Source organism: Panthera leo, chromosome A2, assembly GCF_018350215.1.
Source record: "Panthera leo isolate Ple1 chromosome A2, P.leo_Ple1_pat1.1, whole genome shotgun sequence".
In the NCBI taxonomy this organism is placed as follows: domain Eukaryota; kingdom Metazoa; phylum Chordata; class Mammalia; order Carnivora; family Felidae; genus Panthera; species Panthera leo.
The window spans coordinates 157,987,330-158,059,418 of NC_056680.1; the positions used below are offsets into that span (position 1 = coordinate 157,987,330).

Genomic DNA, 72,089 nt, shown 5'->3' on the forward strand with positions numbered 1-72,089 from the left:
CAAAGCCAATGAACCAAGAAAGAAAGAGACAAACCGAAACAACAGACTCTTAACTACAGAAAACAAACTGATGGTAACCAGGGAGGCAGTGGGTGGGGGATGGGTGAAATAGGTAATGGGAATTAAGAGGACACTTATGATGAGCACTGAGTAACGTATAGAAAAATAAAATAAAATAAAATAAAATAAAATAAAATAAAATAAGGGTACTTTTAGCATGAGTATCTTATATATTATTATAAAGGAGAAAACAGATGACACTCTGTTATGGGTCACAGTCCCGGGATAAACACTAAAACATTTCACTCTATATTTTTCTTCTCCATTAAAATGCTTCATTCCTCATGTTCAATTTTTTTTCTTTTTGGATTCCCAGGTTATAATTTCAATTATAGAACATTTCTTATGGTTCCCAACTATGTGAAAAGATGAAAGTAGAAAAGAAACCGAGAACATGGAATGCTTACTTCAAAGAACAGAGTAAGAAAGAGAAATACACCAGAAAATTCTGAATTTGAAATCATAGTTTAAATCTCTAGGCACTAGGGGAAAAAAAATCCTTTTAAATATGTCATGATATGGCACATTAATAATTAGAATCAATAAGAAAACAAAATTTAAAATATTCAGATAAACATTCTTTTAAAACCTTTTAAATTTTACTCAAAAATTCTCCATCAGTAGGAGAAATATATATGCATGCAGGACCTTTTCTCTCTCTTAGGAAAGAAGCTTTGGTAAATCATATTCTGCCTCCTGATGTAGAATACAGACAGAGGCCTGGAATTTCATTCATTATGTATTTAATGTTATCAACACACGGTTCAGGAGTGGTCAAACTACCACCGTGGGCCGAATCTGCTCCATTGGCTCTTTTTATGAAGAAAACTCTATTGGGGCGCCTGGGTGACTCAGTTGGTTGCGTCTCAGACTTTGGTTCAGGTCACGATCTCGTGGCTCTGAGTTCGAGCCCCGCATCGGGCTCTGTGCTGACAGTTCGGAGCCTGGAGCCTGCTTCGGATTCTGGGTCTCCCTCTCTCCCAGCCCCTCTCCGGCTCGTACCCTGTCTCTCTCTGTCTCAAAAATAAATAAGTGAATAAAATTTTATTGGGACACAGCCACACCCATGTATGTATATACTATCTAGGGTTGCATTCACACTACAGCAGGTTTCGGTAGTTATGACAGAACTTCTGGCCCATGAAGCCTGAAACATTTGCGACCTGGCTGAAATAAATAAATAAACAAATAAATAAATAAAGGTCTGCTGACCCCTGGTTTATGACAACGCAGGCCAACTTACCCAAGGAGCGGATCTCTTCTTGTGTTTGTCAAGTATAGTTGAATTAATTGGAGGTTACGCTTACAGATTTGACTGGAGCTAATGCGTCCTTTCCTTCTGCCCTCAATGACATTATCCTTACAGATTCAGTCTCTCAATTCTGTAGTCGCCCTTAGATGTTTCTGAATCTCTCATTCTACAATACATGTTCTATCGCAAACTGCGTCCCTTTCAGATTGCTTCATACCACCCTTTACTTCTTGTGGCGACGTGCCCCTCTTTGGCCTCCTTGGAAATTCTGTGATTTTGAAGTCCCCGTTTGGGGATTTCGAGTGCCCTGTGGTACCAGGCCTACAAATTAGACCCAGGGTGTGTCTCTTGACATCTGGGAAAATCCAGAAGAGCCTAGCATGGCTTAACTACAAGTTCCCCGCCGTTGCCATGGATAAGGTCCCCTTGCTCCTCCTTATTGTGGGGACCGGGCAGTTTCTGACCACCCCTGAGTAGTGGGCTTCCCTCCCTGCCAGCCTGTGGGATTATTCAGCCACGCCAACTGCATCCCCAGCAGGCATCAAGAGCCAACCTTCCTCTTGATAGTCAGCTGCCTGCCTCCGTGGGCCTTATTGTCCATTCCATTCCCAAGTAGGACATGGTGTGGCCCCACAGCACGTGCGGTGTCCTCCTCTCCCAGGCTGTGGGTGTCTACAACGAATAAACCACATCTATCTCCTCCCCAGGCAACCGCACCCCTAACCCTTGGATGGGAATCCCTCTTCACCAACGAGGTGAACAGGAGTTGGTGAAACCATGTATCCCCCCACCACGGATGCTTTTGAATATTTTCAATTTTTGAAGCCTGCAGAATTGGGTAATGTATACGTAGTCTTTCACCGTTTACTACTCCGCTTTATCAAAGTGTCAGAAAAATTTCTATCATTTTGCTTAAGTCTCCGTCATGAAAGCACACTTTGTATCATTCTTTTAAAACGTTTATTTATTTCTTTTGAGAGAGAGAGAGAGAGAGAGCGCGGGCGCGAGCAGGAAAGGGGCGGAAAGAGAGACTGGATCCCAAGCAGGCGCCACACCGTCAGCGCGGAGCCTGACCCGGGGCTCGATCCCAAGAACCGTGAGACCACGCCCTGCCCTGGACTCAAGAGTGGACGCTTAACTGCCTGAGCCAGGTGCCCCCACTTTCTATCGATTTTAAGGTACTTTCCGGCCCCCAAACGCCGAGCGGACACCGGCGGAATAATCGTAAGCCAGCTCTTTTAGCATTTCTCTCCTGTCCCTTTGTAAAGTTTTATTCCAAAATGAACAATTCTCGTCTACATCCCTTTGCATCTAAGAGACCTGGTTATATTATTAGGAAATCTCCGTGGAGAAAAAAAAATAATAATAATAGCAGTATTATTTTGTTAACAGCGGTAGTTGACTTCCCATGTGTCCTCTTGGGGATCTCTGTGTACGTATGCTCCTACTTCTGACCTCTAAAAGGGCAATGTGGTCGTCTCGCTGTCCCCCGAGACCTCTGCTGCGGCCACGGCAGCTCCAAGTTCATTTCCACATCTCTGGAGCTGACTGCCACGGGGGCCGTTTTGACTCCTGACAGCAGGTGTGACGCAGGGAAAAGACGTGGAGGCCAGAGGGAGGTCTTTGCACAAGAGGCATTTTTCTTGAGTTTTCTCCTCCACACGGGGGCAACAAATCTGCAAAGAATTCCCAGACTGGGGGGACACTGCACAGTCTGAAATGATAACCTGTGGCTGCAGGTGGGAAGGACATTTGTAAAAACATGATGTCAGATTCGAATGACAACGATGTAGGCAGCCGCTGCCTTCCCAGCAAACACCAGGCAGGATTCCTGAGGCCCGGAGGTGAGGGCAACAGACCCACGGGGTGAGGAGACACCGGGTGACACATGGCTTCAGGGAAGAATGGAAAAAGCTCCAGGATTTCTTCGCCCCTGTGAGAAGCGCCTGGAGGTTAGCTGAGGGAGCAGGAGCAGAGCTGAAGGAGGGTTTTATTTGGACCAAGGAGACGAAGCAGGGGCTGTTGTGTGAACTCCACAAGAAGAGCCTGAATAAACACTGACGACCTCAGCAGACACCAGGGTTGGGAGTCGATCATCCTGAGGACTGGATGGGACGTGGCACATGAACGCAAACACGGACCCACGCAGCCCCAGGACGAAAGGCTGCTTCAACCACCCCAGCTCCCAACGTTGTGACTCCAGGAGATACACCTGGAGGAAGCTGGTACAGGTGGGACGGGGATGGGGATAGGGATAGGAATGGAGAATTCTGGAAAGACTGAGCTTCAACCTGTAATACTGAGATCACCTAGAATGGGCTAACACGTTTTGTGGTATTAGAAAGAATGACAGGTTTGAAATGAAAATGTCGGTAAGTATCCAAGAAATAGATGTCTTACCACCCGAGCGGATCTCTTGGAATATACCCCACTGTCTTTTTTTTTTTTTTTAATATAAAGTTTACTTATTTTGAGAGAGAGAGAGAGAGAGAGAGAGAGCCCATGTGTGCACTAGGGACAGAGAGAAACCCAAGCAGGCTCCATGCTGTCAGTGCAGACCCCCACGCGGGGCTCAATCCCACGAACTATAAGATCATGACCTGAGCTGAGAAAGAGTAGGATGCTTAACCGACTGAGCCACCCGGGTGCCCCCCCCCCCACTATCTTTTCAATACCTGTTGCAAAATAATTGAAACTTATCAATGCCTGTCTATGAATCACTGTCTTGGCAATAACATGTGTTTTTTTTTTTGTTCTTTCCAGGTGTAGAACAATGTTAAAGAAAAACGTGCACTGAATAGGTTTACTTTTATGGTCTTAGTAATGTACACGCACATTAATAGTCATATAATAGAAATGAATCCTGTATTTTTCTCTTCTCATTTAGAAATAGCTCAAAATATTTATGCAAATTGTTTTCACTTTTGGCATGTATGCGTGTCTCATAGATTGGCAACGTAATATATACAAAAACTTTTAGTATTACATTTTCCGGACAAATAACTCGCTGCAAATGCCTCTATGCTATATTTGATGACTGCAAACTTATATACTTTCCCAACTTCTATTCCCTTAGGAAACTGAATTTATTTGTATACAATAAAAGTGTATAATGATGATCTGATTCTCTATTTTCTTTTCATAACCATCTCAAAATACTTACCTTAAATTTCCCTTTAATACTAAATTTGGAGTTATTCGGGGTTTTTTTAACTTTTATTTCTTCCAATTTCTTCCAAATGACTATAAAATAGTCTTTCTAAATGTCCACTAAATTATACAGAAAGAAGGAAACACTCTCATAATGAAAGTATCTATAACTATGTCAATGGAACTCAACCAAGAATATCCTGTGCTCACATAGAATCTAATGTGGAGGCCATGAGAGAGGCTGTCAGTTACACCCAGATCAGGGATATTTTATCTAACAGCACTGCCATTATTTTCTTAACTTGAATTTAATAAGTAAACGTAATAAATTGAACAAAGGATTAGTAGCGAATGACTGAATCCTCTGTATTGAAAAAATGACCTATGAATAACGCTTACTAAGACCTTGATTGGGATTGCATTGAATCTACAGATCTAAATAGGGAGAAGCAACATTTTCACTGTACTCAATCTTTCAAACTATATAGACATTATATCTCTTCATTTGTTTCCATGTTTGTTGATTTCTTCATCAGAAGCTTACGTTTTTCAGGGGCGCCTGGGTGGCGCAGTCGGTTAAGCGTCCGACTTCAGCCAGGTCACGATCTCGCGGTCCGTGAGTTCGAGCCCCGCGTCAGGCTCTGGGCTGATGGCTCGGAGCCTGGAGCCTGTTTCCGATTCTGTGTCTCCCTCTCTCTCTGCCCCTCCCCCGTTCATGCTCTGTCTCTCTCTGTCCCAAAAATAAATAAAAAACGTTGAAAAAAAAAAAAAAAGAAGCTTACGTTTTTCAGCATGGGTCCTGTACACATTTTATTAGATTTCTCCCTAAGTATATATATTTCTCGTGCTAATGCAAATGGCATTGTCCTTTTAAAAATTTTTTTAAATTCCAGTTTTTCATTACTGGTATATAGAAGTACAATGGCCTTTTTTATTTACAAATACCTACTTTTAAAGAATATGTTGAATTGGAAGTTTGGGCGCTATAGGGAAGATAAATTCCAACTGAGTTTAATTAATGTCACCACCTCCACTTGTGAGTGAGTAAAATAGTTTCTATCTGTCTCTTCATTTCCTGTTTTGCCAAGGAGATAAGATACATTGCACTTGGACACGGATACATTGTACATTAACAGTCGTGATTAATGGAGAGAATTAAAAGCAGTTTTAATGGAGAAAGGTAGTGAAGGTTAGTACTTTTATGAAAAATACTATTAAGCTTTTAATTGGTTGGCTGTTACCTAAAACCAAGTTGTTCATAGCAATCCTTCCCTCTCTCAATTTCCTCTCCAGATGAGAGAGAAAATAAAATCCCTGAAATTGTCTCTACCACGCCACAAAGTCCAAAAAATTATTATCTTTGTACAAACAGCTGAGGCACACAAGGGCACAAACCATTTTAATTTTATTTTAATGTCGCTCAGCTTATGATTGAAGAGCATTCCTTTAACGCAAGCTACTAATTATTCTGAATATAAATTGATCCGTCTGTAATATATAACATCCCTAAGAAATTAAAATTTGAAGCAACAATAAAGAGAAAAAGCATAAGATTGACATGAGATAAATTTAGAGGTCTCCAGACACCTGCCACTCTATCCATTAGATCAATAAGCACAACTCTTTGGGCTTTACATCAGCTGAAATGAAATAGTTCAAATCAAACAGTCCACGGCATTCGTTAGCGCTCTAGTGGTAGATGTAGCAGGATCTTGAATTTAGAAAAATAACGGTTTGGAATTGTTTGTAATCTTCATGGCGAGTATCAAGATTCTTATCTCTTGTAAGCTACTTACTTTGGATTAAAGACCTTTACATATTTAAAAACATCATGGGGCTGTAACGGAAAGCATGGCAACTATAGTTAATAATACTACATTGCAGGGGTGCCTGGGTGGCTCAGTCAGTTAAGCGTCTGACTAGCTCAGGTCATGATCTCACGGTCTGTATGTTCGAGCCCCACGTCGGGCTCTGTACTGTCAGCTCAGAGCCTGGAGCCTACTTCCAATTCTGTGTCTCCCTTTCTCTCTGCCCCTCCCCTGCTCGTGCTCTGTCCCTCTCTGTCTCTCCAAAATAAATAAAGATTTTAAAAATAATACTACATTGCATATTTGAAACTTGCTAGAAGAGCAAATCTTTAAAGTTCTCATGACAAGAAAACAATATTCGGTAACTATGTACAGTGATGGATGTGAACTCGTCTTATCATGGTGATTATTTTGCTGTATATACAAATACCGAACCATTATTAACGGTTGTGCACCTGAAATTAATATAATGTATGCTAATTATACCTTAAGAAATCTAGAAAGGAGAATGTTGGAAACATAATGGGCACAACTACAGATATATTTTTGAAATGCATAAGAGATCAGATGGGTGATATAATAGCTGTGTTGCAGGAAAGAGACCATCATGCCGTGTATTTTTAATTGCTCAAAGCACATGCATATTTATGATGGAAGCACTTTAAAAGGAGAATGGATGTCGAGGACTTGGTGAATGATTTAATAATTATGATGCCTGAAATTACGACTTTGTGAAATAAATTATGATTGTTAAATAATTATGACTGCCTCAGAGTGCAGAGTTTTTCAGGGATAATGTTCAAATGAACTATTGGAACAAACTGAAAGATCTCAAAAGATGTGAGATAAGATGCAAAAGTAACAGTTGCCTTCAGAGGAAGAACGATATTTCTACAGTAGGTAAAACGAAGAAAGCTAGCCTCATCGGAGAGTGGGGGCTGGGGTAAAAATGTTGCTAGGAGAAATGGAACCAAAATTGCATTTCAAAGGTGACTGGGTGTTCGCGAGCTGGAGAGGGGTGACCTAAGTTGTTCCACGGACAGGAAGTGGAGAACGGTCCCTCAGGTCAGTTGTCACTGAGTTATGCTGCAAGAACCAAAACTCAAGAAGCCTGCAATCTCAGGGCTTTATCACAACCAGGGAGGTTGGCAACCAGATTCGTCTTTTATAGGTCAGCGGTACCTTATTTGTGATAGGACACTCTCAGGGCGGAGGGAAAAGAACAAGAGTAGAACCACAGGTTGGCTTTTTTTTTTTAATTCATTTTTTTCAACCTTTTTTTCATTTTTGGGGAGACAGAGCACGAGGAGGGGCAGAGAGAGAGAGGGAGACACAGAATCCAGAGCAGGCTCCAGGCCCCGAGCTGTCAGCACAGAGCCCGACGTGGGGCTCGAACCCACGAACCGTGAGATCATGACCTGAGCTCAAGTCCAGTGCTTAACCGACTGAGCCACCCAGGCGCCCCACAGGTGGTGGCTCTTAAATTCTCTGTTCAGAAGCGGCACACAGCGCCCCCATGCATGTTGTCCCGCGGGGTCTTCAGTGACCCTGGCAGCTTGCCTCATTGCCCGTGCCAATCTCTATTCTTGGAGCCAGTGCTCTCAAATAGCACCAAGAACAAAGTCCTCCCGTTTTTGGACATAACTGCGTAATTCTCAGTGAGGTGAAACTGACTCTTCAGCCGCACCTCCTGTTTTGCTTACAGAAAACCTCTCAACTCTATGCCACATAAAGAAACGTAATTCTTTTGACTGGAAATCATGCCTTTCTCATGCCAGCCCTTTGGTTTCATTCCTGGGTCCCCCCCACCTTTCTTCCTCCTCTCCTCTCCTCTCCTCTCCTCTCCTCTCCTCTCCTCTGCAGACATTTCCTAGGCATCCGTGCCAGCTGGCCCGGTGCCCTCTGCCCAGCGGAAGGCATTGGCAGAGAGTAGAGGCTGGGAGACTAGAAGTAGGAAGAAATGGAGGAGCTGGTTCTCTGCTGGCTCTGCCTTCTGTAGCGTCCCCAGAAGTGGTTACATCTCCTTGTAACCCCGCTGCCTGCCAGACAAGCCAGCCCATCACAGCTCCAGTAGGCACTTCTGCCCCTGAGCCGCGGTGCTACCACTCTTTCCCTCGTGTCCTCTAGCATCCGGGGCTTGGCAGCTTCCTGCTGTTGCTAGATTCTGGGTTGTTCACCACCTTCTGTTTGGATTTTCAGCACGTTCGTCCCCTGCGTGACAATTCCCTATAGTAAACTCTCTCTATTTCAAGGAATTAGAGTGATTTCATCTCCCAGTTACATTCTGACTGATTACCTGCCCTAAATACCACCCAAGGTGTTTTTTTTTTAACAGTTTAATTTCAACATTGTTGGAAATATAGTTCCCACAATAACGAATCGACCACTGCCATCATAAAGTGCGTGGTAACTTGGTCATTGACACGATGAAAGCCGTGACCTCTTACCTACGTTCTATTCATGTCAATCGAACTTAAAACATATCACTCTGGAATCAATATAGCAACACAAAATTTCTATTTTTCCTATGTGTCATATTCTATCCTAGGTCACTGATAAATGACCTAGGATGATAGGTCACTGATAAATGACCCCTTTGTACTTACACTGCACTGATCGTTAATTGCTCTAGTCTTCAATAGCTACTGATTTAACCACTTTGCCACATAGGACTGACTACTACTTTTATAATTTAGGACTCATGTGCTTCTATTTTATTTTAAGTTTATTTACTTGTTTTGAAATAGAGAGGGGGGTGCAGCAGAGAGAGAGAGGGGGAGAGAGAGAGAGAATCCCAAACAGGCTCTGCACCGTCAGCACAGAGGTCTATGTGGGGCTCGAACTCATGAACGGTGAGATCATGTCCTGAACCAAGGTCAGAAGCTTAATCAACTGAGCCACCCAGGTGCCCCCTTGTGCTGCTCTTTTAATCCACCCTCCAAAAGACTGCCTTTACCACTAGGAGATCTCAACACCCCCCTCCTATCTTTGAGAGTCATCAAAGGTATATCAGAAGGAGCTTCAAATCATGTGCCCGAGTCTCCTAATGTTTGAATAGATTCATACAGTTCAGAGAATTTGGTGTATGCAGAGGTAACTCTGCACAGAACATTATAATCATCCCTACCTTGAAAGATAAGAAAAAAGCAAGTTTTATCTGCTTTTCTTAGTAAACAGCACTTCGGTGATGAAATAGCAAGAATAAAAATCTTATACAGGTCAAAAATTTTGAGTACTCCTATTCTTGATCGACCTTGCCTCTCTGAGCAAGATTAAAACATAATGGAGATATTTTATCATCTATTTTTCTTGAATGCGTTTGCTATCTGTTGAAGCAACCCTCACAGAGGATGGGAAGAAACAACATGGGCATGAATCTACTGGCAAATGTATGGCGAAAGGATGGGCAGGTGGTCAATATAATGGGATGAAACCTAGGCTATGGAGCGTAGGGTGTGAAAGAGATTCTGTTGTTGCACTGCCCATATCTGCTCACTCATATTCTTAGTATATATCAGCCTACCGATTGTAATCACCTACATTCCTTTGACGGAGGCATTTCTCCTGCCACCGGAGCCAATTTCTGCTGGTGTGGAAAGATGGAAGTCATGGAAAAGTCAATGGTAGTATCCCTTCACCACACACAGGGCACCAAACCGATGATTGTTAAAAGTTGGGGTATAAAATGCTTCACCTCATTCCTCCCTAAGGGGCAATGACTCCCAGGGTCCCCCAGAGGAATTAACACACTAGTTCTGCATAGACACTGCCATTTTGTATTGGCTGCCTTACCTTTCTTTTCTCACCTACCATTCCCGTACTGGTGGTTCCTTCACTTCCCAAATAAATTCTTGCCCTTGAATCCTCGTTCAGGGTTTGCTTCTGAGGCAACCTGAATTTAGACAAGTGCAGGGTTCAGACCCTCAGGATGGGATTTTAGAATTGGATTGTGTGCCGGCCAGACCATAAGAGCTCTGTTGCTCGTGATTAAGGAAGTGGAAATATTTCCTTACATGTTCTAGCATCACAATTATCTGGACTTTCACCTGTGTCAAATTGGAACAGATGAAGGCTGAAGGAGAGTGGTGGCTCATGTGATACCTTAAAAATGTGAGGGTGACAGTAGCAATGGTAACCAGAAGGCTGGTTCTTCTTAAATGAAACTGAAACTCTGAAGAAATAAAATTGCAGGTCTAGGGCAGTCAATTACCAGCCTAAGACATGATGTAAAAACCAACCAGAAAGTTTCTCTGGTAACATTTAAAGAGATTTCTAGATCCTAAAGTTACAGGGCAGATTGTACCAAAAAGTATGTCCATAACATGATTATGAGAAGGCCCAATTCTTGCCCTAGCAATCTCCTTTGGCTAAATACTCAGACCCGTCATAGAGAAGACTACTCAATTCAGGAATAGGGACATGTAGGGATGTACTATGACTTTGAATTCATACTCCCTTGAACCCACTAAGCTAACAGAGGTATTCCACTCCCACCTGCCTGTAGATGATACAGAGGCTCCATATGAGGCATACGCCTCACAAGACATTTGTCTTCCATATGATTTGTATTCACCTCCCTACACCGATAACAGAATTAAGTATCAGTTTGGCTCACCTAAGGTGGTGATGTTCCTTCTATAAGAAGGTTGAATTCTTCACCAAAGGGCTTGCAGGTGGGCATGATGGAACGGATTTATTATATAATAAAAGAGAACCCACAAACTGACCTGTTCTCTGATGGACCCAGAGGATGCTCCTTCACTAAAGCAATAAAGAATATCCCGGTGAGAACATTCCTGTTGACCGTTCTTCAAAGGCAAGTGTAGACAGTAGGGACGCTGCTACAGAAAGGGCTCCTTACTGTCAAGGGAGATGAGAGGATTCCAAAAATTTAGTTGCAAAGTATCAGCACGTAACCATCACAGGCAAGCTGGATGTAAGTTCTACAAGGATCACCGGAGCCAGAATAGCAGTCAGGGAGACTTGACTGCAAGAATCCAGGGAACTATCTAACAGCCACTGGTGTTCTTAGCAGTGGATCAAAGATGCATGGTCCACAAGGGCATTGTTTGACCTATACAAACAAAAAAACAAAAGCAAGAGCGCATGTAACTGATGTCAGTTACAGCAATGGAAAAGGCAGAATCCTCACCCTGTGCCCAGAGGTAAGCCAGTTCTCAGACCCAGAAAATATCAGTTGAGAGGAAGGACATTGCAGCATGAACGTGTATATTCCGAATGGATTCCCCAATCTTCCTTCTCCAAAAGAACCCATGGCTACTTGAATGTCAGGATATGGAAGCAAAGATAATAGCCACTCTGGGTAGACAGCCAAATAAAATGAAATCAGGATCTCAAAGACATAGCTGTACTCCCATGTTTATTTAAGCATTATTCACAAGAGCCAAGCTATAGAAATAAGAGTAAATGCCATCAGTGAATGAATAAAGAAAATATTATATTATTCAGCCTTAAAAGAGAATGAAATTCTGCCATTTGTGATAACACAGACGAACTTGGAGAGTATTATGTTAAGTAAAATAAGCCAGATGCAGAAAGACAAATACTGTGTGATCTCTCTTCTATGTGGAATCCAAAATGGTCAAATTCATAGAAGCCGGGAGTTAGACGGTGGTTACAAGGGGTGGGGAGCAGGGAAATAGGGAGGTGACGGTCAAGGGGTACAAAGTTTTAGTCGTGCAAGGGTAAGTCTTGGGTCTAATCCACAACGTGACCATAGCTGCCAATTCCTGTGCTGCATACCTGAAATTTACTAAGAAGGCAGATCTTAAGTATTCATATCACATACACAGACACAAAAGTGGTAACTATCTGGGGTGAGAGATATGTTAAATAATCCTGAATGTGACAATTTTGTTCATAATGTATACATATATCCAATCATTACATTATACACCTTAAACATGTATAATTTTTAATGGTCAAATATACCTTTATTTAAGAAAAGAAAACAGCTGGTTGTCTCAAACCCTATTGGATAGGGGCGCCTGGGTGGCCCAGCCGGTTAAGCGTCCGACTCTTGGTTTCAGCTCAGGCCCTGATCTTGTGCTTCGTGAGTTCAAGTCTCACATCGGGCCCTGAGCTGACAGTGAGGAGCTTGCTTGGGATTCTCTGTCTCCACTTTTCTCTCTGCCCCCACCCCCCACCCTCGCTCTCTATCTCTCTCAATAACAAATATATATATATAAACAAATAAATGAATAAAACCTATTGGATAAAGTGTCTGAGCTAACATGACACCAGTTGATTACGGTCCCTTATCACACTGGGGAAATATGGAAGGCAAGTTATTCTTGGAGTATTCTCACACTGACTTCCTAACAAGTATAGAGAGGTATGTAATTGGTAATACAGAACAACTAAATGACCCTGATACTGTATTCTTCCTCAGCCAATATATTAAATTAGAATTAAAACCGTATCTCAGGTAGAATGCCAGATATTAGGGCCACCGTCCAGCTTGTAAAAGAAGCAGGAGTTGTGGTCCCCATTAGGTCTGCATTGGTGTCTCCGGTCTGGCCACTGAAAGGCTCAGGTGGAGTATGTTAGACGACAGTGAGCTAGCCTGAACTTACCCAAGTGGTGGCCCCAGTCACTGCTGTTGTGCTGGATGTGGTACCTTCATTAGCTCAACACGCAAGTTGGGAGCCTGATGTTTAGCCACTGATTCGGCAAATCAGTTAGTATCAGTCCCTGTTGGAAAGACAGGGTCAGTTTGCATTCACTTTGAATGGACAGAAATTTACATTTATCGTCCTCCTCAAGGCCATATTAAACTCCCCTACTCTCAGTCACAATGCAGGCAAAGAGTTGGGAAGGACATTTAACAGATATTGGTGAATTCTTTCCGTTTTTAGAAGCTTTTACTTACAAATGTTGGATGCCGCTGCAAATATGATAAAACCAATCACCCTGTGCAAATGTGGTATATATATCAACAAGATTCCTGAAAAAAATAAAAATATCATGTTATGCAAATTATAGCTTGTTGTTTAGGCAATTAGGATAAAATTTCCAAAAACAGTATCATACTCAGATTGAAAAAGCGCAGTACTTAAAACAACTTGGATGAGAATTGAAGATAATGTGCTATTGAAAACTATGATAGATGACTCGAAATTGGCTGTAATGATGACAAAAATACTGATGTCAAAATTTAAAGAGAAGAGTTTGAATAAAATTAACTCATAAAATGTGACAGTAGAAAACTAGTTTTCTATAATACATTACTTAATATGATATTTTAAATATATATACAATTAAATTTAAATTAAACATAACAGGTAGGGATGTGACTATTTAATCAGGTTTTTTTTTAATGTGTATATTCAAATTAGCCATGGTGAGTTCTTTCCATTTATCTAGCTGGCTCCGAAATGAAACAGTACCATTTTCCCCAAGAGAGCTGCTCACAGCCAGGATGTCTGTATCAGACAAGTTCAAGTGACACTGTACTATATTTGGAACCACTACCCCCATTTGACGCATAAGCCCTGTTCTACTATTTGATTCGGAATAGCAAAAGCCTTCCTTTATCGTGATGTTTTCTTCGATTCTCTGCAAACCATCGTCGCTCTGGGTTTCTTCTGACCAGTCTTTTTTCTGCTCAGTCTACTAGGCACTTCTCCACACATAACAAAACTAATTGTAAATATGGTTTAACTTTTTCCCCAAGACGTCCCTCACATTTATATGCATCTCAGCTCTGACCCAAAGGAGACACCTGTTATTATTTTATAGCATATTATTATTTATTGAACCATTTCTTTGTTCGGGAACTCTCATTCTGTTTCCGAGTTTTTACTGTTATAAATTATGTTATAACAAATAATCCAGTGCATAAATTACCATCTTAATTCCTAATACCTTTTTTTCAGAATGGATTCTTGGAAGTGCAATTCCTGGACCTGACAATATGATTAATTTAAGTCCTCGATGCTTGTATCTATTTATACTTTTCCTACAGCCCAATATGCTTTTGTAACTTTGTCACCAGGGCTATTTTATTTTTAACGAATAAATTAGTTGATAATTTGAGATAAATTAAACTATAACAACAGGGTAAACAAATTGTTTCTTAACAATTACTTGAAATCACTGCAAAACCAATGTTAATTTTCCTCTTTTATTTAAAGTACAGTCAAGTCTTCCAAAACAAAGGAATTGCCGAAATAATAAAAGAATATCTTTATCCATCCATCTGTCGATGGGCACTTAGATTGTTTCCATATCTTGGCTATTGAATAAAAGAAGTTATAATTCTGTGACTTGATAGAGATACATAAATGAAGATGCTACAGTGGCAATCATATGGCAATATATAAATGTGTCAAATCAACATGCAGTATATGATGTTAAACTTACAGGATGTCGTATGTCGAGTAGATTTAAATAAAATCAGCAATCAAAGAACAGGCTTTTGGTGAAAATAAGAGCACGATACCAACGAAGGTTCTGAACCTCTACAAATCCCCTCATAGAAAAATACTAAGCGACTAGAAGAGGTAAAGGAAAACATACCCACAGACATCTTCCCCAAACGAGTTGCAAAGGTGCTCCCATGGTGCCTAATAAGAGTGCATGAGGCCAACCACCAAGGACAGGGCTCTAGTGTGTCCCATGCGCACTTAGGGGCAATGCTTAGGTAGCAGAGTGAAATAAAATTCTTTGATGTAAACCTAGCAAGAAATACTTCAAATGTACATGAGAAAAATTACAGAGTGCTTTTAAAAGGCACTGAGGAACTTGAACAAAGGGAAAAAACACGTCATTGTATTTCCCTCAGGCCACACCTGAAGGGAGCAGGACTTCATTCCTGCATGGACTTTACCTGAACTTCTCTCAAAGATAACCTAGCTCAAGATTTATTTCATATATATATATATATATATATACACACACACACATATGCATATATGAATTAGTGAGGGGATAAGTAGTATATTAATTAGTAAGGTAATATAAATAGGTAATATATTATAGTAAGGAAATATAATACTTGTGATATATACATTGGGGTGCATATATGTATATATATTAGGATATGTGTATTTATGGAGATATGTATGTGTATATATATATGGATATATGGATATGTATGCAAATATTCTATTCCTCTAAATTCTATAACATTTAGTGGCATCATGAATATTGTTGTCTTGCTTTCATTTATGGTCCATTGTTTTATGTCTTTTCCCCTAAATTCGATGATATGAGTGTCAAGGGCAAAGGAAGCGTCTAGTGTTTACCACTCCCTATTCCCACCTCCATGGCCACAGCCCTAGACTTAACATCATGCACACATAACCCATACAGATTCCAGAAATACATTAAACTTAACAAGCTGAGAGTCACAGACCAGAAGCGTATGGTTTATTGTTTAAACACAAGAGGCCATAATTATGTCCTGAAGTAGAAAACAGAAGGGTTTGTAAAAGACAAAGAAGGAAGAGGAGAGAGAGAGGTGACCCCGGCAGCAATCATTTCTCTTGTAAAGTGTGGTCTCGTCCGAGATGGACACGTAATCTTTACTTTAATCCTTGTGGAAGAAGTGGCCATTTTGTGTTTTCGAGAGAGTCCTCTTCCCCCCCCCCCCCCCCCCCCCCCCCCCGTTAAAGCAGTCAAAGCTACTATGGTTTGAATGGTCTTTGTAGATAGAATCGTAAGCGAAGGGGCAGAAAAAAGACTGTGGTGGAAGAATGATTGTGAATTAGAGACCCTGACTTGAGAGCAGTGGGGGTAAAAATAAACACCACACACAGACAGAAGAATACGGCGGGGATTATTACTCTAAGACAATTGTTTTCATTAAAGTCCTAATTTTTTTTAATTTAAAAAAAAATTTAATGTTTATTTATTTTTGAGACAGAGGGAGACAGAGCGCGAGTGGGGAAGGGGCAGAGAGAGAGGGGGACATAGAATCTAAAGCAGGCTCCAGGCTCCGAGCGGTCAGCACAGAGCCCGATGTGGGGCTCGAACCCACGAACCGTGAGATCATGACCTGAGCCGAAGGCAGACGCTTAACCAACTGAGCCACCTAGGTGCCCCTGAAGTCCTAATTTTTAAAAAATCTTTAAATCGCAGAAATGCCGGACTGGGTATATTCTTTATAACTATAAGGAGACATAAATAATAATATGAATTGATGCTATAAAATATGCAAAAATAAAGAGAGGTTAGTAAAAAACTGACATTCTAAAATAAACAAACACATGGAGAATTAGGTATATATGTTAGGGGGTCATTGTTTATTGAATCCACTAGAATTATCATAAATACATTTGTATAAATCTATGTCTCCTGCGTATTTTCTTGTGCATCCATTTAAAAAAAAAAAAGCCTTTAAATTAAAAAATTTTTAAATTAGGCTCATTTAATATTTATTTGGTTGACATTGTAATGTAATGGTTCAGGTTAATTAGTAATCTCTCCCGTCAAAGCTATGTGTACAAACTTTGAAGCACAATTTTTTGAAGTATACTTTTACAAATAAATTGTACTTTTCTTTTTCTTGCAAAAAGAAAAGAGAAACTGAATCTTAATAGATATGAATGGAATTGGAACTCTGAACAGATATCAGATGAATGGCTTATCAGTTTTATATTTTCCTCCAACGTTGTATATACAACTCATCATTCATCCAAATCGAAGTATCTCACAGCATAGGGTAGCACACCGTATTATGCAATGTTACAGAGAGGAACAAGTTATATAAGGCAGAAGCCAGCTGGTAACATTATAATACAGACATGATGAAAAAGGGGTTTCAAATCCTTTAGGCTTCTCATTACTCCAGTCTGCCCTCTACTCAAACAAAATAATCAAGCAGTACACAGAGACAAAAAGAGACAACTCCCAATATTCTGTGAATGCGTGATCCGCTCGTGGAACTACAATGATCTGATATTTCACTTTAAAACTATTAAAAGATGGGGCGCCTGGGTGGCTCCATCGGTTAAGCATCCGACTTTGGCTCAGGTCATCATCTGGCAGTTTTTGAGTTCGAGCCCCGAGTCAGGCTCTGTGCTGACCCCGCCCAGCACCTGGAACCTGCTTCGGATTCTGTGTCTCCCTCTCACAGGCATTCTCTCTCTCTCTCTCTCTCTCTCTCTCTCTCTCTCTCTCCCCTTCTCTTTCAAAAGTAAACAAATACACTTTAAAAACTAACTAAATAAACATAAAACTATTAAAAGTCACGAGTTCTAACGCGCCCCTAAGAATATGAAACTTCTGGTAAGTAATCAGACCACAGCAGGAAAGAAAACACTTCCTTTGGCAAAGAAGGCAGAAGAATACGTTCAAATTCTTTAGCTTCATATTATAGCATCTAAATAATCTCTCTAACCTTGGCGTCTCCCTACAGCTCTTCTCCAAAGTGTTCTCATCGTGTTTCATGAATTCATCTTTTCTACATTATTGTCAGTTTGTATTTTTTTCTTCATGCCTCTGAAGCCTAGCCTTCTCTGATATATTTCGGGAGCTTCCTTTTCCTTGAAACTTTCCAGGTAAGTGCAACTTACCACGATACCTCCTTTCCTTTATTTTTTTAATTAATTTTTTTTGCCTTATTTCCAGTATAGTTAACACACAGTATTATATTAGTTTCAGGTGTGCAATATAGTGATTCAACAATTCTATACATTGCTCAGTGCTCATCATGATAAGTGGACTCTTAATCTTCCTTTTTTGTAACGTTCATTTGAGACAGAGAGAGCGAGCGAGAGCACACAAGTGGGGGAAGGGCAGAGAGAGAGGGAGACACAGAATCTGAAGCAGGCTCCAGGTTCTGAGCTGTCAGCACAGAGCCCAGAATGGGGATCAAACTCACAAACCAGAGATCATGACCTGAGCCACCCAGGGGCCCCAGTCATTTAATTTTTTTTAAATCTTTCTATCCTCCTTCTCCACGCTATGTTACATTGTTCTTTGAGATAATGACAATGTTTACGACAGAATCTCTCATATCCTCTATACCCTATAGAACATGTTCTCAGAGCTAACAGATTTTAAACACATATTTGTCTACATACTTGTTGATTGTTAATTAGATAAGTTTCGGTCATTGACGACATGGCCAGAAAAAACTGTTAATTGGACAGGTGTGGGGGGGGGGGGTTGTTTTGTTTTTGCAGAAGCTAATATGGTTTTACAAAGTATTTAAATACAAGAAAATATATCGCGTGGTGAAAAAATTTTAAAAGGATGGAGCCCATGAAATATCCCTCTTGCGCTCTGTGTATATCAAAGGGCTTTATTGTTTCCAGGCTTTAAATATCAAATGCTTATTTCTACTCCAACTCTTTCTAAAATACTCTTGTAATTGTAACTATGTGGGATTAATCAAGAGAATAAAATGTCAACATCCTTTATACTCTAATAGAGTAAGGGAAAGGGGAATATGAAGCCATAATGAGCTGAAATATCTTAATTTGACATTTCTCAGAAGCCTGGCTCTGTGCTAAAAGTGCAAGAAATATTCCCTGACTTGACAGTGGCAAAACAAACTAGAATAGAGCAAATGAACCTTAAGTGGTAGCAAAGGAAAGAATTATGGGGATGTAGAGGAGAGCATAAGACCCCAGAACGTTCTGTGACTTAAGGGAAACCTTGATAAGAGAGCCGACTGGGCTCCCAGGTGTCAAGCTGGGATACAATCCTTATGGTCTGATGGATGTATAAACTGCATCTGTGCAATAATTAAAGAGCTACATGGTTGCAGTCACAGCTGAGGAGGGAGGGGCAAGAGACACATTTGAACTGATTGGAGCAAAGTATAACAAGGGACAGAGGGAAGGACACCCTACTGCCTGCAAGAGAGAGAACTCATGGTGTCCTGTGAGGTTGGGCGCTTGTTCGGCGGACAGAGAAGGCGGCGAACATCTGTCTTCACAAGAAGAAAACAGCCGCTAACTGCTAGGATTCCTCCCAAAAGGTATATTCTGGTAAGACTGGTGGCAACTTACCAGGCTTTGTCTCAGGACTGACTGAGAACCCACAATGGAGGCGGTCAACTGTCCTGCTCCCCTTGCATCATGGCACGTAGGAGGACAAGTTTACAGACTCAGAGGCATTACTGGACTGTAACAGAGATTAAATGATCATAGCTGGCTTGCTAATGACTTTAGTCTTTTTGAAAGCCTTTAAGTGGGCCAGCCAACAATATCATCTTTGAAAGCTTGTTATCAATAGAACTGAGTCGAGATCACTACGTTAGATTAAGGGAAATCATGGTGGAGAGGATTCCAGATCAAGGCAGCACCTGAACAAAGGTAGGAACTTCCGTTAACACTGCCAAATATGCAGATCCGCAGACTCTTTGAGGGTTAAATTTGACAGGGTGTCTGTATGATCTGACAGAAAAAAAAAAATTAAGGTTTTTATTTTCTAAGATAAAAGAAAAATTCTCATCGTTCAGTAATACCATATGTATGCAATTATGAGAAACTACCCTGCCAGTGAATAATATGATAAAAGATTGTGAACTTTTATTATATTGCACACATGGTATATATACAAGGAATCTAAGAACGTTATTTTCATGGAAATAAAATAGGCATGAAGATATTAGACCTCTGGTCCTGAAAGGCATACTGTAGCAAGAACGAGGTGACACCAAACTAGGACTGGTTTTTATCAGTGTACTTTTAACCCACCCTAGGAAATAAATAGGAGGATGGAGGGAGCAAGGACAAAATGTGGAAGTAAGCTGCAGATGTCACAAATATAAAAGCAGAGCCAGGGGCGCCTGGGTGGCTGAGTCTGTTAAGCGTTGGACTCCTGGTTTCTGCTCAGATCATGATCTCAGGGCTTCGTGGGTTCGAGCCCCACGTGGGGCTCCGCTCTGGCAGCGCAGAGCCTGCTTGGGATTCTCTCTCTCCCTCTCTCTCTGCCCCTCCCCAACTCGAGCTGTCTCTGTCTCTCTCAAAATAAAAGAATGAATTAAAAAGGAAAAAAAAAAAAAAGCAATGCCAAGTAAGCATATCATTGACGATCTGACTGTTACATCTACTTCTTAACCTGGCCAGTTAGGGGTCGTGTTGATAAACCCATGCCTTCTGGGTTTCTTGGCAGCCTCTTGCTCCTTTCCAACAACCAGCTGATTCTTACGTGGAAGACAAGAGAAGAGGGTGTACTGGTCCTGAGGAACAACAGTAAAGTACAAACTTGCCCCAGGAATCTGGGACTGTTTTTCGGATTCCCTCTACTCTCAACCTCTGCCTCATAGGTAACTTGCTCATGTCGACTCAAAGTTCACTTGCTCAGTGTGGCAACTGACTAGCTCACGGTCTCTTGAAAAGTGAACTCGAACATTCCTTTCTTTCCTCTGCATTGTGTGTTATAGTTGCAGTTATATTTCAGGCAACTATTTGACTAAGACCTTTCTGCGGCTTTAATCTACTCACTCCCTGCATGTAGGAAACATGATCTTTTTGTTTAATGTCACACGAAACACCCAACACAGAACCAGGCATATAGTATTTACACAAATCCTTTTGAATCAAAGAAAAAATGAGGAAGCAAAATTACATGAGAAATATTTGTCCTTTTTTTTAAGTCAAGTGTAATTAACGTACATTAACTTCAGGTGTACAATATAGTCTATACATTTTTCAGTGCATGTCAAGATAAGTGTACTCTTAATCCCCTTTATCTATTTCACACATCCTCCCACCCGCCTCCCCTCTGGCCCTTGGATTTTGAAAAATGTATAAACTTTTCAAATGATAAAGTAGTAAATAAAATTGGAAATATAAATCTCCCACAATCAGGATGGGAGTTGAACGTATGAGCAGAGATATCTGAGTCCCAGATTACTTTCTTTTTTATTTAAACACTGTATCTTTGAGTCAGATGCGGTTTGAGCCTTACGTTCTATTTCGTATTGTGAGCGTGGTTTCACAATAAAATATTTAGCGTCTACTCGGGAGTCTAAAACCGTGGAATAAGAAAGTAAAATGGTTATGCACACACTTTGAAAATTTCACGTCCAGATTTAAGGTAACGGAGAAAGAAAAGAGCATTAGCAAAGGAGATAGGAAGGAAGTATTCAAGCGGTTGAAACAAGAACAAAGAAAATGTGCAACGTCACTGATCAGAGAGGAAAAACCTGAGGTCCGATTAACTTCACAAAAAGGCAAAGAAAGGAAGTATGTATTGAGCACAGACTACACATTGGACACTTTGCCAGCACCCCTCACATGCGTCGTATCTCATAATCCACATAAAAACCCTAAAAACTGTGATGCTCTTTTGACTTGTTTCATATGAGGAAACCACTTCTCAGAAAAAGTAAGCGATGCGCCCGCTGCTATAAAGCAAGTAGACTATGAAATTCAAACTCAAACTCAGGTTCAACTGGAGCTCCATATTATGTTCATTCCACCGTCTCTCTTTTCGAAGAGTTTATAGTTTGAAAAGCCAACGTTGATAAAGTTCTTATCAACTGCCATAAGAACAGTATTTCCAGAAAAGAATATACTACTGCCGTACCTTTGGGAATACAAAGGAAAATGGATACATCGACTTACGGAAATTGAGTTTTTGGCAACTTGGAAAGGAGAGGACCCGTGGCTAGTTTCCTTCCTGTTGGGAAAGTTCAGGGGAATGAGAAACCCATGCAAGATCTCCTTCATATATATGCTACTGGCCTTCACTCACCCTCGCTTATTAACATGATACAATATTGATATAGAAAAGGGAAGTTCCTGGGTAGCAAATGGTCATATCAAGGTATATCTAGAGAGCCTAGATTGCAATGTTAAACATTAACAGGCAGGGTTTCTTGGAGAAATGGGGTTAGTAAGTTAGGTAATACATGGTGTATATAATAGATATTTCCCCCCAAATTTAAGTGGATCTCTCTGGGAACAAAAATGTCCTAACGAAGAAGAAATGGGACACTTCTGGATGTTGTCTGATGGCTTCTGTCTTCTGGAAAAGACTGTCTTAGCTGTACTTGATGTCTACTGGTGTCATCTGAATCATTCATTAAGATTGGTGCTGGGTCATTGTTTGATTCCCATGAATCTGCTTTGGCGATTAACCTACTGTGCCATATGGAAATCAAGAGAAACATGGAGAGGAGAGAGAATATTGGCAAGAGTGGAAGTGGCAGGGGAACTATCGTAATAGCTGGCTTCCCATTTTCAGCTAGGTACATGCAAGTAAAGTGCCTGTACGACATTTAAAGTATTTCAAGGAAATTCCTTAGGCTGACCTTTCCTCTAAATACTTTAAGTTGTTAGTCATCTCCTACTCAGCAATGTTAACCTCTGCGTATATGTGCGAGCCTCTTAAACTGGACTTACTCACTTGGTGGGCAATTGAGTTATTATCTTAAAATTAATTGTTGAGTTTGCATGTACACAGCCTTCCAGTGGGTTCCAGAAATACTTCTCTTGCTATTAATGTGTAAACTCTGGCACCGAAAATGATTTTTAGAAATAATATCCTCATATAAGTCATATTCTCTTAATACACAAGTATAGGCCCTTGAAAATGGAACTTTCAAAACCTTCAGGATAAGCTTGCTTTCATGATTAAATAGCTAACCTTTCTAGGAGACAAAATGGCATTCTTGCGGTATAAAACAGTTGCTCTCTCAAGTATCCTACGTAGTAAACAAACATCTACACGACAGGGACGTTGCCAAACTGTGGCCGCAGCAATGTGATTTTTGACCTTAAGTGGTTTATAGGAAAGTGAACTCCATTTACTCACTGCTAACTGGTCTCCTCCTCATTGTTTAGAACCATTCATCAATTTTAAATTTAAAATCCCTGTGTACTCTTTTCCTCTTCCTACTACTCCCCAGCTATGCATTATGCATAAATGTTGTCATCCGAAAAACACCTCAATGGCAAAACACTGTTCCCAATTTAGAGCGTGTGCTTTTGTGGTTGATTATTTGGGGCTAATATTTCAAACGACAATGATTTTGTGTAGTACTTTAATACATCAAATGTCTCTCCTGATGGTCAGGTAAGTGGACAGTTTTCTGAAGATCTACTTTAACTGCTGGAGAGAATGACTCCAGGGTCCCCAAAAGTGAATTTGGCACATGTCACATAGCCTGTGTGTGGTCGGAGACTGTCTTCAATGGCCCCTCTAAATTTAGTGAAAAATCCACCCAGAATCTTTGCGCGATAACAATAAACAGGATGAAATATTTTATTCTGACGATAATTCTAATTCCATTAGTACTCTTAAATATTTATTATGGCTGATTATCTTACAGAGTGTTAACTCCTAACTACAAAAGGTCTTAAACATGCCTATGTTTACTCTTAAGTTTTAAAATAAGATGGAGGTACAGTTCAATAAAATGAGATTGAGGTACAGTTCAACAAACATACTATTTGAAATTAAGAGTACTCTTATAAAAGGGATCCATACCGGTTTTCAATGCGTTTTGTCATAAGCATGGATAGCAAGTTACAATGTATTCTAATTTGTGTGTAGGAAATGCAGGAGACATTGGTCTGTAATAGCTTATCCTCAGGTCAGTTGTCATTTTTTGCACAGAGTATAGTTAATCCTATCAACTAGATCTCCATTACAAGGAAGCTAAAACTTTTATGAGCCTGAGATGGAATTCTGCTTGTATAACATTTGTGATCACAGCAAACTGATTACAGTGTCTTCACAAATCCCTGGACTCATTAATCTCAGAATCTGAGAGATTTCAGGGACTGGTCCAACCTCTCATCTACGGAAAGAATCCTTTCTGTAACAACCCAAACAAATGTCACTCGGTTTCCACGACAGGACTTTCATGTCAAAAAAATCACCAAATCCCAAGGAAATTTCATTAATTTGTGAGACAACTCTAGGGATTAAAGAGCACTGGTTCTTGGTGGCATTAAGGATTTGGATCCTGGTAATTTCGTCATTTCAATAGTTTAATGACATTGAGTAACAACACCTGAATCTAACGTCTTCATTCATAACAGACCTGTACATATCCTTATAATTAAGAGAGTGGTTCTTCCTTAACAGAGACCCTGGCTCATTTATGGTTCATTATATTGCATATTTCAAATTGTTGATTCCTTGAGAATTAACCGAATAACACTGTTGGACTATAAAAGCGGTAAGCCAGAAGGAGGGCAACGTACAAGCAAGAAACTCAGGAGACCGCTCTGGTTCAGGTTAATAATCTAACGTGTGACTTCCCAGCTACTAAGGGTATTATGGGCTCTATGGAAAAACAAAGACTTTTCAAGCTGGCCAGGGTTATTCAATATATGGCCCTTTATAGCAACAGTCCTTGGACATGATATACACTCGTTCATAGTTTTATCATTGTATTGCCAAGGAACAAATATTTACTAATGCTTGTGTAGACTTCAAATTAGCATACTGGCCTAGGGCTGGTGATTAATGAGAACTGATCTGAAAAACCCTGCCATGGATAATGAATATTGAGAAGTACGATCCACCAAATTAATAATGCATTTCTGCCAACCACTAATAATCATTTATACCAGATGTAACATCTCTGTAATAACAAACTGATGAAATGTCCTTCGCCTCTAAAGGGGTTTGTCTGCTAGAACTTAAAAAACAAATCAGCACTTGTTTAAATAAATACGATTAACAAATTTCTGAATCTCCTACCTGCGATTTTAAGTTTGTGCTTCATAAGATAATCTAGATTCCATAAAAATAATGTTGTACAAGCACACAGTCTATTACATACCAAAGTTACCATATTCTGACTCGGAGACTTTGAGTCAGTTTCATAACAGCAGATTATCAAATAACCGGAAGAAGTCTTTTAGAATGATGGTTGAGCAAAAGTTATCAAAAGTTTCAATGAAAATAAATACTTTTTTAGAAGTTATTTTTTTAGGGGTGCCTGGGTGGCTCAGTCGGTTAAGCACCTGACTTCGGCTCAGGTCATGACCTTACTGGTTGGTGAGTTCGAGCCCCACCCCCCTGGTCGGCCTCTGTGCTGACAGCTTGGAACCTGGAGGCTGCTTCAGATTCTGTGTCTCCCTCTTTCTCCGCCCCCCCCCCCCAGGCACTCTGTGTCTCTCTCTCTCAAAAATAAAAAAAGACATTAAAAAAAATTTTAAAGAGGTTATTTTTTAAATGTTTTATTTATTTTTGAGAGAAAGAGTGTGAGCAGGAGAGGGGCAGAGAGAGGGGGGGACAGAGGATCCAACATGGGCTCTGCCATGACAGCAGAGAGCCCCTCGTGGGACTCGAACTGTTGAACTGAGAGATCATGACCCGAGCCAAAGCCGGAAGTTCAACCAACTGAGCCACCCAGGGACCCCAAAATATATACTTACAGGAGATATATATAACATATCCATAAGGTTAAAGAAATACTGAAAATAGTTTTCTAAATCATTGATGCTTCTACATGTGAAGCATATCTATGTTTGTTTTTTTCAAATTGACTTCAAGGTCTTGTCTCTATCCATACATGATGCTAAAATCATATATATGTATATATATGATTTTTATATATATAAATGATTCTTACATTGAACAATATGACCTTGCCATTTTTACCTACAAAAGATGGCAACTTCGTATGGCTTAAGCCACTCTTTGTACCATTTTACATGAATGTATTTTCTTAATGTTCAGAGATACTTGTGTAGCAGCATTTTTCCCCAGAGTCACAGAGTTGTTTGGGTTTTTTCCTTGTTTTTTTTTTCTTTTTGCAAGTTTTTATTTAAATTCTAGTCAATTAACATTCAATGTAATATTAGTCTCAGGAGTAGAATTTAGTGGTTCATCACTTACATGCAACACCCAGTGCTCACCACAAGTGCCCTTTTTAATGCCCATCACCCATTTGACCCATCCCCCACCCAATCCCTCCCCTCCGGGAATCCTCAGTTCTCCATAGTTAAGAGTCTGTTTTATGGTTTGCCCCTCTCTCTTTTTCTTCCACTATTTTCACCTGTTTTGTTTCTTAAACTCCACATATGATTTCACTCTTACGGTATTTGTCTTTCTCTGTCTGACTTATATTCACTTAGCACAATACAGTCCAGCCCCATCCATGTTTTTGCAAATGCAAGATTTCATTTTTCTTTATGGCTGAGAAGTATTCCATTGTATTTGTATACCACATCTTCTTTATCCATTCATCAGTCATGGACATTTGGGCTCTTTCCATATTTTGGCTATTGTTGATAAGGCTGCTATAAACACCAGGGTGCATGTATGCCTTCAAATCCACGTTTTTGTATCCTTTGGGTAAATACCTAGTAGTGCAATTACTGGATGGAAAGGTAGTTCTGTCTTTAACTTTTTGAGGCCCTCCATCCTGTTTTCTTCCCTGATTATGAGTGACTCTGAGAAGAAAACAATCAACAAAACTAAAAGGCCATCTTCAGAATGGGAGAAGATATTCGCAAATGACGTATCTGATAAAGGATTAGTATCCAAAATATATAAAGAATTTATAAAACTCAACACCCAAAACACAAATAATACCGTTTAACAATAGGCAGAAGACATGAATAGACATTTTTCCAAAGAAGACATTCAGATGGCTAACAGACCCAAAGTCACAGTTTAACCATAGAAGAAAATCATCTCTGTAAGTAATTTGATAAGTAAATGCTCAAATGTTTACTCCAACAATTTAAAAACATGAAATTAACTTGAAAAATTTCCAAACCTAGTTTGGGAAAATTTGAAAAACAAAAAAATGAACGTATTATTACTGAGTTCTTAGGTACATTATGGTCTCATGATCTACAAATTGTTCCTATCTTTAATATATCCAAGATTTTGTTGGTGTTTCTTTCCCCTGTTTTGTTACAAAAACTATTTGATTCCAAAAACATTGGCTGCATTCCCTAGGTGAAAATGAATCCATTCCTCTTCCTTTTCAGGAATCATGCAAAAAATTATTATTTAATGATAGTTCTGATTTTTACCCTTTACCTATAACAATTTTTTTGCATGAATTTCAATGTTCAGTGTGACCAGTAAAATCATCTTTCAATTAAGAAGTTACAGTAAGCATCAGCTTTCCATAAATCTTTATTTATTCTGATAAGGATTTAGTAAAAGCTAATATATGTTGATGAAAAAATAACTACCTAATTCTACAGGAAGATCTGAAACAACTAGTAGCTTTGGACTAGCTTGATTTTTATTCATTAAATAATTCTTTCAGCAATGATTTGTACTACTAAAGTATATAATTACATAGGGGAAAAAGGGGAGTTGTATCTATATAATTGTGGCGCCTAAGAAAATTTATTTTCAGTACTTTAGTCATGTAGTAACATCATTTTTAAGGGGTCCTGGCATACCATGAGCTTAGTGAAATACACATTTATAATTGTTTATTTTAGAGATACTATGTATTTCTAATGTCACAAAATATTCCTAAGAAGTATGGCTTGCTTGTATACATATATAAGAAACCTACTGAAGTTAGCCGAAACAAAAATAGACAAATATACTACTGGGATATATTGAGTGTTCATGAAATGTAAGGGAAAGGGAAATACAGCCAGTTTCAGGAAGCCTGGAAATAAGATTCTAAAAGCTATCAGAAATGGAAGCTTTTTTGTCTTGGCCCATTGTCTTCCCTTCACTCTTTTCTCTTAGAACACTGATGTTTGCTCCTTCTCTAACTATATGAGCCAGATATCACTGCCCAAGAATCATATCATATCACTTCCCACTGCACTAACCACGTGTGTATTTGGGTGCGTGTCTATAAATGTTTTAGGTATTTTATTATGGATATTGGCATTTCATATGGTTTCCATTTTGCTATGGCCAGATGGATATACGTGTAGATTACAGTGATGCATGTAATTAATCATGGGCATCACATGACATATAATACTGATATCACTAGGGGGAAACATAAAGGCAAGCAAATGTTTAAACAGGTCCTAGAAAAGTGGAGTAGATACAGAAGCCAAGGGATGAGGTATACAAATCAAAGTTTTTTATTTTTAATTCTCAACATGTCTACCAGATAAAATTTCAGCATAACAATCATAAATGTTTCAGTAAAAAAAAAACTTTAATGAAAATATAAAGTTCAATAAGCCAAGTTAATATTTTAAGGATATTTGAACTACATGGGTCTTTTAGAAGTTTTTATTTAAATTCAAGTTAGTTAACATACAGTATATTATTAGTTTCAGGTGTACCGTTTAGTGACCCATAACTTCTATGACTACATGTTTTTTAACATTTCCATAATAACTTGTGATTTTTTAAGTAAAATATTATTAAAATATGAAAATACCATTGAACGAATTTTTAGAACAAAACATGACATTTTGCTTCATTTTTAAGGACCATTCATTAGTAGACTGTTGCTAGATTTGAAGAGAAAAAAATTCTCTTTTATGTTCCTAGAAAGGCAAATCTGAATAAATCTCAAGCATTATAAAATCTATAATCACTAAATGCACTTATATTAGGTAATGAATTTAATGATGATTTTGTTGGCTATAGTTCTTTGTTTCTAGAATGTGTTTCTGGATGTGTGTTTACCCTCTAATAAATCCTATTTGTTAAATGATTATGTTTTCACAATATCTATTATTTTATTTTGAGAGAGTGCGTGCCCATGAGTGAGGGAGGGGCAAAGGGAGAGGGAGAATGAATCTTTAGCATGGAGCAGATCCCTTCACAGGGCTCGGTCCCACAACCCTGGGATTATGACCAAAGCCAAAATCAAGAGTTGGACGCTCAACCAACTGAGCTGCCCAGGAGACCCGTAAAAGTGTTTTAAATGTGTTTCCCTTGAAAACAATTAGTAAGTTTCAATTACAAGGTGATAAGCCTGCCTCTTGGAAATTTATTTGATCCATCATACTAGCAAAATAACGCAACTAATAATTCAACTATTGCTTCAGAACTTTGTTGCATTAAATGTAGGTATTGCCTCGTTTAACCCCCCACCAATCCTATGTATCAGTTACTGCCTCACCAGCGCCATCTATCTTTTAATAGAGTAGGAAGCAGAGGTCAGAGAGGTTAAGGGCCATGTGCACAACCACTCCACCAAGTGATAGAGCTGCGGTTCTGACTGGCTGACTTTCTCTCTGCACACTGGTCTAAGCCTCCTGTTAAGAAGAACATTCGGAGAATACGTCTTGGCTGGCTGGCCTACCACCATGAATGATACTGGGATGTAGAAAAATACTCTGTTGCCTGAGATACTCTCCCTGAAAATCCCTCATTTGGGCTATTTCTTTATCCCTAAGGCAATCCTCTTGAGGATAAAATAGTTTATGAGTTATTAATAAGTTAATGTGGATTATCACATTGCTTTCTAATTGACAGAATCTGTCAAGATCCTTGTGAAATTGAAGGTGCTGTCCAAGGAGGAAAGGCCAGTATTTCAGAGCACTTACAAGGAAGAAGTGGCAATTTAGGGGAACAGAATTAAGACTAAAAATTCTCTTGTGTATCTATTCATTGTTCATGAAATTTATGTGGACATAATTTGAATTTAATAATTGACCCATGTCTGATTGTGGGTGTTTTGTACATTGATTTTCCAAATGAACTTTGTCCTTACGTTTTGACTCTTCTGTAATATTTTGTAACACATGAAAGTCATCAGAAATCACCATGTGCAAAATCTTAGTGAACTTTAGAAAGGGTATAAACCACTTAATTCAAGATTAATATGGTAATTGACAAATCAGAAACGATATTTCAGCACTATTAGATAAGGATTGTGTTGTTTTTCTCCTTGTTCTGTTATGGAATAATAATACATCAAAAAAGAAAAAAAATAAAGGATATAAGATTCATTAGAGTTCATTGTGAGACAGAAAGAAAATACTTCTTGTTAAGTCCAATTGGAAGAAAATGTACTTTGGAAAGTCTAAGGATCACTGTTAAAATTTGCCTAATCGGTTGCTCAAATTAATTACCCCCCCATCCCCCCAAAAAGGTTCATAAATGAGAGGTTTTCTAAGGGAGAAGCTTCATCACAGAGTAACTTTGGCTGTGCACTTGGCCATGTCAGCTGATCTTATCTTCCAACCCTGCCATTATTACCCCTCTGCGTGTAGTGCTTAAAATGTGGTACTTCCCATAAGAGGACCGTCGAGAGAGAACAAAGACTTGAAAAGGGCAAAAATCTCAGGTCTATTTGGTTGATTAGCAGTGCGTAATACATAGGAAAACTACAGGAGAGAAACTGTGGCCCAAGAAGGGGCTTTTACCTCCAGATTTCATAGACTTAAAAGAGTAACCAGAACAGAGAATTCAGATGAAAAGCAATGGAGCAGTGACCGGTGGTATAAAGACACGTGCGATCTAGTAAGTAGCTCTTCGTGCTGCTTTCTTTTGGGGGAAAACATCTAATTCACAACACGAGTGACTCTCCAGTCGTTGGAAACTTTACTCTGGCTTCTAAAATCTATTTCAAACATCTATCTGGCCACGAAATAATCGGACACCATCCCTCGGTGTAGGAGATGAAACCGCTACACCTTAACGAGGTGACCTGGACACTACATAGCACACTCGCCACCTAGTGGCTTCTCGGTGTAATTTTTCTCTTTATTTTTATTTTTTTTATCACTCTTTTCTAGAACGCGTGGAAATCACCCATGACGTTTCATAATTTTAAGCGAAAGGGTGCACGGCCTGTGTTGCTTTGATCCTGTGGTCAAGAAGTTTCTAACATCTGTTTTCCAATCTGAATAGTTTGGGAGATGTGAAAAGAAAGGTCTCCTAAACAAATTACTATAACCTCTCTCTAGAGAGGTCAGACTCATCAGGTCCTACATAGAGAAGCAGCCCTTGTCAAAGTTTCTACTGCTAGTCCTTGTTCCTTCTCTTTATGGTCATGGCCTATCCCTGGGGCCGCTTAAAATGCATTGTCCATTCTGGACCATTCATCGGGTCTCTATCCAGCATCCCACGTGGGTTGAGAGTTGCGCTTGGCACCCTTTCATCCAACTCTTTGGTTTGGAGGGAAAGTTCGACTCTGCTCTTAGTTGAGAATAACCAAGGCAGTTTTGTCCTTTTCTTTCCCACCCTTCCTCCCACTGTGTTACCTCTTTATCCGGGCAGTCTTTGAAGGCGCGAAGAAATAGACCTCTAATGTTCCGAATTTAAGCAGGATGGCAGACCAGAGAGCAGCTGTTGGGGTTTCCAGGCCTTCCGGACACCTATCAGATCCCAGGAGGGCTGCCAATCTGCTTTTCGGTGATGCTAGTCATGGCCATGGAGTTTCATTGTACCATCTGGCACATCAGGACTGCCTCCCCAGATGGCAATCATCATCCCAACATCAATACAGTGAAATTAGAGTTGGAGGATTGCAGCAGGTTTTACAGCTTTATTATTCTGCTACCAGAGTCTCAACACGATGCTTGATACATTTGTCGACTCGACAACCTCATCTCTGATGACGAAGACTTCTTTGCATGCCTCTTATAACAGCGGCCACATTCATAATGTATAGGCACACAGAGCTCCTCAGTGACCCTCAGCTGTGCCAATACCGTGCACAGAGAGTTACCTAGAAGCATCGACATATACGCATAGTAGATGCTGTATACGAACACTATCTCTACATCCTGGCAAAAAGTCCTTTCTAGTAACCTGTATTTGAGACGTGTTACTGACGAGTGGCTTTCCTTGTTGCTATAATTCATTCTTCTAAGGATGTTTTTTCATCGCTCCAAAGGTCTTTTCTTTTTTGATACTAATGCGTATCTCCCCTCCCCTCCCCTACGATCAGCTTACCTAGTATGAATGTTTAACCACAAAAATCAGCCATCAACTCGTGTAGTAAATGTTTTCACCCAGCACAAAATGGTCACAACAAAACAGAATCTGGAAAGATAATGTAGCTCATGATATGAAACAGCATTAATGTGCAACCAGAACAATGACAGTCTGGTTGCAGATTTACTCTGAAACATAACTGAGTTCTCTTGTACATGCCAGTGTGGCAATAATTCTGTGGTATAAATATTATATTTAGGTGATAAAAGGTTTTCTATGAAAAATCTAGGGTTGAATCATAGCAAGCGTTTATTTGGACTAAACGGAATTGAGATTCTCCAGAAAGCCAGGAGACAAGACTATGAAGTCGGATGTATTTATTACTTTAAAAGTACATGGGTTAAAAAACATTAAATTATTTTTCAGAAACTTTGTGCAATGGCATGCAATTTAAATATTTATAAGCTTGGAGTTCATGCCATCACTTGTACACACACCACGCACACGTACTTACCACACACACAGCACACACACACACTCACACACACACACACACACACACACACACACACACACCACGTATACCACAGAAAAAGGCGGGGGGCACATTGGAAACATTTTCAACCAACCAAAACGACTTATCATACTCTTTTGTGATCTAGTTGTGTGCTTGTACCAGCTTGGAAAAGTCACGTGAGCTAACTGGTAAATATCCAGGAATGCAGGGAGCCAGTTATTAAACCAAACCATTATTAATATTAAATTATAAAAATTCACAGTTAAATGAGTTGTATTGAAAACGAAGGCAATAAAGACGCATCAATTCCTAATCATTTTAATATGTTTCACTGTTTTCCATGTTCTTCGACTTACTTGCTTCTCTTTTCTCTGTACTTTCTCATATATTTATCAGAAACTGTAGATACAGATTCATGCTTTAGACATGATGCAAAATGGTGAACACACTGCCTTGCGACGCCTCATTCAGGAACATGTTGGTATCTTGAAATTAGCCACGGTCGAGGGTATGTATACACCATGGAAATCAGCATGTGCTACAATTCCAGGCTTTTTGTCCAGGAAGCTGATTGCCAAACAACTACGAGGATACCAGTGATGAACCGCGGCCATGGATCTACACGACGCAGGCTCAGACCTACCACTGTAACATTAGCCGGTTTCCAGACTGTTGTAAGGCCCGTTATACTCATCTACAGAAGGAGGCACTGCAAGCATTTTAAAACATCACATTTTAAAATAAATCCGCCTTAGTTGCCTGATCGACAGAAATATAGCGTAAAGCAGTGACCCACCTTAGCACTCAAACCAACAGAAAGACACAGTTTTTTTAAAAAAGAACAACATGCAGGGGCGCCTGGGTGGCTCAGTCGGTTGCCCGTCCATCTGACTCTTGATTTCAGCTCAGGTCGTGACTTCATCGTCGTAAGATGGAATCCTGTGTCGGGCTCCATGCTGAGTATGGGGCCTGCTTAAGATTCTCTCTCTCTCTCTCTCTCTCTCTCTCCTTCTGCCCATCTTCCCCGCTCGTGCTCTCTTCCTCTAAAATAAAATAATGATAATAAAATTAAACAATAAATGACATACAGTTTATCTTAATAAAGTGTCCAGTTCACTGTCAAGAACTTTATGAAAAACGAATGTTCAGGAAACAATTCCAGGTAACTTGATCAATCAATAAATTATATTTTGTAAAATATATAATTGTGTCTATCTGATTAATTTTATCTTCTAAGGAAAATTTACTTATTCTGTGTCAATTTAACTTTTAGAGAGGTTGAAATTCAAAATACAAATCTCCAAATGATATTTTTCTATTAGTAGCTTAAAATTATTAAACATTATGTAAATATATTACAGTATTTAAATTGGCCATTGAAATTCATTGATGTTTGATTTCATTTCTTTCTGCTGTAGACACAGAACAACTTTGCTTTGCAACAGAAAATCTTTCTATTCTAATTCCTCCTCACTGCAACATGAAAACATTCTGTAAGAGAATCATTTTTAAAAACTGCAATGGCTCTTATTTAAAAAAGGAAATAGTGGCACCATTCTAATGACATGAAAACTACAAAGAGTAGTAGGAAAAACACGCAACAGTATGTCTAAAAACCTACATTCCAGTCCCAGTTTTATCACTTATTAGCCCTTGGGGGGGGGGGGGCGGAAATCATATATCTATAGTAGAATGAATTTTGAGCAAAAACGTGTATGATCAGTTGAATAAATTTGGTTTTTTTTTTAATAACCACTTCCTCTCATAATTCATCAATAATAAAATCTTCTAAATGTCAAAGAAACTAGCAGCAAACGTTCGTCACTACTGCCTTATTTCTCAACATATCCGTATCGGTAATAGAACACTTGACTTTGCGAATCTACGGCGGTCGCCTTACAGAAATGGAGTCAACCGGCCCTCTCCAGCGCCCAGCACAGACGCTGGCCTATGGTAGATACTCAATAAAACACACGGCACGAAAAAAACGCTCTGGTGGACGGGAAGCATTTTCTCCTGTTGAGATTTAGCTCCCAAGTTCAAGTGAAAAAAATATATATATGAGAAGAGCTTTAGAGTTGAAAAGATTATTTAACGCTCATTTCAAAATGCAGAAGTAGGTCCTTTCTGCTTCTATTCAAAGCCCTTCTGCTTTGAAGTGCTTTCAGTCGGCGGGCCAACTGGACCTAATTGTGCCATTGTGCGGTGCGCTGCACGAGTTCCCATGCAGAGTGAAGAAGGAGCCAAGGTCCTTGTCTGGAGAAATCCATAATCGAATATCCACCAGAGGGCTGCTACGGGATGTTTGAAACCACAGTACATTTCCAAGCCACCATGATGAAGCCATTTCTTACACTCAGTCTCTGACTGAGTCAATAGTTTTGCCCTTTTCCTTTTCTCAGCGTCAGGGTCACTAAGCCCTCCGTTCGCACAGCCATTTGTCTGTGGCTAAGGGGGGTAAGCTCTGGATTAGCAGAATGAAATGTCCCCGCCATCCCGGCCTCCTTAGACTCCTTGACCGGTGAGCCCTGACTTGTCTCTAGACTGGAGGCTGGCCTCAGGGTTCATGGTCGTCCTCACACAAGAGGGCTGAGGAGTCTCAGTGGTCTCTGTCCCCGGTCTTTCCCCAGAGATGCGCTCGGTCGTGGTGACGGAGAGCTGAAGGACTCGGGAACATTATTCAGTGTTCCAATTATTAGCCAAAATGCAAGCAGATGGAGCAGGGAAATAATATCTTTTGCTAATTATCCGAATGGATGAGCTGACAGAACTTTACGCTCTCCCACGAGAGCCAAAGGGTCATGGATCCCCGGCCAACTCTGGCCAAGCTGGCCGGCTGCCAAGGAGCACAGGGCCCGCCGTCTGCCCTCCTCTTCCGCTCACCTGCTGGTCTGAGGCTGCTGCTGGAGGCCCCTTGCGCTTTTTACTTAGGAGGGGTTGGGGGGCTTTTGTTGTTTCAATAACGGTTTGTTGTAAGGGCAGATCGTCTGAGTGTCAGAAAAAAAAAACATTTAAAAATTAAGTTTCCTGAACACAGAAGCCTAGGTCTGTTTTAAAGCATCCACCTGTGCTACTGAAACGTGTGATGATGTCTCAGCGCCTTATTTTTCTTGCCAATAAGGCAGAAAACTATCGCCGGTGAATTTCGTATCCACCCATGTATTCATTAATCTCTCCAAATCATCTCACCGAAGACTCTTCTCTTTCCTCCTCAGCCCTGGTGGCTCAGCATGTCAGCAGAGCCCGGATTGCACTCCGCTTGCAAGTTGCATCTGGGCACGAGCCTGTTGGTTCCGTTCTGTCCAACGGCTTCCAGCTGCCCTCCTAACCCCGCACAGATGTCTCACAAGCCGCGCTCCGCTCTTGGAGGGTGGACAGAGCAAGCAGGGCAAATCCATCACCCAACAACTTACAGCACAAGACCCGTGGAGGGTGAGTCACTGACACCATACCCGTATGCAAAGCAAGTACGTGACACGCTGTACGTTCTCGCCAGCCTCAGTCCTTATATTGAAACTTTTAGACATTTGCAGCAAATATCGTCCGCCCTCTATCCACCTCTTCCACTTCATTGAACCTCTCAAAGTCTCTGGCATTACCTTTCTCTCACACCATTACCTCCAGTACAAATGAGCTACTTCGGAGGTTCCTGCTTCTCATCTTCCCAGAAATATTCCATTTTCTCTCTGTGCCTCAAGACCCCCAGCCTTTTTAAACTCCTCTGAAGCTCCCTCTGCTAAGAGACATAATGCGACCTATTGTGTTCTATTACGTGAGGTAGATAATTTCGGGGAGCATTTTCTAGCCCTTTCTGGACAGAGTCAGGGCAACAAAACAAAATTTGCTAGCAAAGAGGTCCGAAAAAGCAGTGGATAAGTAAATGCAAATTGCTAGGGATGTGGGAATCCACTTCTCTTATTAGCATGCCTGCTTTGGATTGACAGAATTGGACCTTGAACGTAGCAAAATTCTAAGTTGGCTCCATTTGGCCTTCTGAGAAAATATATAATATTTGCCGTTCTTCGAAGAAAACAAAACGAAAAACAATGCCATACCAATGCCTCAGTGACTCGACACATGACGTAGAGTTTCCTTTGTCCGTCATGCATGCTAAAACTCTCCAGGGTTTCTTTCTGTCCTGGTGTTACTGCTGGAGATGTAAGATCACAGGTACAAGGTGGAAAGGGACTGGAGACGTCTCATCCAAACACTTCACTTCGAATATTATTGTTATCTCCATGTCACATACAATTTTCACAACGGCTTAGAGATGTTTCAAAACAAGAAGGGCTGGGTCTTGCCTCAATCCGCATCGCTAGTTGGTGCTTGAGCTGAAATGTGAACACTAGCCTATGGCTAGTGCTTTTTAGACACTTTACTATCTAGTTATTTGATCTGTAAATGTGTGTGCATGTACACACACACACACACACACACACGCACGCACTCTTCACATTTGTCCTCTTTAGTAACCAAAAGGTACTGTGCATTATTTTCTGTCTTGCCCATCGTATTGACAATAAACATAAAATCCAGAGTCACAAGTTATAGAGATATTTGAATTCTTACACATTGCTAGTGGTACATTTGAGTTGTGAAAAAGAGTGACAATGTATCAAATATGCAAAGAATACTTTTACAGCCCTTTGCCTATTTTAGCAGGTCCAGGCAGAAAATAGATGACTCACTCAAAGGGTATAAAGGAAGAGAGACAAATGAGCGTGCTACTTACGGGGCCATGGTCTGGGGGACGAGAACCAAAGCACGGTAAAACATTTATGTGGAGACTAGCAGCACGGGGGAGGCATTCCTACCTCTGCCACAAAGAGGGTAAGTCCATCACTGAAGAGACCCAACCATGAAGGAGAAGGGAAAGAGAATACACCACGGAACTCGGTCACTGCCAGACCTGGGTCCACTGAGTAGGAGGCAGAGATAAATGTCCCGATTTCTCTCTTCTCCTGCCGGGCCAGTGCCTCCCACTGGACAAAACCAATGGAAAGCCAGAGTCCCAAGTGATGAGGCTCATGACTGTGACTCTCCCTGGGCACCATACATGACAGGGAAGGACAGCACATGGATCACAGGAAAATAAGAAGCAGAGAATAAACACATTTGCCGAGCCACTTCTGAACAAATAAGCTGAGCTTTGTGCAAAAGTGTTGGCACGAAAATGTTAATTGCGGTATAATTGGTAAATGCCAATATTGGAAATGACATAATCAGCAGTAAGATATTAGACAAGTCAATTCTATATGTGACCTCCAAGTTTTCCATTGAGAATTAGGGTATGACTTTAAAGGCGTGCTATAAAGAGTGTTTGTTGAAATGGGCATATTCACACAATGTTAAAATGAGAAGCCTATAAAACATATACATGTTTTATTTATGCATACCTATGTGTGACTAGGGATGTATAACTACATACTTTTATTGATGCTTGTATTACAACTAAACTGATTTGTCAGACCTAAAATGAAGAACTTAAATTAGATTGGAATTAGGTTAAACCAATCTGTAAGAGAGTGACCTTCTTCCTTAAGGAATTTTAAATATTATTTATTGTCTTTCAAATTCAACTAGAATCCTAGGCAGAGTTGGGGTAGAGCCTTTGTATTGGAGTGGATGTGACATTATGATTTCACGAACATTGAATAGATGTTTTTCATGTAAGAACGAATTTAAAGCTATTAAGATAAACAGGGTACAGATGTCCTCTAGGTCAAAGTCAGCTGGTGGGGAACCATTTGGCTAATAATCCCAGGTTTTTGGTATCATTGAGCTTAGAAAACAGGGTATTAAAAAAGCATATTGTTGACTATTGTCAAACACAATCGATTAAAACAATTGGCCATCTTGCAATCCAGAAAATTATCTGGATTATCCATAAAATTATGAATAATTTTTAATTATTCATAATTCATAAAATTCAATATTTTAATATATTGGTTCAATATTTTAATATATTGGTACCTGTAGCTTCTGATTTTTGTCTGCCCTGTTTTCCCTATTTGTATAAGTTTTAGTTGAAAAACATATTGTGACTTTTTTCAGCTGATAACCATAACTAAACTAGTAGGATACTAGGTGACTAGGCACTGAAAAATAAGCACTTTCTCTACAACGTAATGTCATCATAGAAGGACCCTAGAACATTCCGTTACTTAAATACCCAGATCTCCTCATATATAGATAGATGTTTATTCTTCAGGGATCAATTTCTTTGGTGTAAACCTTCATCTGGATTTAACAATAAGAAATGTGTGAAACATATTATTTTGACTAGCCTAAGAAAGTAGACTTACTATATTACTTCATATTATCTTGATTGATAGGACATGTGACTATTTCTGTCTAGGACAAATGATAATTTTGTTCAGGTAAAAAGCAAAAAGGTAAAAGGGCCGTTGTTGAAAAGAAAACAAACAGCAAAAAATATCAAACTGTACTATAACAATATTGGAAAATTATGAGACACAGACCCCAAATTCTAAGCTCTCAGATAAATCAAACAAAACTATACGGCTGTCATACCCAAAAAGGATTACTGTAGAGGGAAAGAAAAATGACATGAAAACGTAAATAATGACCCAATGGTGGTATTTGGAAGTCAACAAAGGATAACAGGCTAAGCACATGCTAAAAGTTTGACAAATTTTTAAAAATGAAAACAAAACTTAGAAAGAAGAGCAAAATAAATAACAACAAAAACCATAGTGTTTGCATCCGGGAGAAATTTTATTTTCTGTCATTCACCTTCTATCATTGCTGCTTCCCCGGAATACTCTCACAATAACCGGAATTAACTGATACCTGCAAGTAACTCGCTTCTCCTAGCAATGGCCCAATGACAACCTCCATTCACAAACAGCCAAGACACAGATTCTGGATCGTTTTCTTAAATGGTTACATAATGTTCTAATCGATTCAAAGATTAGAATATCACACGCACGTTTTGAAAATCGGAGTCCTGTGAACAAAGCTCTGTGTTATACAATGAAATACTCTTTCTCTCTCTCTCCATCCCTCACTTCTTTCTTCCCTCCCTCCCTCTCCTCATTCTTTCTCAAATTATCATAAGTCTAATTAATACTGCCTATTGTGTTTTTTATTTCCTCCTCTTTCAGGGCGGGGAAATTTCAGTCAACACTTGTATATGATTTTTCATTTATGATAAACAGTTCAGTTGATCTGTATTTGCAAGTGGCCTTCAATTAATTATCCATACCTGACAAAAGGTGATCAATTTATTTAACATAGGTGGAAACTTAAAGATCCCTTAAGACGATAAACCAACATATCCTAATCATTTGCCCGTTAGACTTTTTAATGCAAACTTTTCCTCGTTTGCTGTATGGCAGTTTCAGAAGGCAATGTACAGCCAAGCCCGTAGCCTCTGGAGCCCAATTGCCTAGAGTTGTACATCCAGGCTCTGCAACTTACTGACCTTGAGCAAATTAACCTGTCGGTTCCTCAGTTTCTTCTGTATAATGGGGATAATAAGGTAGTTGTTGTAAAACTAAAATGAGCTAATATTGGTAAAGTTTTAGAATGGTTCCTGGCATTTAGGAAGTGCTATATGTATCTGCTAAATAATGAATCAAAAACCTTATTAACTTCATGGAATTTAGCTAGGTAATGAACCAGCTTCTGACCAACCAAAATAGATACCGCTAATTATGCTGAGTTTTAGGTCTAAGGTTGAAACAATGAAAAAATATGCTTGCTAATGAGAGTATATTGAGAGTCACATCACTGAAATAATGACCTTCCTTCCAGTCTTCAAAAACTCTTGAAGTGGTTGCACATACGAATAAAAATAGCCATCTTTGCAGACCTTTAATAAACGTTTTCTTCCTTTCCAATCAGTTTAACTGAAAACTAGTTGAGAGATTTAAATAGCAAGAGGTCTGATTTTTGGTTCTAATGTTTCGGAGGCACATACCTACAAGAAGATTTAAGTTTTAATGCAAACCCCCATATCATCGTGATCAGAAACAAGTCAACCCCAGTAGGTAAAACACTGCTTTAAACACACAATTTTTTAATACTTTCTGAAAGAAAGAGAATATAGAGAATATAACTTACTAAAATAATGACCCCATATCAATATAGCACCTTCACTCTAATGTAAATGGAAACTATAAAAAGTAATTTATAATAAATGATAGGCAATTCTACTCATTAATACTCAAGCACCCTGAGATTGGAAAACATCATGAAGTTTGCAGAACCTTAGCTATATTCAGAGTCACCACGTTTGTGTGAATTACACATGTAGTGGAGACAGAGATCCTACTGTCAGAGATCTATTAGTCCCATAAGTGGTGTCCCCATGAGTCGCATGATTTTCTGAAATGATGTATGATGTCAAGTTCTTGGGGAAGAAGACAAACTGGAATTTTCTCTCAAGTCACGCGGGTTGTGTTTCTGGAAAAGTGGGAGTATTTGAAAAGTGTACAGAAAATTCTTTGAATTTATTGTAAAACTAACTTGGACTCTAGACTCAATAATCAGAAACCAACGTCCAACTATAAATGCACAATTCACAGTGCCTAGCGTGGTTCATTGAGTAAGTGCAGAAACCCTCTACAATATTATGACCACCAAAGAGCACTTCAGTGTTCCAAAATTCTCCCTCGAGGTGGTATCTCTGTTACTGGGAACCACTGTTCTAGACTCTGGCACTTCAGAAAAGATGTAAAGGTTTTACTGAAATATGTGAAGTGAATAAAAATGAAGTTATACAGATGATGCATTTTCACAATGTCAAAGTACTCTGTTTTTAAGTGCTGACTTTAAAAAGGGTCTATATTGGAAATATAAAGAGGGGACAGTTGAGGGTTGAAACTGAGAATAGTTGCACTTTTTGAAGGAAGAAACTTGATATTGATCCGTCTTTAAAGATGATTACCATTGGGTAAAAGGATTCTTTCTACGTGTTACTGGGGCTCTAGATTGGACTCCAGAGTGCAAATGGGTTGACTTCATTTCCATATTTCTATACTAGCAGTCTGGTGCAATCTATAACAAAGACCAGCTTCACTGAACACTTAACCAGATATGACGTATTGCAGGAAAGGCAATGGAGCTTCTGACCGTGGATGCCATGCCTGACTACTCAACTAAGTGACACAGCCTAGTTCTTGTTTCATTCGATTCTCATCCTTATACATCAAGAGGAACAGGAAAGGTGGAAAGAGAATTCAAAGAAACTGTCTTTAAGACTCGGGATCGAACTTGTGTAATTCTTTACCTACACTGCATGCAGGTAGAAAACTTTCTCCCGCATTCGTCTGCTACAGCTGCCAAAACAAAGCACCATAGATTTGTCAGTGTAAAAGACAGAAATGTAATTCTTCACAGTCCTGAAGGCCAGATGCGCCAGATGTCTGAGATCAACGTTAACAGGGTTTGTTTCTTCTGACTCCTGCCTTCTGGGCTTGTAGGTGGCCATCTTCTCCCAAGGTCTTCATGTGGTCTTTTTCTGGACCTTTCTGTAGCCAACTTTCCTCTTCTTAAAAGAACATCAGTTGTGTTGGATTAGGGCCCACCCTCGTGACCTCACTTGAAGCTAATTAAAACTTTAATTAAATTAAGGTTAATTCTTTAAAGACCTTGTGTCTTGGTACAGTCACATTTTAAGGGTTGGGGTTAGGACTTAGACATATGAACTCTGAGGGGATGCAATTCAACCCATAGCACTACCTACTTATGGTTGCTATAAAATATCACTAGGGAGCCTAATTGGAACCAAGAGACTGAATAAGCACAATTCTCCAACAACACTCCAGTGCTCCCTAGAAAGGCAAATGTGTTCTACTCTGAGATCCCCTGTTACTTCTTACCCTGCGACCTGAACGCTGACTCCTATGACCCATGGGTTATCTTTCTCTGGGGTCAGAAATAGACCAAGTCTGAAGAGATAAATGGGTGGAGCAGGGCATTTAGGGTGACATCTCCCCTCTCCACCTGGATGCATTTCCACCATTTTTAAAAAATTCATGGTAACGTTCACATGGTGTGTCAGGAAATAAACCAAGAGGCTGCCTTTTCTTATTTGCACTGTCCACGTGCACACTTGGGGCTGGTGGAGAGATGTCACCCTAAAAGCGCTGGTGAAGGCAGCTTGTTTGTTCGTTGCTGGAGCACAGAAAGATTAGCAGGAGTTAAAGAACAGCAAGGGTGTATTCAGGTGAAGGTGAGAGAAGAAAGTTAATAAAACAGAGCTCATGAATATTGAAATAACCTGAAAATAAATTACATAAATTCAACTCATTCTAGCTCAGCTTTGAAAACTCTTACTGTTCTTAATTTTTGTAACATAGAACCTTCTGGTTTTCTCCCTAGCCATTGGCCACTCTGTCTCAATCACCCATGCTTCCTCATACTGCCCAGTTTAGCTTTGAAATATTGGGGTGCTCGAAGACTCTATTCTTACATGCCTTCCTTTTTCAATCTTCACATTCTTCTCAGGTGATTTTGTATAATTTATGTCCAGACCCGATTTCTACCTGAAACCCCAGGCCAGATGTTTATCTACGTATCTGACATCCAAACTTGAATTTCTCCTGGGCATTACAAATTTTAATATCCCAAAAGAGAATAATTGTCTTCACTACAAATCTTCTGCCCGAGCCCTCCTCGTTTCAGTAAATGGTGTCATTAGGCATGCAGTCACTTAATAAAAAATTTAAAATAAATACATAAATGCATGAAAATAGAAGGCATACTTGATTTCCTCTTCCATTAGTAGATCCAATGACCTTAACTTCAAAATCTCATCCAAACCATCCATTTCTCCCCATCTCCATTAGGATTATGGCAGTTCAAGCTATCATTACCTTGCCTGACGTGACAATAGCTTTCTAATTGACTTGCCTTCCTCCTATTCTGGCAACTCTATCTGGCTCCTCTCTCTCTTGAACACCTCATTACTTACTCTTCTCCGGGTTACTCCTTGGTCTCTAATCAAATTGAGCTACGGCACCACAATTATACTCTACACGTTCCCAGTTTAGAGACTTGTAAAAGCTATTCTCTTCACACACAGAGAAAGAAAGAAAGAAAGAAAGAAAGAAAGAAAGAAAGAAAGGCCTTTCTTTCCCATCTTCATATGATTAATTCCTTCTTGTTCTTTGAGTCTCAGCTTAAAGAAAAAAAAAAACTTCCAGAAGAAGTCCTTATTAATCTATTAAATCTATGGTAGCCCATCAGACTCTGAGTGATATTAATATTAATTTCATGCAATCATTTAGCAGGGTATTTATGAATAATATTTCATCCCATCCCATTATGATGTAACACCTAGGAGATAGGCATCTTAATGGTTCTGTCCAGTGCTCTTTATACTCAGTGCTTAAAACAATGCCTAACTCATGGAAGGAAGTCACTAAATATTTGTGGAGTGAAATGAATGAATGAATGGATATTTGTACGAGATATTTGCATCACTTACTTCATCTGATATTGTTTTCTCCAAACAGCTGAATGAAAATGAAAGTAGTGTTTCAAAATTGAAATGAGTTATTTAAATGTTATGAACTTGGAAATGCTCTGTAAATATTTTTGTTGGAAAAAAGAAACCATCTCGATGTTGCCAGTTCTTCAAAAGCCCAGATACTATATTTACTGGTTCAGAGAAGTGCCAGTTTTCTTAGTGTCACTCTTCTATTTAATAAATTCTTATTTTCTAAATTATAAAATTATTTGTCTCCACATTACTTAAATTTATTTTTGTTTCAAATGTAAATAATGCAATATAAATATTTTTATTTTTTCTGGTATGGAGGGCTGTTATGGTAGAGATTATTCTTTGGCAAGACAGAAGAAATAGAATTTGACAGAATAGTGGATTAATGATGCATTTGAGGCTAATCATGCATTGTTTTCTTTCCTTGATGTTTTGAAATATCCATGTTCTTTAGTCAGCTTTCCTGTTGGAGCAAAGGAAGAGTTATCTCTACTTTTTTTTCTCTGAACCCAGTCTTCTCACTTTGCTCTTAATCTCTTAATCTGCCCTCTAGAAGACTATGAACCATAAATTGCTTTTTTATATATATAGTTTTTAATTTAAATTTATTTTCTTCCTCTGATTCCTTCCCTAAGGAGTGCTAGGCAAAAATAATAATTTGGGGATTGATTTAAATACTAATATCTTGGAAACCCTTCCTCTCATGTTTGAACAAATGTTACATTAAAGTCAACTGATCACTCTGTAGTCACAGAACTACGTGAAAAATAAAATAGCACAAAGGTTAAGGTAATATTTGGATTTGACGTCTTTATTAATATTTACATTCATATTGTCATTTTTGGGAATCCACAGTAACCAGTTTTAAAGTACTTTCTCCTTCACCCAGTTTTCGTCCATTGGTTTCATGTACTTGATGTTACAGACACCATGGAATGTGAGCTAATGCTCTGAATTCAGGAATCGAGGTTTCAAGACTTAGACCTTCACAAACTGTTTGATGTTCTGATGATATTCTGTTGACATGGTTTTGTTTTCTGTTTCTATTATTGAGGTTTATTCAAAAATGAGAGCTGGAATATGGTCATCTTCTTTACATTTCTTTGTGCTTCAAGCAATTGGACAATGAGGAAAGGCTAAAGGTAATCATTCCAATAACAGTCTTCAGCAGAAATAGGTAAGCAAAGGGTATTTGCTGGCTGAGATCATCTGGGTAGCTTTCTTCCTCATTTTTCTTAGAGAAACCAAAATATCTATGTTGGGGTTATTTTTTTTCTGAAAATAAGGATCATATGCTGTCTGATATTTGAACTCAAATAAAGGAGAAGAGTTATTTAATTTCTCTGTACCTTATTTCCAGAGTAGTCTTGAGAAGCTAATTAGTTTGTTAATTATCATAAAACAATTTTGTCAGGTCTTGAGTCATCTTCAAATGCAGTGATCAGAGAAATAGAATTCAGCTGAGCAACTAAAATTTTTTGCTAAATGAATGAATGAGAATGCTTTACTCGGAGACATTTACACAGAATGGATCTGTGAGGTAGATGCTTTAACTAAATATTTATTATAAAAGGTCTTCACCGAATCGTTAAGGGAAATTCTACTGCATTACTGATTTCCACCACCAAAGGCAGTAAAGTTTGACTCGGGTTTGAAACTGGAGTTTAGTTTTAGTTTTATGAAATCCCATTTTCAAATGGGCATTTTGGAAACATTCTGGCTAGAAGTCTTATGAACTATATAAAAGTATGGATTTTTGTGTATCTGTTTTATTATAAGGTTCAAATCCCAATTCCTAGTTTTGGTGAATCCTACTCAAGTGGGGATCGTGGCCAGTGCCATTTTCCTAGGACACACCTACTGTGTGCAACTTTTCTTTTTTACTCATTTCTCCATTTGCCCTGATTTGGCTCTCTGTGAGTCATAAATTCCGAGCAAATTCCGATAAAGGAGGTCAAGTTAGATGAGGAGGAAAGGACGGAACGGATTATGCTGTTTGATGCAATGATGGTGATTTGGGAACAAACGTGGGGAGAAGGAGCGTAGGCCACAGACGAGTTTCGTACAACAACGTTGGATCTTTTCAAATACGTTTGTGATGTCGCCAGGTATCTTGTGACTAGTTCAGTTTGATTTTCTATTTGCTCAGCCTCCTCTTTAAGGAGGCACTGGACAGTCATCAGAGGTGACTATCGTGGCCAAGTGGACCATTTGAAGGTGAAGTTGACTATCTTCGGGTGAGGTTACCTTATGAGTTTTCCTATCAGAAGACCAATCTTGAGAAGGAAAACAGGGGTGCCTGGGTAGCTCGGTTCGTTGAGCTTTTGACTCTTGCTTTCCACTCGGGTCATGAGCCCACGGGTGTGAGACGGAGCCTTGCATCTGTGCTGAGGGTGGAGACTGCTTGAGATTCTCTCTCTCTCCTTCAGCCCGTCTCCCTCACTTGCACTCTGTCTTTCTCAAATTAAAAACATGAAATTACCCCAGGAAGTCGGCTTTTTAGCTAACTGATTCCATTGATTCCCAAAATGGAAATGTGTAAGTGATTTTTATTCTCCCCTGGCAACTTCAGAACGAGGAACAAAAAGGTGTAGAACCTTCTAAGAGATGAAAATGCGGACAGGTAAGTCCATAACCTTTGTAGTAACAACCAATTATTAGCCTAATGTCAGTGACTGGAACTTAAACACGCAAGCATTGTCTTCTCTACTTGTCACTTATGAAAATGATGTAGATGGAAAATATGAAAGCTGGCATACCTATGATATGACTTGAAGTTACCTGTGAAGGAGATAGAATCTTCCCCAACCATCTACAAGCATGGTTCCAAAGGATTACAAGCAGAGACAACACTAAATAGTCAAATAATTGTTTTTCTACTGTCTAGTACTACTTCTTGGCCCCTGGAATGGTATCACTCGGACGAAAAAAGAAGAAAAAAACACCACACAGAATGATGACATAAATTAAAAGATAGGTCTCTCCTGAAGGTCACCCACTTGTGGACATTTTGACCTTCAGACACAACCTCACTTCCATTAGGTCTCTTAAGGGACTGGAGATTTGCCTTTGGGATGGTAAGAAAGTTCAGTTCCAACTTGCTGTGTGGGTACTTAGGTATTCCTGAACGGAAGATCAGGAAAAACAAATTTAAAAGAATGTCACACTAACTTTGAAATCAGAAGACTTTTCATCTCACACCCTCAATTACAGCGTATGCAACTAAAATGAAGGACTGCATTATCAAATTCATGAGTTTTCAAAGAAGGATTCGTTTATGTCACCCTACTCAACGTACTAAAACAGGTATGTGTGCTAATATATATTAGAAATATTGTTAAACAAGATATAAATGCAAAAACTATCTTTCCTCTCTCCTCCTCATTCCTGACTAAATACTAATCAAGCAGAAAGTTCAATAGACCAAGAGATCATTAATTACTATATTATCATATAAGCTATCTCGAGTATCATTAAATTATAGTACCACCGATATTTGAATGTTAGCTGAATTGATATAATAGAACTTTAATATTTATATATTCAAATAAAACACATTTTTAAAAGAAGAATTAACCATGTCTAAACTGAGGCATGTAGTTAAAGCCATCTCCAAAATTCATTTTTAAATCATCACCTGGAACAAACTGAAATAGAATTTAGTCTTGGTTTTATGTAGGTAATATCGAAGACAACTATGGGTTCCATAATTTTCTTCAACTCTGAGTACGCTCAAGAGGCCTTATCATTTCCTGGTGCTGGATGAGGCATGGCATCCTTATAGGAATTTAGGGACACTGAACCATGGAACCTAGCTTTAGATGTTTTGGCAGTAACTGTGCGAACTAGCATAACCTGTTTAGACAGTAATTATCACTTCCAAGCCTGCTACATCCAATACCTTCACCACTGCGAATTGAGGACGGAAATAAATTGCAGAGAGATTTAAATCAATCCAGCTTCCTGGATTGATTCCTGGACCAGCTTCCTGGACCAATGAGTGTTTCTGTCCTTCTGTCCGTCTGTTTGTTTGGTCTTGAAACGCCCAGATCCCCCAGTACAAAATGTCCTGGTTCCTGGATTATGTTCCCTGGTCTAACCTGGCTGCTAGTTCTATCTAATACCTGGACTGGCTTTCGGATGCTACCTGACGTCATTCAACGTCGTCGGTAGGCCTGGTATCATCAAACACCGGTGAGAAGAAATTGGGGAATGAAAGTCCGAGAAGCACCTAAGGAAAACTTGGAGGACCTTCAATTTGGGATATTCAACACACAGGCATCATGTGTTGTTACAGCATGGAAGGAAGTAATTTCACGTGGAAACCATCTCCCAAATCAGGTTAAGTGTTTATAATTTATACGCCACACGACAAGTTCTCTTAACCTCAACGTATTGTTGATGTTGTCGCTGCTACTGAAAAGTTGTCTGTTGCGTTGCACATGGTCCCCCCTATTATTGTGTACTCGCCAATCTGCTAAGTGTCTAGAAAGAAGAAACTGGTACCATCCAAGATCATTCTAGACTCCGTGCCACAGAAAAGAGTTCATTCTTATCTGGGAAGAGGGTGAAGCCCTCTGGCTTGAGTATATGGTTCTTCCTTCTGTGCTTCTGAAAAGATTCTTTGTGGAAAGATTTTCTCTCCTTCCAGCAACGGAAGATGCTGTAGTAGATTTTGGTCCGGAAAGATCTCAGGGACGAGAAAAAAACTTTGACCAACCCAGGGGGGGCGGGGGGTGAAACAGCAGTCTGCAAATTCTTCTAGCTGAACTGACTTCTTTCAAATTTCCTTGGACCATTGCCACCCTAACTGAATTTTCCTTGTTATTCTATTCGTCTCTGTCCAGCCTATACTTGTGAAAATTTCTTCTTTTGACCCCTGTCTCTCCTCAAACTATTGCCTTAGAAAATGGGTCCCCATTGTTCCTAAGGAAAATCCATCCCTCTATACCTATTTTCTAGTCTTAATAGGGTAGTGTCCCCATAATGCTTGGGATTACTGAAAGCAAGAGTGTTCTACTCTTTTAATTGAAGTAAAGACACTTTTCTAAATCTTAGAAAAGGCTCTGATGTTGGCAGATATGTACTTCGGTTCACACGTCCCACATCTTGCCTTGTACTTCTATAGGCCTTCTTCAGAGTCCTCTCAAATTCCAAAGAAATTTCTAAAATTGTATTTCAACATGCATTTTATTATTTCCCACAGGTTTAGTGCCAATTAATAAATTCCTCTTCTTTACGTCCAATTTCAAATATTTTTTGATAGAAGGTTGTTTTTTTTTTTTTAATACGGACATTTCTGAATGATTTTGAAATGTGAATGTATTGAGGCATGTACTTGAAATTTTGGAACTTCAGTTTGAAATTTTGAGGGGTGCCTGGGCGGCTCAGTTGGGTAAATGTCCGATCAGGTTCATGATCTCGCGGTTCGTGGGTTTGAGCCCCGCGTGGGGCTCTGTGCTGACAGCTCAGGGCCTGGAGCCCGCTTCAGATTCTGTGTCTCCCTCTCTCTCTGCCTGCCCCCGTTCACGCTCTGCCCCTCTCTGTCTCTCAAAAATAAATAAACGTTAAAAATAAAATAAAATAAAATTTTGGTATATTCATTTACATCATCATGAAGAAGAAGAAGAAGAATGGCATTTTCATGTGTCAGATATATCATATAAATTATTTTTAATTCTCACAATAATCTAATTGCATATATATATATATATATATATATATATATATATATAACTTACTCTGATCTTATATGAGGGAATTAAGGTGTATGTTCACAGAGAGGACCGTACAGATTCAATACACAGACCCCAGAGACCAGACTCAACACGCGGTCTAAATTGCTTCCTGTGTACTCTTCTAACTTTTCCGAAATTCTATATACTTATAACACTCAGAAGCAATCCACTTAATATTGTGGACTGTTTTTGAAATTTGATTGTTCCTCGGATAAAACTTTGATTTCTTGGCATTCTTTTTGCAACCCATTTCTAACTAGTTTAATCTCTTGAATAAATAAAATTCTATTTCCAAACTCAAACAGACTTTACAAACATTAAGCTTGCTTCAAAAAGTTGCTTGAGTTCTCAAAAATCTAAAAGGCATGCATACTGCTCCCTGATTATAGTTTAGCTATTGTTCTTTCATGGAACTGGATATTTTCATATGAGTTTACAACTAGGAATTTATAGGTATGTACTAAACTTTTCTTCTAGCTTTTTTTTTTTTTGCCTATTTACTATTTTTCTTGATCCTTCCATTTTTTATCTAGAATTGTGATTTGATATAGCAACACTTAAAAGAGAAACAGTAAACCCGTATAAATGTTGAGTCAATTATAAGAGTGTTCTCCCTTCCTCTTTAAATCCAAGTATTAATAGGAAATTACTACATATTTTGATATTCAAAGCATACACATTATATTAATATACCACATTTAGTAATTCCTTGTCCAAAGATAAATGGATAAATGGTATATTTTAGTTTTTCAAAGTTACAGCATTTCTCTGGGGACACTCATTTGAAATTATATTTTCCTTAATCTATGAGATAAATAATGGGAGATTTTTGAAAATAATCACTTTGTAAATTGTAGGTTAGATTTGTCAGAGTCAAAGCTCTGCAATGTCATGGAGAAAGGTAGTTTTTTTTAAAAAAAAAGTTTATTTATTTTGAGAGAGTGTGTGGGAGCAAGAGCAGGGAAGGGGCAGACACACACACACACACACACACACACACACACACAGAGAGAGAGAGAGAGAGACAGAGAGAGAGAGAGGGAGAGAGACAGAATCCCAAGCAAGCTCTACACTGTCAGTGCAGAGCCTGATTCAGGGATCTAAGTCACTAACCCGATCATCACCTTAGCCAAAGTCAGATGCTTAATTAACTGAGCCACCCAGGAGCCCCAGAAAGGTAGTTTTTCATTGCAGTTCTGGAAGAACAATTCTTCTAATGTGACTCAGATATATGCATGTTAGACTAAAGTTAAAAGAAAGTTGGGTTTCCAGAAAATGAAGAATGTAATAAAATGAAGACTAGGTTCCATGTTCTGAATATTATGAATTTGTTTCACCATCTTCTTCCCAGTTTTCTGAACGATGTTTCATACATGCATTGAAGACCAGTGTTTTCTAACTATACCCTTTCCATTAATGTTAAACAATATAAACATGAACTATTTTTTAACAAATACCTTCGGAGCGTTTAGACCAGGTAACACTAATTGTCATGTATTTCTCTGAGACCTTTAAAATATACTGGGATTTGGGGAGTCGATTTTAGTTTATGTCCTCTTCCTCATCAGCCTTTCATACACTTAACATCTGATTATGACGTGAAGCATCTCGCCGTGCCCAGGGCCAGTTAGCACTGCCGAAAGCCCAGATTCCAGGTGGATTTTCTCTATACCAGAAGCTTTCCCATTAGACTCAACCACATTCTGTTCTTTCTCACTAGAGAATGCATCCTACATAGATCCTATAGAACCAGAGAAATGAGTGCTAAATTCTTCTTGGAGTGTGCAGTCACACTGGCAAGCGTTTCTATTCTAGACACTTTTGTTTTTCTCAGGGAATTCACTGATTTCTGGGCACAGTTGAACAGCTTGTTTTCCAGAAGGAAATTCCAATCCAAGGACTTTACCTAGAGATATACCAGTGTTTTTCGACTTATTGAAAAGGCCTGAATTTTCTCAGTGCCCCATTCAACAGAGTTAGTCACTTCAGAGTGTCCATAAAACCAAAATATTTGGACTCTTTTTGCCATTTAAGTTCCAAAATGTAGGGGGGACTTTTGAGATAGTTTTCCATGCGACAGACTATTTGAAGATATCTGGAATGAGGATGATGATGATATTTTTCTCTCTCTGATGATACTCATATTTGAAGAATATGTGAAGATACTAGAATGGTTACCTAGTCAACATTTACTTGAATAAATGTTAGTATCAAAGTGATGAGGACTTATTCTAATCTCATTATTCAACCACTGGCCACCAGCTTTGAGGGCAAAAGTGTTCTCTCTCTTGCTCAGGGGTGAAATCCTAGTACATAGCACAATGTCCGGTTCAATAAGAGCAAATATTCAACAAGTATTCGACTAAATGAACGATGACTATATTTCTAACGAAGCAATAACTTGTCTCCAAATATGGGGTCATGTTAACATTTAGAGAACAAGACTCCAGTGATTTCTGTTGAAGAAGAAGAGGATGTGAGTGGTGGGAAACAAGGAATGGCTATCCTTTCTGATTGTATATAACTCCACTTCCAAAATAATGCAATGTGCCCATCTTCTTTCCCCACCATGCCTTTGTTTTCTCTGTGTTCCTTTGGTCCACTTAGTTTCACTATTCTCAAGCTTGGATTAACCTTATATCCAACCAAAGAAACGTATTTCAGACCATCATATCCTATCTTCAATTACGGTATTTGCAAGTACAACCTAAGGCACGTGTTGATAATGGGTCTTTGGAACAAGGCACGCCTTGTTTACCAGATCTAATGGACAGCTCATGGAACTATAGGTCCATCCACTGGTGCCGCAGTTTCACAGGATCTTGAAGGTTAATCAGACCAGTTTCACAGGATCTTGAAGGTTAATCAGACCAAACAGGCTTTAGTAGCTTGTACCTTCTAACTAATCGTTAGATTTATAATTGAAGTAAAAAGGAAGTGTATCTTTAATATGTGATGACGATAATGATAGATTGGATAGGGAACTTTTAGCGTCAGAATCTAAGGGATGTCTGATCCTTTCACCATTAAAGTCCTATATCTTTAAGTATACTGTGAATCCCAATGTTTGTCTCTAATTACACGTTGAAAACAAAGGTAGTTGCATTACAAAGCATGTGGCATCACTCATTTTCAAACGTGGCAAAGTGCATGGAAAACAGATGAAGGTAGGTTCTTAGCTCACACGGGAATGAAATAAGACTGTAGTACTCGACAGCACAGTGGTGATGCAGGATGATTACATATGTGTCATTAAAATGAGGTTTGGTTTGTTTGTTTTTACTCATTAAGAGAAATGATCGCAAACTGGTCAGAATGCTTTTTGGAAGGAAAAAAATCACCCTCAGGTATACTATTTTCTGTTACAAAACAATTAAATAGGCACTTACTTCCAGGTCTTTTTGTTCAGTACCCTAAGCAATGGAATCAGTTCAATCTGCTTGAGATAGATACCCATTGAAAGGCATCCACTGAGATACTGAAATGGTAACACTTGCAATTGTTTCCTCTTTTATCCTTTGATTAAAACACTTAAACACCACTCTAGTGGAGTTTAGTGCAATGGTTAAAATAGACACAGCTATAAACTGACTTCTGAAAAGTTGTGTTATCTCACAATATATTCTTTTTTTTTTTCCCTGTGACTGGTTTCTTTGAGCTCTTACACATGGTTGATGGCATTTCTCTACCATAGAGGTTTTGCAAGCATTCATTGACTTTTGACAGTCTGTGGGAATTCAAATAGAAAAGGGGCATTTTATTACCCATAAGAATGTGTTTACTGTATCATTTTATAGGAGCAGAATTTTACAGCATGAGTGTGCAGTGTTTTTTTCCCCTGTTAGTCATCTGTGTGTTTCTTCATTTTCCAGATTGTACAGTTCTTCCTGGGACCAAACATCCCTTTAAATCAATAAGAAACAAAGCTCTAATAAAGAATGCTGAATCAGGCCCCTCACCACCGTACTAATTATGCAGAGAGCACCCAGCGATGTTTACAGTGGACCTTTCCACGACCTGACCATAACATTAAACTCAGAGTCTATTCCAGGAGCAGACAAGTCTCCATAAAAATTTTACTTTGAAAGGCAAATGCTTACTCACTGCCTTAACACTGAAAGACGTGGTTACTCCTACTTTGCTCTCCCTAAACATCGTTAGGTAGTTAGATGACCAATGATTCTTAAAACTGTGTCAGGAAAGTCAGGGAAAGGATTGGTTCTGCAGACAGAGAAGATTCCAAGCACTTTATGTAGACTGGATGGAGGGAAACTGTATAGAGCATCCAGTGTGGACAGGTGTAAGCTGGGGGGGGGGGGGGGGGGCGGGGCGCGGCGCAGGGAGAGCTTGAGATTTATTATTGCAATCGTCTCAACGTGAAAAGAAAATCTGGGTCCCCGTAGACGTTCGTCATTCTTAGTACCTGTAATGCATCAGATGCCCCGAAGTAGTTAACCGTACGCCTGCTTCATGCATCTCAGTTCTGTGTTTGTGTCTGTTCGCGAGCGTGTTTGCCTGAATGTAGTTTTCCCGGCAGCGGCGTGTGTTTGCTGTACGTGCGCCCGCGTACGAGTATGAATTAATTACATATTGGAAACATCTGCATTAGCGGCGTCCGCAGTCCCCGCCGCTCCGGGCGGGACGTTCGGCTCCGTCCGTCACTTGGTGTTAGGACCACTCGGAAGACCTGCCGGGCGGACGCCTGATTGTGGTTCCCGGGGGGCCGGAGCTCCGGGAGCCTGTACCATCTCCATCCGAAGGGGAGGAGAGGAGGGAAAGAGAAGGCGACCGAGCGAGGGGGGTCGGTTTCCCCGCAGCTGGGTGGGTGGTGGTGGTGGGGGGGGGCAGGGTGAGGGGGGGGGGCAGCCGGGGCCGGAGCAGGGGTCCGCGATCGCGCCGCAAATCCCCAACTTGAGCACCGCCTCCCGCCCCCCCCCGGGGAGAGACGCGCGCCCCCTGGCTCGGCCCCCGCCCCGGCCGCTGGGCCCGGGCCCGTCGGTGCCTCCCCGCTCCGGCTTCCGATCGAAGCGAGGGCAGGGCAGGAGGGTTCTGACAGCCCGAGGGGCTCGGTAAGGAGGGGAAGGAGGAGGAGGAGGAGGAGGAGCCGGGGTGGGGCCTGGAGGGGGCGAGGAGGGAGGGCTTCCCCGCCTCGCCCGCCGCCCGGCTGTGCAGGCGCTGCTGGCGGCGGCGGCGTCTCCAGCTCTCGCTCCGGCCGCCGCTGCCGCCGCCGCTGCTGCCGCCGCCGCCGCCGCCCGGGCGCCGGGGAGATGCCGCCCCGCGCCGCGCCGCGCTGAGGCCGTGCGTGCGCCCTCCCGCCCGCCCGCCCGCGGGGCTGCGTGCTCCCCGCGCACCGGCTCTGCGCGCCAGCTCACAGGCGCCCGGGAGCCCCTCCGAGTCACGCCGCCCGGCGGCGCGGCGAGCGCTCGCCCGCAGTGGCCCCGGCGGCACCCGCGTCCCCCGGCGCGCTCCCCTCCGCTTCTGCAGCCCCCGCTCCTCGGCTCTGCCTCCGCGTCCCGTGGTGATTTTTTTTTTTTTTTTCTTTTTTCCCTTTCCCTCCCGAGAGGGAGAGGGCGGGGTAGGTCCCCTCCTCTAGCTCCCCCCTCCCTTTCCCTCCCGGTTTGAATTTCTTCCCCCTGGCATTTCACTGGCTCCCGGCGCGCGAGGCAGGAGCCGCACGCAGGCGAGAGGAAGGCTGCGCCTCCCCCGCGGCTCCCGGCCCCGGCCGAACTGGAGCCCGCAGGGGTGCGGGGAGAAGAGGACGCAGCGGGAGGGGCCCGGCTCCCCGGGAGAAGCCCACGGAGAGACGCACGGCGTCTCCGCAGCGAGCTCCCCGAGTCCCGCGAGCCGGCAGCCGACGATGGTGGTGGCTCCGCGAGCCGGCTGCGGGGCAGCGCTGTCGCTCTGGATTGTCAGCAACCTCCTCTGCAGAGCCTGGACGGCCCCGGCCGCGTCCCGTAAGTAAGCCCCCCGCGAGCGCGCGCCGCGCTGGAGCGGTTTCGGTGCCGCATTGAGGTGCCACCCCGGGGGGTGGCAACTCCGAGGTGCCCTCGCGGCTCTGGCCCCTGGCGTGCGCGGGTGTCTCCGCCGTCACGCACTTGCGGCCACTGCAGCAGAGAAACTCCGAGCCCCGGCGCTCCCGGTGGGGGGGGTGGGGAGCGGTGGGGGGGGGGGGGCGAGACGGGGCTTTGAGGCCGGTGATGCTTCTGGAAAGTTGTTCCCGGTCCGGGAGATTCGTTGGCACCTGCTGGGTTGGAGTGATGAGGGTGGATGGCAGCTTCTTAGGAGTTATTCTTCCACTTCGGTGGGCTTGTTGTGGAGGGAGTTCGTGGCATTTTTGCTTAGGTCGGTGAAAGGAAAGCGAAGACGGTGGCAAAAATAAGTTGCGTATTTTTATTTATGGTTTCAAGTTAAATGAGCACGGATTTGGGGGTGAGAGAGGAGCACCTTTTGAGCAGTTTGGGCACCCATGGACTTACTCACCTCCCCCCCCACCCCAACAAGTTAATGACCATATAGTACTTGCTTATTGAAATGGGAGACAGTGAATCCAGTATGGTAACTGAAATTGCTCCGATTCTTTGGCAGTTGGATGTAATACAGTCTAGGACTTGGGACAGGCAGGGCAAACCGTCAGTAATGTAGTAATGAACACATTTCTTAAGAGTTGTCAGGAAAATGATGCTGCTCAGTGTATTTACGTCTTTGTGTTTTAGCAAGCCTTTTTTTTTTTTTTTTTTTTTTTTTTTTTTAAGAAAAGGTTGCTCATATTTTCATGTGGTTAGCAAGAGTAGAAAGAAATAGAAGTCTCCAGCCCATCTTCTGAATTGCTTTGGAAGTGCATACTGTGCCTCCGGAGGGGAAATGCATGATCGCTCCTTTGGTCCAGAAAGAGTTAAACACTAGACAGATTGCCTATGAGAATCTTAGGATAACATTCATACGCACATACTGCTTGTTGTTGGGAGAGAATGAGTTAATTTGTTAAGGAATACTCATGGAGACTTTCGTTTGAAAATAAGTGTTTTCCATTTAGGAAAAAAAAAAGTTTCGTGTTTTCCAGAATTCATTGTATGTGTAGTCCTATTCCTGTTTATGAGATCTTGGGATGCATTGATGCATCTTTACACATATGTTAATCTTAACGTTCTTATTCCAGGATGTAAATATTAATAAGAACCATTGAAAAAAGATTTTGTAAGTTGGGCAAAAAAATCTATCTCATAATAATGTCATATGATGAATCACTATTACTGTTTTGATGCATTTTCCCAAGTATTGAATTTGCTTCTCTTTTCTTGCAAGATAGGAAGTCACTAAATAGCAGTTTGTAATGGACCTCAAAAAATATTGTAGAGCGTTTTTTCAAGAGGGTTAAACCTCAAAAAAAGTGATATATTATTAATATTGTATGCCAGTTTTATACCTTTAGACAGAAAATGAAGACACAGTGCTCAGTGTTAATATTTACATAAATATGTAACTATATCCTGAGAAAACTATTCTGATGAAATTTCAGTTCCCATTTCAAGATCTGGTTATATAGAACTCACTGCCACTTTTTTCAGAAATTCAATTCATTACGAGTTAAATTAATTACATTCACTGATTAAAGGCCCTCATATCCAGGATTTTTCCTGGGTTTTGTATTGCATTTTTCTGTATACTGCAATTACCATGGATCCATCTGAAACATTTGCCATGTATCAAGAATGAATAGCATACATGTAGCCACTGTGTTAATACATTTTAAAAATGGTAAAGTTGTTTCAGAAACATATTCTTAGTTTTTACAACTTAGAATTTGGTGATAGGGAACAGCAGAGACTATTACTTTTAAGATAGTGATACTTAGGTTTGATTAAAATTTATTCATTACCTTATTCGTTAACGTACAGTGGCTTAACTAAGATGACCTTTTATTTCATTTGAACTTAAATTGTGTGACCAACACCCAGAGTTTCCCTCCATCCTGGAAATCAATTTAATAATAAGAATGATGTAGACTTTATCGATTGGAACGAGCTTCACATACTCCGTGCTTTAAAATTACATTGAAATTTTACCCTTAATGAAAATTTTCATTTATTATTATATGCAACTCTGAAAAAGAATAAAAGATAGTTATATTCTTAATACTGAAAACACTCAAAGGAGAAAAAAAATGGTAACTACATGAATCTAAGATAATGAACAACTCAACCAGGAGAGGTCATCACGAGACAAAAAGTAGCATGAAAATCTAAAAGTGATGTTTTTATTTGGTACTCATTTAAAAAAAAATATGATGACTATGCTAAAACTTTCTGCCCCCCTGATAACTTTTTAACATGGTGGACATTTCTAGAAGACGCAGCTAATATTTTTTTCATTTGATAACGGTACCATTTCAAGTCTATATTTGCTTCTGGCTTATTTCTTTCTCTCTTACTGAAACATACATAAATCTGCTGTTACTGTTAGTACTATGTTTTTGATAACTAGATAAAATAAAGAAGCTCATCTCTAGGATTAAGTAGAGACAGAGTCTAATTTCTTGACACAGTGAGAACGAGCGGCTGCTGAGTGGATAGAATCATATAACCTTCCTCGTAAATGTATACATACGGGACACGTATGCAAAGTTTAAGTAGAATATTTTACTCTTAGGAAGTTGCATTTATTTGAACTCATTTGAAAGATGCTGATGGCTCAGTTCTAAACGACGAGTTTGGGCTAGCATTTGATGAATTTAACTTAATGTTAAAGTATATAAATTTTGACTTAAATAGTGCTTTCTGGTAAAGATCACTTTACATTATTTTGCATACCCGCTAAACCATAATTTCCCTGTCACATTTAAGAAATGTGTTTTTGATTAATCAAATACTTTGTAACAAATACGCTTTTATAAATATATAAGCAAATATAAACATAAGCATATATAAATATACACACAGACATATATGTATTTGGCAAAATCCTTTAAATACATATTATGTAACATGTAGGTACATTATTACTTAATATAGTGTGTATATTACATATTTATTTTATGTAATATATGTATATATTTTTATATTTTCTAACATATCTTCCAAAGAGTTAAAGCTGCTTACAAGTTTAGAGATGGGTCTTTTCATGTGCAATTATTTCAAGTAACTCAGACAACAATATCAAAAGAAGAGTATACTGATGTGTCTTCTTCTCCAATTCATATAGCACCCTAAAATGGTATATTTGAAATAGTTGAAGTAAATGTAAATATATATAAATAAATATAAAAGCAAAGGCTGCTAGTTTACACGGAGCTTAGACATAGTAATGAGGCTGTCTTAATAAAATGAATTTAAACCAAAAAAAAAAAATGCTTTAGGGCCAGCAAATTTCACTGGCTGATTAGAGATAGGACATTATTTACTTAATTTAAGCTAATAATAAGAAAAGTGTTACTCATTGAAGACAACTGTATAATCCTGATTTCATTGCAGGCACTGATATTCAGAGAGCAGGAATATTTGCCAAAAATTCCTCCATTAATATGGTACATGGCAAAATTGGCTACAAAAAAAAAAAAAGGAATCCCTAGATTCAGTATAGGTCTTTATTAACTTTTATACAGCTGTAAATGTACATCATTTTTAGGTGAGTAACATCGAAGTTGTTTGATATGCATTATATTTTTAAAGCCACACTTCTCATTTTCTATTCTAGTTTGGAAGATATTTCAAGTTTTAACTTCTTTAAGATTTTAGATTACTTGTCTTAATTATCAATTCTTCCAGAGAAAGTCTTAATAAGTCTTTAAAAATGAACTAATAAGTCTTCTTGTCTGATGTATCCTTCTTGTGATTGAAACATGAGGTATTTGATATATATCCCCTTGTCTTGCTATTCTTTGGAAAATTTTAAGAATGTTTTATTTGTTGAAAATTATGTATACAGTAAGGAGAGTCTAGGCTCAGAAATTCTTAATTCATAGCTAGTGTATGATTCTCTTACGAGTATCGCACATATAGAGAACCAACTTCTGCACGTTTTGTGGTGATTGATATTAATGGGATGGAGAAATAAAACATGTAATTTCAAAATTTTTCCCATATCTAATTGATTCGAGAAGTGTTTTGTTTTGTCGTTTATTGCTACTTGCAAAATTTAAGAGCAGACTACATAATTTAAATCTCAAAACTGCAGTGTTACGGAAATAAAGTGAATGCTGGATTTCCCCGTACGTGTATTGGTATCTGAAAGTGAATATTATCAGTATTTCTAGAGAAATAGATATTTTAAGATAAGCGGCTATTGGAAAAACAAGACATATTTTTACAATCATGTAATGTTTGGCCATTGGAAGAAGTTACGTGTTTATTTTTGCCATTTTAATATGTACGAATAATGATGAAATGATCTTCACATAGCCTTTAACTTTTCAAATGAGAAACCTAAAGGACAGTCTGAAAGGAATGATCGGTCAAAACATCGGATCTCTCCATCTCCTGGGATCTGTAGAACTTGGATGTCTGAGTTCCGACCAACTAAAGGTGTTGGGATATGGAGGGGCTGCCTCTTTGTCCATCCTGATGTTTCCTTGCATGTGGAGGAAAAGTCCTCTTGTGACATTCTTAGCCTTAGCCTTCCCGTGTTAAGCAGAGGGACTTGCCTGGCAGGTGACTTTGGATTAAAGGCCTGTCACGGCTGAGCCCCTCCTTCTTCCTTCCAAGCTGCCTGCAAGAGGTAGAGATTCCACTGAAAGACACAGAAGTATATATAGGCTGTGCCTCTGCAATAATTTGTGTGATAAATGAGAAGCCTTACGGTGTTTTGGTTTTCCCTATGGCTAGAAAGTTTGTTTAATTTCAGGATTAAGGTCAGTGAATCCCATTGTTGCCACACAGCTAAGCCCTGTTCGGCAATTATTACGTACTGGGTGGTGTTTGCTCTTCACCTGTGACTTCTTTTCTAATCCAGAACTCAGGCAGAGAAGAGAGTGCTGTTTGCTGTACCCTGTCAAAACCAAAGATATTAAAATGCCAGCAACAAGCTTATTTAGTATTGAACTAAATGAACATGAGAATATTTTTGCAGGTTTTAAAAATCAGCAATGGAATGAGGCTCGTGTTTTTTCCCTTTGAGGTTGAGTTGGAGAATTGGACCTATTCCAGCTATGACCTCCTAGAACCATTCATTCATATTCTTTTTTTTTTCAACGTTTTTTATTTATTTTTGGGACAGAGAGAGACAGAGCATGAACGGGGGAGGGGCAGAGAGAGAGGGAGACACAGAATCGGAAACAGGCTCCAGGCTCCGAGCCATCAGCCCAGAGCCTGTCGCGGGGATCCAACTCACAGACCGCGAGATCGTGACCTGGCTGAAGTCGGACGCTTAACCGACTGCGCCACCCAGGCGCCCCTCATTCATATTCTGTTATTAGTGATACTCATCTTAGAAAGACATTTGGAATACCATTTCTTTACCTCTGGTCAGTAACATTACCATTTTAAATGCATCTTACTAATGGACTTTAGTAGCTACGTGCTCGGTTGAACCTTACCTATTTAAGCATCAGGTGGATTTGACATGCCTTGAGTTGGTAACCACTTCGTGTCCACGTTCCTTTTGCATGGTCATGAAGAGTTAGATATTTTGGGTCGGTTGTTCTAAAAAAGAAAAAAAAGTCTTTTGCACTTTGAAGACCAAGTTGATCATTTCCTCAATTGTACATTTTCATGCCAAGCTTGTTAAACTCTTACTTAGTTCATTTGGGGGGTAGACTATTCATAATAACAGCTTGAAGTAACTGATTTTTTATAGCACTCCAGATTTTAAAACCTCCCGTGATAGTAGGAAATCTGGAAATAAAGACGTGTTCATTGGCTCTGAGTTTGCTTGCTGAAGATATCATATTTTTGGTATACAGCGAAAGTGCTGAAGAAGTACACAAGAGCTCCTAAGGGCCGTATTCTGCGTCGTACTTATGATTTACATTGGTTTGAAATATCCTCATAAACATGCAGAGTGATGTATTCTTTAACGCTTTCACGTGTAGGAAGGCGGTGAAACTTTTGCCGGGCGAAAGGATCCCCAGGCACACGTAAGGTTCTCCGTCCCTTTTCAGGTACATTCATTCACCCCCTGCTTGGTTGGCGCTTGACTGGTGGCCTTAGTGGTCTGGGAATGTGTATTACAGAAGATGGCAGGGGATGTGCATTAGATGTCACGTGGAAAAAAAAGTATGCGAAAAGAAAAATTTTGCCCTGACTCCTAATTTTCTACTGCTATTACAATGTCCGTGATGTCACTCAATAATATTATTCAGAAGGATTACATGGAAAAAAGTAAATATGCAGGTTATTATGTGCGGAAATACCATGATTCGCCAAAGAAAGTCATGCATTTACCTCTAAGAATGTTCTCGTAAAATAGAAGGTGCTTGTTGTTACCTGTCAACCATACTGACTCGAATGCTTATTTTGAACTAACAGAAAACATATGTTGATTAATTGCATTGCTCTGTTAGCTCATTTTGGTAGGCAGCCACCTCTTAATGAGAACCAGATTATTTAGCATCCTTGTAAGTAAATATTTACCTTTATATACTTCATATATTTTTTCAGATATTAGGCAAACTACATGAACAGAATAACTACATGAAAAAATTTCAGCCTAATTATGTCACATGGCAAAATTTTACCATATTTTAAGAGTATCATTTGTTGAAAAGTTTTTAGTGACACATTAACCATGGCCTATTCTGCATGAAATTACCTAATTGCTAGTGAATTTTCGCGCAAAATTGATAGATTTATGTAATGCGTATGAAACATTTTTGGTTCAAACAAAAATTAATATGTCTGGAAAAATGTATGATTATCAGTTTTCTCAGATGATTAAATGAATATGTTATTAGGTTAGTGGTTCCAATGCCAACCAGTCTAAGAACACATGATCCATTTTTTTTTTTCTTTTTCTTTTTCTTTCGGTGTGCCCTTGGGCACAATGACCCCGAGTCTAATGCCACTGTCCAGGCAAATGTTGTTTTACTGTCCAGGCATTTGTCTCTCAGTGAGTCTGTATATGGCCATAGAGTCATATCTCCCTCAACACAGTATCCCAGACAGGTGTGCATAATCTCATGAAATTTGATCTATAAAGTAAAACTTGATTTTATACTCATGTTATATATACCGTCACCGGGAGTTTTCAGCTGACTTTTGTTAGTGATAAAACTCCTCACTGAAATCACTTAATTAATGTTAAGTGTTCTTTGAAAAGAATATTTAGGAGAATTCATACCTGCCTCATAGAATAGGTTTGTAATGGTCACATCTCCAAAAATAAAATTTCCTCATGCCCGTCTGTAGTATATGTGAGTTTTATCCTGATACCTTAACCTAAGCATGTAAGTCTCTTATGGCTAATTTAAACCACATGCTATTGCTGATTATATATATTTTTTGCTGTCTGGATTATGGGAGTAAGAATAACCATTTTATCATGTCAGTTGACAAACTGTGTCAAAGATATCAGTGCGCCATATTGGGTACTTACATTGTTTCTATTATCACCAGTGCAAAAATAAACAGCTTCATTCCGATATTTATATACTGATGTGTTTATTTGTATGGAATCAGTGGCAAAGAATGGGATCAAAGAGTTTGTATATTTTTTCTTTAATGAACATTTCCTGATTGAGCTCCATAAATTTGTAATAGCTCATGCATTCACCACCAATGAATGAGCATCGTTTCCTAGACTCTTGGCATCAATAGACATTTTTATACTCTAAGAGTTTTTTGCCTGTTGATATGAACAGTGTTTCTTGAGTGTTGACTTCAGGTCAGGCTCTACTCTTTAGATGCATTAACTCTTTTAGTCCTTAGACCAGTGTTCCGATCAGCAGATGAGAAAAGTGGGCAGACAGAAAAGTGAAGAAGCTTGCCAGGCCACGCGTACGATCTATCCCTCCAGTGTATGCTCTTGACCATGATGCCTCAGGCTGAGGGAGAAATCCTATGTCATTGATTTCCAGTTCTCTGACTAATATTGAGTTTCATCTTGCATGTAGGCAACATTTTAAGGTTAATTAACTGCTTGCATAGAGTAATAGTGGGGAAAAAACCTGTTATCGTAATGTTTCCATTTCAATGATACTAATGTTAAATAATAACACATAAGATGTCATTTATGTTCTTCCTTTTCATAATAAAGTGATTTTACAGTGTAATTCTATCTTTTGGGTACTGTTAGCATACATTTAAAAAAATTTTTTTTAATGTTTATTTATTTTTGAGAGAGATGGAGTGCAAGTGGGGGAGGGGCAGAGAGAGAGGGAGACACAGAATCCAAAGCAGGCTCCAGGCTCCGAGCTGTCAGCACAGAGCCCGACGCGGGGCTCGAACCCACAGACTGTGAGAACATGACCTGAGCTGAAGTCGGACGCTTAACCGACTGAGCCACCAAGGAGCCCCACTATTAGCATACGTTTTAATGGTCATGTGTTGAAAATATTTATTAAAAAAAAAAGAAAGTATTTATTGAAAGCTGTGCAAAATATTTGCTGAAATGCTTTGTCAGATATTAATAAAAGCTGTTTTAAACTGATTCTAAGGAAATTTTGCAGTCTGTATCCGAACCATAAATATTACTGACATTACTAAGCGTAAGTGACGATACCTGTGTAATCTATAACCATCGTTTTCAGTATCCATTTCATGTAGGGTCTAAACCATAAAGCTTTTCTTGAGAGTCTTGTTGAGAGGAAAACTTCTTGGACTCGAATGGCAACGGGAGAATATTTGTCTCCAAAATATTTGCCATTTCCAACGCTTAAATATTTCTTGTATCTGTTCCTGCTCTCTTTCCTGTTACTGCGACTCTTGAGAGGATCTTCAGCATTTGCCTCCAGACATTAAATTAGTAGCCTCCCTGCTTCCAGCCATTTTCCTCTAGTTTACCATCAGTATGTATTCCCGACATACTTTCCAGAAACACAGATCTTGTCCTAGGAGTCCACGTCCCTGGTGCTTGCCTGTCCCTTTGACGCAAACTCCCCCGGCACCCCACGTGTACCCCATGTGCGCCCTGTGACCTCAGCGTACTAAACCCCTTCTGGTTCCTCCTTCCCACACACTCTTTTCCAGTTGTGTTTCTCTTTTGTTTGTGTTTCCTCACTTACGTTCTGTCCTTCTGGAACACCTTTTGCTGTTTTATCCATGCTGATTTAGGGGAAACTCACTGACGGTCCAAGCCTCTGGCTCTGGAGCAGATTAGAGGTGCTGTCACCTCCCTGTGGTGATTTGGTCTCATCACAGGCAAAATTCTAGGAAAATAGTAAGGGAGTCGAGTGATGTCAAATAATGCAGGTCCTTTTCAATATTCAGGTGGTAGAGTGAGAAATTATCACAAATTACGGACAATAGAAAAACGGCAAGAAATATATTTTGAAAAGATAGAACACAGATACTTACCATCATTTATACATGAATATTAATCTGTTGTTTCAAGGGAAATAACGAAACCTGCTGTGAAAGCTCTGTGGTTCCTCCAACCCTTTTTCCTGCATGGCTCTATTTTGCAGCATTTTCTGCCCTTCACTTAAGCCATATCATCGGTCAGACTGCTTGGACTGCCCTTTTCAAAACACGGTTGTTTCAAAGAAATACCTGTAATCTGCATGCAAATCAAAGACAGATGTCAACAAAATAATTATTGGGCCTACCAGGTACTTGAAATAGAGTGCTTAAGATGTCAAAAAAAATCTTGTAAATGGTACAGGTAGTTGCAGAGAAAGTTGATAATTATATATATTTAGTTTATAATAATCTTCGCATATTAGTTGATTTTTGTCCAAGTGGGTATGGGATGTCAGGGAGTTTCATTTTGATTTCTAATATGACAAAAATATCTTTGGGGAGTGCCAAAAATAGGCCCTTATATTTTGTTTCTGTTTTAACTCTCCACATCCCTGCATTTGAAACTCTGTTGATGTTGCATTTCAACCTGAAGATATCCCCCAGCCTGCAAGATCCCTGCCTTTTCAAGGTCCGCCCTTCAGGCGAAGGCTCTTCCCAGTTTTATATCCTTCACATCGACTCCCCCTACGTCTGCCTATTGGTAACAGAAGTTACTCCTTTTCTCTCATCCCAGACTTTGCATGGACACAGCCTACACTTTGTACTTAGGTTAACAGGTATAAAGGCATGGTTGTATTAAAGGAACCAGACTTCAATAAGCATCTTTCATCATAGCAGGTACTATACCAGTTACACTGAACTTATTACATGAAATTAGTCGATTGCCTCTCTGCATAGGGATGCTCAAAAAATTGAAAGCTCACTGGTTTCATTTTTATAGAGTTTTATCAAGTTCTCTCTTCTGATATAAAATCTGTGTCCTCATAAATCTGGCCATTGGTTGGAGTTGGGCTTTTCAGGTAATAAAAGCTTAATATTTACCCGATATTCTACTGCCATAAAATATTTGAAGACAGACATGATAGTATGATTAACTATAATTTTAATATTTTGTCACTATTTTTATAGATGGCTAATTAATATGTCAAAGATTAATTCATCCATTAAGGGAAAATGCTGCACATGAGCGGCATTAAATAAATACAAATGCATTGAACTGAAATGGGTTTTGTAAGATTTGGATATAAATTGTGCATATAGCTGGGTTGTAGCACAAAATACAGATACGTTTTATTAGTTGTATTTTTATAGCTAAAAATATTGTAATCAGGAGTAATATAATTTTAATATAATATCAGTTACAACAAAGTTTTCCTGTAAATAGTAATTCTCATAAAAATACTGCCTTAAAACTGACATGTCTGTATGAATCAAAACAAAAATGAACCAGGTAAGTATTTCAGAGGACTGTCATTCAAAAGGAAAAGGGCTGTTAAAGTTATTTTAAAGTATAGTTTATACCTACTTGCTCAACATGAAAGGCAACATATTCTTAAATTTATTATTTGTCCTTTGTCCAAAGTATATTAAGAAAGTGTTACTGCAATTTGATTAGTTTTCATATTGTGAAAACATGGCTTCGTGTTACATTATCAGTATATGCAGTGATCTGAGGCGTTTTAGTTTTACAAAGATTATATAATCACCCCAAATCTAAATTTTGGAATTTAAAATGCGTGGATTCTACACATTTTAGATTGCAAGTGGAGAAATTAGAGCATCGCATCCACCTCTGAAAAGGAAGTTTTAGAACCTTGTAAATAAACACAGCGTTGTTCTTTTATCAAATTGGCACCAGCCTTTTTGTAAAAGGCTTTCAGATCTGTTGTTTGCTCCTTTATATGCCTATAATTACACCATTCAGAGCATCTCACACTGTGTTTGTTTCTACATATTGCACTTTCGAATGACAAATGCCCCCATGGTGGAGCCAAAGACAAACCATGTCAAATGATGGAAGTTTCTGGCTTCCTTCCTGAAGTTGACCGGTGACAACAGTTGCCTAAGAAATTGTAAAGGAGGGACCACTCGGAGATGTGCTGATCGACATCTTTGGGAGAAATGAGTGACCTAGGCCTGGAGCTAAAATGATTTCCTATTATTTTATTTATATTACTCTTAAAAGCTTCCACATAACACATTCAGTTTTCCAAATTTTAGTAAGAAAAAACTGCCATTTAATAGCGTGCTTCTGTAAGTCACACATGCAGGGTTTCTTAACTTTTATTTCAAAATTATTTTAACCGTAATATTTCACCGTAGTACGTTGCCTCAAATCTCCCTTTTATTTATTAGGCATGTTAAAATTTAAATTAAAATTATAAATCATCTCTGTCGGTCCAGAAGTAAATTTATCAGTAGGTGATTAAAGTCCTTCCCATTATGGCATTTTAGCTGGAACTTAGAGAATAAGAAGGAAGTAGCCAAGAAAAGAAAGAGGAAGAATGTTCCAACCAAAAGAGGACAACCATGCATTTCGGACATTGGTTTAAGTTTAGACTTCACCCTGATGAGGAGGTGTTAGGTGGCTTTGGAGTAAGACTTGTGTAAAAAATGTAGTGAAAAGAAAGTTTTGGAAGAGTAAATGGCATTGCTCAATAGTTTATCAACAGATAGAAAATAAATCTCTGTTGGGTTGAAAATATAGACAGTAAGCATTATCTTTAAATCAGAATAATTTAAGTTTTATCAGTTTTGTTTAAAAAAATAAGCATTGGGGAATCCTTACATTCTGTGGATGAACTTGACTATCTAGCAAGTTGACTCTCTAGAATACAAAGCATCTAAATTGCTATAAATAGAATATACACCATAGATTTGGGTATAGGGTGGGTAAGTTTTTCCTAACAATTGCTATTTTAAACTCCTTGAAAGATTTTGGAGAATTTTATTTGTTTCTGTTTTGCTTTGTTTTGTTTCTTTGTAAGCGTGTTTGAGTGTATGAACCAAAAGTAGTTGTAATCTACTTTGGTTCAACCTAAAATGGCAAATTTGGTTAGTTAGACTTCACTCAATCAAATAAAAATCAGAATGCTATATGTGAGTGTTTTATGTATATGTCTGTTTACTGTCTGTGGCAAGTTTCTGTATTTTCAAAGCCAGTATCCATACATGTGTGAAATAAATAGTCATTTATGAGTGTCCCATCCTGGACGCTCCTAAAGTAAAGGCCACTGTAATCTAACGTTCTGTGGTCATCACTGAAAATTAGTTTTATACTGATTACCTAATTAAATGTGTTGACGTTGATTTGGTAAAACTATTAATGATTTTCAAGAGGAATCTACCTATTCTTTTGACTCTCCTGTAATAGTTATGAGCAGAGACCAACATGTCAAAAAGGCTGGGTTTGGTTGTTGGCTCTGGTCCTCAGCGACCTTACATGAATTATCGAAACTTTTGAGCCCCGGTATTCTAATGTTTAAAATGGTGAAGTAACAGGGCACCTGGGTGGCTCAGTCGGTTAAGCATCCAACTTCGGCTCAGGTCATGATCTCGCAGTTGGTGAGTTCGAATCCCACGTTGGGCTCTGTGCTGACAGCCCAGAGCCTGGAGCCTGTTTCAGATGCTTTGTCTCCTTCTCTCTCTGCCTCTCGCTTGCACGCTCTCTCTCTCTCTCTCTCTCTCTCTCTCTCAAAAATAAATAAACATTTAAAAAATTTTTAAAACTGGTGAAAGACTTGCCATAAGGATCAAATACAGAATGGGTGGCTTAGTTGGTTAAGCGTCTGACTCTTGATTTTGTCTCCAGTCAGGATCCCAGGGTTATGGGATCGGGTCCCATGTTGGGCTCCGTGCTGAGCATGGGGTCTGCTTAAGATTCTCTCTCCCTCTGTGTGATGCTAAGTGAAATAAGCCATACAGAGAAAGACAGATACCATATGGTTTCACTCTCATGTGGATCCTGAGAAACTTAACAGAAACCCATGGGGGAGGGGGAGGGGAAGGAAAAAAAAAAAAAGAGATTAGAGTGGGAGTGGGAGAGTGGGAGAGAGCCAAAGCATAAGAGACTGTTAAAAACTGAGAACAAACTGAGGGTTGATGGGGGGTGGGAGGGAGGGGAGGGTGGGAGATGGGTATTGAGGAGGGCATCTTTTGGGATGAGCACTGGGTGTTGTATGGAAACCAATTTGACAATAAATTTCATATATTGGAAAAAAAATTAAAAAAATTAAAAAAAAATAAAAAAGTGAAAAAAAAAAAAAGATTCTCTCTCCCTCTGCCCCTACCCTGCTTGTGTGTACATGTGTGTACTCTCTCTTTCAAAACAAAAACAAAAACAAAAACAAAAACAGATATATACAGAATGTGCAATGACTGGCACTTGATGGTAGATTGATTTTAGTTAATTTTGTTAATTTAATTTTTGGGGTCATTTTTGAACACATTAAATATTATGCAGATCTATGAGTAAGTACTCAATAGAATCGATAAATATTGCAAAATCATTTGTAATTGCTTCATTTATTTTTTTCAGTTTTTAATTTTAATCCCAGTCTAGTTAACATACAGTGTTCTATTACCTTCAGGTGTACAATATAGTGATTCAGCACTTCTACACATTACCCAGTGCTCATCAAGAGAAATGTACTCTTAATCTTCTTCACCTATTTCATCCATCCCCCCCCCCCCCCCCCCCCCCCGCCCCGCCTTTTGTTCTCTATAGTTAAGAGTTTATCTTGGTTTGTCTTTCACTCTTTTTTTAATTTCCTTGTTCATTTGTTTATTTCTTAAATTCCACATATGAATGGAATGAAATCATATGGTATTTGTCTTTCTCTGACAGACTTACTTTGCTTAGCATTCATTACAATCTCTAGCTCTATCCGTGTTGTTGCACGTGGCAAGATTTCATTCTTTTTATGAGTGGGTAGTATTTCATTGTGTGTGTGTGTATGTGTGTGTGTGTGTGTGTGTGTGTCTTCTTTATCCAGTCATCTATCAGTGGACACTTGGGCTGCTTCCTTAATTTGGCTATTGTGAATAACGCTCCAGGAAACATGGCGGGGGCGGGGGGCATATATCCTTTCAAATTACTGTTTTATATTCTTTGGGTAAATACCCAGTAGTGTGATTACTGGACCATAGGATAGTTCTTCTTTAATTTTTCGGGACCCTCCATACCGTTTTCTATAGCAGCTATACCAGTTTAGATTCCCACCAACAGTGCCAGAGGGTTCCTGTTGATTTTAGCCAGTCTGACAGGTGTGAGATGATATCTCATTGTACTCTTGATTTGCATTTCCCAGATGATGAGTGATATTGAGCATCTTTTCATGTGTCTGTTGGCCATCTGGATGTCTTCTTTGGAGAAATGGCTGTTCCTGTCTCAGACATTTATTTCATAATGTGGTAGGGAAGCTAAGGCTTACATTTGGAACAATTAGCAAAGATAAGACCAGAATGTTATCTGATTTCCACATATCACGTGTAAATGGTCAAAAAATGAGATAATAATATCGTTCCATTGTCTTAAGAAAGACTTAATTGAAGGAAATAATGCATATATAATCTATATTAATTTATAATTTATTGTATTAATTTGTAAATATATATGCTAATGCTATATTCTACACACAGATTAATACTTGAGTCATTTATTTAAAAAGTATACTCATGTTAAAAAGTGTGGCAGAAATGATTAGAACAGTATAAAATAATGTATTTAGTGGAGCCTATTTTATAACGTGATAGGTGTTCACTTACCTTACTCACAAATGTTTCTGGAAAACCACAACATTTGTAAATTAGAAAGTTTGTGGGCATGAGGAACATATCCAAAAGCGAAAACATTTTTACTCTTAACTTGTCAGCCATATGTGCAGACAGGATAAAGCTCGTTTTCTGAAGTATGATGGAAAATATAAAAAGAAATTTGACAATTTTTTCCAGTTTTGAATTTGACTATCCAAGTATCTGGAAAGCTGGGAAATCAGACAGCGAATATTATTTTAAGTCCTTGAAAATCAGTGCCCATGATATTTGGAGGTTCAGCCGAAATTGTTTATAAACGTCTTTTTCATTATATTAGTCAAAATACTTGAGTGTCTTTTAAAAATAGATCACTGTGGTAAACTCTGAAGATTAGAGACACTTTGAACACAGGGTCTCTTACCTGAAGAGTTTTACAATCTCTAGGAAGGTAGAAAATATTTATAATTAAAATTTTAAAATGAGCAACTTTTCCAGTAGTAAAAGCTACGTGATTTCCTTGCAAAAAAGGCCCAGGCAAAATTAACAATTACATTTTGTTACATAGATAATGAGGGTATGAATTGGAAATGATAGGATCATAAAAATGGTGGAGAAAGGTGGTCACTGGAAAATTATATTCTGAGACGTATTCTAGGGCCTGTCAGCAGTTGCTAGTGAATTCTTGTCACTGTGTTTTCAGTGGCTCAGAAAACTTCTTGGGCCCATCTGCCAGACCATGACTGGGTCCTGCTTCGCCACCAGCCTGAGTTGGTCCAATGAGTTTATTCATCAGTTTCTGTCTGAGATTGGTAAAGTACGTGTAGCAGACATTCATTTTCACAATTTCCAGATTCCTGGCCATGGAAACGTAAACCCTTAAGATAGATAGTCAGTGAATTTGGAAAACATTTGTTTCTTCCCCTCCAGAAATTTTGAATATTCTTTTCAGGAAATGGAGGAGGACTTAAAATTTCACCTAGAGAAAAAGAATCTCCTCTTGTGGTTTTCCTTGTCCTCATTTTCTTATTTCTTGTGTCGTCGTCTTCTCCCTACTCGCACCCAACAGGAAGATGGATAGGGTGAGGTAGAGAAAACGTGAGGAGGACACTAATGAGAGAAAACACTGGTTCCGATGTCTTCAAATAATAAAAATTAGCAGTAAGACAACACAGTCCTGACTTACATGAAATTTCCTCTTTCTCACAAGACCATGTGGTATCAGGCAT

General features: G+C 39.4%; 1 long non-coding RNA gene across 1 annotated transcript; it reads left to right on the forward strand.

Moving 5' to 3' along the window:
- Positions 1-17,459: 17,459 nt before the first annotated feature.
- Positions 17,460-46,605, forward strand: LOC122213591. Its single transcript, XR_006199594.1, has 5 exons — positions 17,460-17,523; positions 17,654-17,795; positions 35,725-35,941; positions 45,037-45,124; positions 46,555-46,605. It is a non-coding gene; the product is annotated as an uncharacterized LOC122213591 (long non-coding RNA).
- The last annotated feature ends 25,484 nt before the right edge of the window (positions 46,606-72,089 follow it).